The 65,371-nt window shown below is 45.9% G+C and overlaps 1 protein-coding gene across 1 annotated transcript; it reads left to right on the forward strand.

Moving 5' to 3' along the window:
* Nucleotides 1-30,052: 30,052 nt before the first annotated feature.
* On the forward strand, nucleotides 30,053-57,509 carry LOC144108110 (calcium-activated chloride channel regulator 4-like). The gene is made up of 14 exons (XM_077641391.1): nucleotides 30,053-30,208; nucleotides 34,122-34,419; nucleotides 36,103-36,209; nucleotides 38,783-38,956; nucleotides 41,232-41,359; nucleotides 42,139-42,250; nucleotides 42,420-42,647; nucleotides 43,623-43,925; nucleotides 45,449-45,667; nucleotides 46,378-46,651; nucleotides 47,145-47,318; nucleotides 54,799-55,086; nucleotides 56,123-56,929; nucleotides 57,451-57,509. The coding sequence occupies exons 1-14, from the start codon at nucleotides 30,053-30,055 to the stop codon at nucleotides 57,507-57,509; spliced, it is 3,327 nt and encodes a 1,108-aa protein (XP_077497517.1).
* Nucleotides 57,510-65,371: the final 7,862 nt, after the last annotated feature.

Below are 65,371 nucleotides of genomic sequence, written 5' to 3' on the forward strand. Positions count from 1 at the left end.
CACTACGCAACATTAATTTTGCAAGGCACATATACATTCTCATGTTTCACTCAACGCGTGTGCTTTTCCGAGTCACATTCACAGATTAATTTTTTAATTATACAGTTTTTACTACTCATTACTGACCAATAACATCACTTTTACGCCATACCTTCTGGCCGCATTTTTAAGTTATACGACAATCTATGTACGTATGGCAGCGCACCCGGTACTTTGGCATATCGCGGGTTGACCACATTCAGATCCCGCCGGTTCCCGCGATACGGTTTCAGCTTTTTTAACAATTTATCTCACGCTCATGCAATAACACGGTTGAGAAATCCCGCATCGTAAGCCTTGAAATCTGTTCCTAGAAGCCAGCCGCCATGCTGTGAAAGCATGACCACATCAATACTCAGCCCAGGATGGACAACGGGAATGCTATCTTTCACGAGCTTTAAATAGTTCGACCCGTAGACACTTAGCGGTTTAACAGTCATAGGAGAATATAGTCAGCAGGCATAACGCGTGCGGAGCATCAAGGTTAAGGTGCAGTCTTATCAGGTGTCCCCCAATGATCAATTTTGGGCCATCTACTGTTTTTGATATTTATAAATGATATAGCTGATCAGGTTTCTAGTCGCGTGAGACAGTATGCTGACGACTGTTGCACCTACCGTGACGGCGCTTGTGTCAACGACTCCATCAATTTCAATGTGACCTCAACTCTCTCTTAGCATAGTGCAATGCATGGAACATGACACTTAACTTTTCAAAATGCAATGTTGTTCAATTTACAAACAAAGGGCAACCATATCTACCCAATATTTATGTAACAGAAATATCTCTGTTGTTAAAAGCTACAAGTACTTAGGTGTAACCTTCGCTAGCAATCTTTCCTGGAACGACCACGTTAACCACATCGCTGCTAAAGTTAACCGTGTATTAAATTTTTTAACGTGCAATTTCAAGCAGGCGCCCTCTAAATTAAAAGAGACACTCTTTTTGACAAATGTTTGTCCCATATTAGAGTATGGCTGTGCGACTTGGGACCCTGAAACAAAAACTCTTGTCAGCGAACTTGAACAAAACCAGAAACGTGCGGCCCGATTTGTATCGCCAAACTGCGATTTTAACCAAAGCACCTCCCAGATATGCAGAAATTTGGGGTGGCCGCTCTTACAAGAGAAACGGAAGTATCTAAGGCTGAAGCTGTTCCACGGTAACTTTATAGGTACAACAGGTTTGATAAAATATGAGTACATGAAAAATTAATGCATCGTCCCGTTTAGATCATACTAAGAAAGTCGAAGAATATGTGTGCCGTATAAATATATTTAAAGACTCATTCTTTCCCAAAACAGGGCTTGATTGGAATAAATCGTCTGAGGAGGCTGCGTCAGCCCCGCCATCTTCGTTTGGTAATACCTTGTCGTGTCTTTTGTTAAAATAGAATTTCTGTCACTGCTATGCATTTTGCCTTACTGTGAAATTTCTAAACACAGTTTTTATCTCCGAGCAACGTAGTGCGTTCCCATTTGTAGTTGACTGTTTTTGGATAAGTGTGTACTATGTTTGAGTTTTAATACAGTGTGCTGGCTGTATGAAAATCTAATTTTACCTTTCCTTCTTTTTTATTTTTACCCTCTCTCAGTAATCGTTGTTGTTAGGTTCGGATGCGTTATATTGTATTTTTGTTTGTATTGTTAATTTTACTTGAGTTTTTTTTTCTTTTCTTCATAGTGTGTCATCTCTATGAGACTAATTTTCCCATTGTATTCCCCTAGAATAATGCCCTCGAAGGGTTGCCGTAGGTACCAGAATAATAAATAAATAAATAAATAAAGTACGGAAACCGCAGCTCTTTTTGTTGGAACATTTACTCCAAGGTAAACGTTTGCCCTGCAGTCGGGGCAGTCAGACTGATGATGATAATGATGAAACATAGCAATCCCTTGCTACTTAAACAACTTGAGAATATGTACAGGTCCTAAACCATCACAAGTTTTGTAAACTACCAGAAAATCATCGATGTAGCGAAAGCTCCTTTTCCTCAACCCGTGAAAGTTCTCAGCCATCACTCTGTCTACCCTGCTTAAGAAAATATCGCTTAGCACAGGGGAAACCTCCTTCGAACCAATAAATATACCAAATTTTTGAACATATACCACACTTCAATACTCCTCGAATATGCTCTTCAAATAAAAGGAGGTAAGTTTCAAAAAATACTATGTTGGGATTAGACAACTGTTGCTGAACGCAAGACAAACTAATTGCTAGAACATCCCCTGAATCCTCATTCTTAAAATACTCGGCCAAATTCTGCAAGTTCGGTACAATATAAGAATCTTCAAGGATCTTCAAGCTGCTGGAATGGAATAGAGCCCCGCTGCAGTGAGAGCGCAAGAAAGGTCAGCGCAAAGCAGCCGCCGTCGAAGAAGCCGCGACATGCTATGCGGGACCAAGAGAACAAACAGTTTGAGCGTGAGCTGTGCGGCAAGACTTTGGACCGAGTGGACCTTTTGTGGTTTCAGCATCACTTTCGCTCTCTGCAGCCTCGGAATGTCAGCCGCTGTAGCAGGAATTTTTCGGTGCCGGCAAAGAGATCCCAAGGCAACAGATAATTTCAACGATCACAAGACTATAGTTTAGCGCTATGCTAATCAATACAGAACCAAGACACAGCGATTTCTTTTCACTTATTGAAAACAAAATCCTATACTAAAAAAAATAGTCACGTCCTGAATTAGGCTACAGCAGAGTTAATACAATAGGCCACGGACGTTTCGGTGGGTGCCTGTTCGCTGTGTGATCAGGACCGCCAGATGTCGCTACACTCAGCTGATACCATTTAGCAGCCTAAGCTGGATCCACTATTGGCGGCTGGAGAAGAATGTTTAATTAAGCCGTAACTTAATTTGGCCAAAAATATCTTCCCGAGGTTTCTGGCATCCACTTCTGGCGCTGCAATAGCACTTTACAGGAACACTCTATTCTCAAACCTGGCTTTATAACTTTTTTAAGAACGCTTACGCGTGGTAATGCAAAAGCATTACTGTCCCTGTGTGCATTGTTTGCGTGTAAGCATTGTACATGCATTAAACTTGTTTCCTACGAGTTTGAGCGTTTGTTTTTCTAGTTTATGTGGGTTTAACATCCCAAAGCGACTCAGGCTACGAGGAGCGCCCTAGTGAAGGGCTCCAGAAATTTCGACCACCTGGGGTTCTATAACGTGCACTAACATCGCACAGTACACGGGCCTCTAGAATTTAGCCTTCGTCGGAATTCGACCGCAGCGGCCGGGATCAAACCTGCATCTTTCGGGCCAGCAGCCGAGTGCCATAACCACTCAGCCACCGTCGCGGCATTTGTTTTTTTTGTAGTTTATGTATTTTTGTATTAGTTGCGGACGAAAGCGCAAACGTTCGGACCCTCTGGCTTCATGGTGATGAGCTGTGCAGAGTTTGCATGTCGTGGATGCCCAAATGCGTGATGTCGATGCATGATACCACCCACACATACACACACGCACACACGCACACACGCACACACGCACACACACACACGCGCGCGCGCGCGCGCGCGCGCATTACGCCAGCCGGAACGCAAATGGTTGCGTGAATATTTTGTTACCATTGCCGGGAAAAGTGGTGCCAAATGGAGGTCGACCAATTGCGCGTATACGATATAAACACGAACGACATTTATAAGATTGTCTGAAGTGGCGGTACTCGCCTTGCTCTGTGCGTCATACGGCCGCTTGATGACGTCACCCAGTTTTTCTCGCATCCCTGGAATTTTCCGCACCATCTGCGAGTGCACACACACGCCACCAGCGGCTTTTCTCGTAATAGAACTAGTTTTGCTTTCGCATCACAAAAAAAGGAACGTGCACATACATGTAGATTTCGCTCTGTCCAGGTAGAAACGAGTGTAATATTGGTCATTTTTTCATTCATTTATATCCTAAATGAGCGATGAATGCGAGCCCATTTATTAAAAGAAGAATTAGCGTCAGCACTAAACGAAGAAAAGTCAAGGACAGGAAAAGCACTACACGTAAAACTGAACCTGGCCATAATTCTCAGTTCCCGGGTTCGAACCCGACCGCGGCGGCTGCGTTTTTATGGAAGAAAAACGCTAAGGCGCCCGTGTGCTGTGCGATGTCAGTGCACGTTAAAGATCCCCAGGTGGTCGAAATTATTCCGGAGCCCTCCACTACGGCACCTAATTCTTCCTTTCTTCTTTCACTCCCTCTCTTATCCCTTCCCTTACGGCGCGGTTCAGGTGTCCAACGATATATGAGACAGATACTGCGCCATTTCCTTTCCCCAAAAAACCAATTATTATTATTATTCACTGCCATTTCGAGCAGAGTTTGGGCAGCATGCCGCAAAACAATAAAAAGGAAAGTTAAAAGCTAACCGTTCCACCTGTATACCAAAGCCACCGCAAAAATTCAGAGCACAGACCCATTAAGCAAGCAAAACACGTGATATCAGACCACTTCCTATACATCTCTCTTTCTTTACGCAGCACCCTGTGGGCTGTTTGGAGCGATAAGATTTAAATGTAGGCGAAACGCAAACACGCCCGCACACTCAGATTTTGGCGCAGGCTTGGGAGACCCAGAGTCTCACATCAATCCGAAACCACTTCTCCGATCGACGGACGATATCACGCTCTGTATGTTTCGCGCGTAAAAACCCATCATTCCTCTCTTTCTTCCTGGTTACAGATTATGAGCAACTTAATAAATTCGAGAGTTCCCAAAGACAATACTTGTGCCTGGCGAAATTTAGCGGGAATGATAATAATAATTATTATTACAATAATAATTGCTTTTGGGGGAATTGAAATGGCGCAGTATCTGTCTCATATATCTTTGGACACCTGATCCGCGCCGTAAGGGAAGGGATAAGGGAGGGATTGAAAGAAGAAAGGAAGAAGGAGGTGCCGTAGTGGAGGGCTCCGAAATAATTTCGACCACCTGGGGATCCTTAACGTGCACTGACATCGCACAGCACACGGGCGCCTTAGCGTTTTTCCTCCATAAAAACGCAGCCGCCGCGGTCGGGTTCGAACCCGGGAACTCTGGATCAGTAGTAGAGCGCCCTAACCACTGAGCCACCGCGGCGGGTGCGGGAACGAGTGTAAGCCTATTTTCTACTATCTCGTAGAGAATAAAGGGAACATGTCCAGACATTTCCCAATGGCGACCGTGTTCGTCTGGCTGCTGATGAAAGCAGCCTCGTTGGAGATTGACGTGACGGACGGCGGATACAAGGACATGCTGATATCTATCCACAAGGACGTACCTTACAATGAGTCCATTGTCCAGAACATCAAGGTAGTGGAGCTGAACTCCTCACCATTCCCTTACGGCCCTTCTTTGACCGAGATAAGGATGGGAAGCTTGGGAGCCTTTTCCCCGACTTAAGTATTAGTCAACAAACCATGAAGCCTAAACTGAAGAGGTTGTTGCGGAGCAGATTAAGGGCTTATATGAAGCAGCCCTGCGGGGAGAAAGGTTCATTTCTTCACAAGAAGGTAGCTGCCCAGCTGGTTTGTGTGCCAACAGGCACATGAAGTGTGGGAAGTGAGTGGTCATGCTGTAGGGGGGACGCAGGAGTGTTGGGGAGGAACTCGATACGGCCGTACTCCCATGATTAGGCACAGGGGGGGAGGGGGCGATGTGAACAATACAGCCTTCTCATGGCAGTAATTGTTCCACAGCCTTCGTATGGCCCCAAAAATGCAATCAAATCTCTTTTCAGCATCCCCAAATGCCAACTTTTATTTATTACTTATTTGTAACGGTACTACAAATCGGCCCAAAGCATTTCTCTAGGGTGGGTGTCAGAGAAAAGGAAACCGTGAACAATGGTTAAGGGAGCAAAGGATGCAACGGAAGCTTGTAAAGACGCCAAGCGCGAAATTCCTACAAGCAAATATTAGTAAAGACAAGCGTCAAAATCAGCAAAACAAGTTCTTACAAAAGACGAAACCAAAAACAAAAAAATACACCGCAGAACGCAGCATATGGTCAGAATAGCTGACTAGGAGCTATGAAAAAGATATTGTCTTAACCCACTCACGAGCTGCTTGTCCCATGTCGACAATACGGCGAAAGGCAGTTTGTTCTTTTCGTTAGCACTGCGGGCAATGAAGACGACTGGAATACTCTTGTGCGGCAGGTGGTTTTATGTATTTTTATTTTATGCTCATCTCCTTGTAATACGATGGTACGCGGCTTTCAGAAAACGGAGCAGTTGGTAGCGATATGATTCTGACCAAACTGATTTAGCAGTGAACACCTAGCTCCGGTACGGCGGATAACAAGCATGTCCTAAATAAGCATGTTCTTCACGGTGGTGACGCTATTGTTAATCAGATACAGGCTTTCTACAAATCCCGCTGCATAATTTTCTATCCCACTCAAATTACTAGCGAGGGTTTCAAACTCATATTCCCAGACCACAAATGCATATTTCAAGATAGCGCACGCACTCTAAACATATGACACCTGATTGGCTCCTCGCGATGTCTTGTTCAGGTTTCTATTAATGATAATAAGCACACCGCTAGCTTTTATTGCTACCTAGTCTACATTGCTATTCCAGGTTAGGTCTGATGGAAATTAACTCTAATTTGTTTTGCTTCCTCAAGCGTTAATATTTCCTTACCATCCAAGATGTGGACGTTCCCTATGTATTAGCGTTTACTACAGAGCCGTACGTGATAACTAACGCTCTACAACACATATTGCCATATACCACTTATGACACTACGCGACTAAATGGTCCAGATCTCCTTGCAAGACAATGATCTCTACGAGATTGTAAACACCTCTATAGCTAACACAATCATCGGCATAGAAATAGGAACAACTTCCGTTTCATTGCAAGAACAATGTGTTTAAATATTCCTTTTTTCCACGTATTGTGGTAGATTGGAGTGAACTCGATGAATCTGTTTCATCCCTGAAATGATGTTGTGGAATTTGTTGCCGAGATTTTAGGGTGATGTGTTGCAGTAAACTGTATTTATGATCATGTTAAGACCGTCACAAATTTCTACGAATGTTTCTTGGCACTGTTGCGACTGCTGGTTTGTTTTTGTTTTTTTGCTTTTGTGTGATGATGTGAATTCCACTCTGCCACAACGCATCTTGTAAATGTGAGCACTGCGCTAACAAATAAGCATTACAAAAAAAGAAAAAAGCTGCGTGTGTCCTGTCTTCTTCTGTTGTCTTTGTTAGCGCAGTACCCATTTTACAAGATGATCATCAACCAACAAGCCCATATTGCCACTCTGCTGCCACAGCTCCTTTAAAAGAGTCAGCAGTATTGTAAATAATAATAATAATATAATCTCAGACCTGGTGCCTAAGCCTATGTCAATAATGTGCGCTAAAAAAACTTGGAGGACACTTAAGTTTAGTGGAAAGATGACTGACGCCAACCAGGGTAATTTCTGAAAAGCACAACGTTTCGGGACAGGCTCGGTCCCTTCTTCATGGTGTGACTACGGGCGAGGCACATCTTGGCTTTTTAAGCCAGCCCTCTTGTGGAAGACTGACCCTGAGTCGCTTTGGGACATTAAATCCTCTTAAACAAAACTAAATGATGTTAAAGAAAAGTATATCATATATAACCAGCCTTTATACCAGAGGTTTTTGAGAAGCTCGCCACTTGTTCTTAAATATAGGCTTTTTGTGGTTTCAGGATGGCTTTTAAGACAAAGCAATACCAGAAATGGCAGCAATCAGAGAACAGTTTAATGGCATTAACTGATAAGTTCGTTAAATAATTCAAGTAAATAACCTGTGAACTATTGCACTTCGGCGCGTGATTTCAATTAGAGGCTTGTAGCTGGCAATTTTCGACGGGCATAGCGAGTTTCACAATTTTAATAACGAAGTTGCGCTCACCGCAAAATATCAATATATTTGCTTTGGCTCAACAAATTATGGATAGAAAATATTTTCTCAGCACTCTCAGAAATTGCACGACACAGGAGAGCACTTTCCGTGATTTCGCTGGGCAGAAAGGCTGCGGTATCTGACGATAAAATAACAGCTGACGGTACTTTATTGCGAACCTTCGTAGCTTATGAGAGCATTATTCTGCCCTGCACTTGCAATGCTTCTCCAGTGAAAAAATATGTTCGCCAGTGTGAAAATATTTTTCTAGAGTTCAGGACACTCTAGGAAACAAAAGCCAAGTAAACATTTGGACAGCCGGCTGAGGCTTCCCTGCAACCCCTCCTCCATGCTGTGTTTAGAATTTCTAAGCGCCCCATTTTAATTGATCGCTGCCATGGATCCGCATGGACCCGTTCTAAACAAGGCAATTTATGATGCATATTGTGCTACTCAAAGTAGCGAATTTGGCCCGTATATGTTGGCGAAGACATCACGAAACATCAAATCACGCGAGAGGGCTGGCCCAGTGAAAACGAATGACGTGGAGAATACGTCATTCGTTTTGCTTGATTGTTTTGCTTATGAGCCTCCCTCAAATACTTGTAAATTAAGAAAATTATTCTATGAAAATCACGTAATCTTTCTAAGAGACCAGTACTCACCTGCATACACAGGTAATGTGTGTCTCGAAAAACGGCCACATCGTAGAGAGAAGGCCGGAATTTGGGTTGCTTGACACACAGCAAAAAAAAAGATAGTTTAGTAGAAACCTTTGCTAGCGGGCTGAGGCTTCCCCTTGGCCTTCATTTGGTTTGTATTTACAAAACCTCCCGAAATGAGGCTACAATCAGTGCAGTGAGAAATGATTGCGGCTACATTTACTCATTCAAAGAAAGCAAGCTGAATTAATACGGAAATACAAGTTACTATTCTAGCTATAGTGGTTATCACGAGAACATGTGTTGCAGTTAATTGACAGGCGATGATCTTAAAGAGTGTCAGAACGAATATCAGCATAAGAAGCGTGGACGGTAGTCGCAACCGCTAAGGAGCTTTAAAAAGTGGCTGAAATAATGTGCCCGAGAGGAACGCAAAGCAGAAAATTTTCATAACTGCTGGCAGAGCCATTTGTCCTGTACTGGAATTGGTATGGTATGGTATGGTATGGTATGGTATGGTATGGTATGGTATGGTATGGTATGGTATGGTACGGTATGGTATGGTATGGTATGGTATGGTATGGTATGGTATGGTATGGTATGGTAAGTACTGTAAGTTACTGCATGGCATATGTTTAGATACTGCATGGCACTGTAAGATACTGCTTGGCACATGGCACATATGCTTGTGCATATGTTTAGCGCATCAAGGGTGCACATGCCTTTTAGAGACGCCGTAGTGGACGGCTGCCAATTAACTTTCGCCACTTGGGGCTGTTTACTATCAGCTGCAATCTCGCAGCACGCGGCTGTTTTCAAAAACAGTCTCAGTAAGGTCGTTGTGGCTCACTGGTCGTTATGTTCGGCCGTTGAGCCCGAAGCCGCGGGTTCGAATCGGAGCCACGACGGCCACTCTCAGTTATAAGTGACAAGCAACGCCGCGTGCTTTCCACTCTAAGTGGATCTTACAGGATCGCAGGCAGCCGGTATCGATCCGGAGATCGGGAATACGAAGTTCATTTCTTTCTAATTCCACCTAGATTCTTCCTTTCATCTCTTCACTCAAAGTGCAGCCGCGGAATTCACAGACACTTGGATAGTCACTGTGTAATTCCTTTCTCCTCGGTATTTCCTTATATCATTGCAAATCAGGATCGAGTGAGAGAATATACTTTCAATGAAAAAAGTGGTAGGGTTTTAAAGTAGTGAAACCGAGTGAAGGTGCGAATGCATATGTTTGTCCTGGTCTTCGAACGATTTGAAAGAGAGTCCTTGCAGCTGCGCCGCCGCCAGAGCAGCTCAGACGCCAAGAACAACGTCTTCGGATTCTCGTAGTGGGCGAAGCCAGCACACGATGCAAAGGAGGCCGAGAGGCGCACGCAAAGTCCTGGTGGCACATGCATAGCGAGGCGACTATGCGCGAGCTGCCATCATTGCGTAATGCGCGCTCTGGCAGCACAGGTCCCGTGGCGCCATCTACCAGGAAGGCCAGTAACCAGCTCCGGTTACGCGGGTTGCCCTAAAGGACAAGATTCACACAATTTTCTTGGCCAGGTTTGGGCCCCGTTAACCTACACAATATTTGCCCGACTGATATTCGAACCAGTATGGGCGGAAACGCATCAACTTTACTTCCCGATGCATTAGGGCACGTAACCGCCGTCGCACACTCGTGCTGCGTGTTCTGTTGTTGTTGTTGTTGTTGTTGTTGTTGTTGTTGTTGTTGTTGTTGTTGTTGTTGTTGTTGTTGTTGTTGTTGTTGTTGTTGTTGTTGTTGTTGTTGTTGTTGTTGTTGTTGTTGTTGTTGTTGTTGTTGTTGTTGTTGTTGTTGTTGTTGTTGTTGTTGTTGTTGTTGTTGTTGTTGTTGTTGTTGTTGTTGTTGTTGTTGTTGTTGTTGTTTGAAGAACGATGGCACATACCCACGGTGGGGATTGGCCACGGTTTGGTGCCCTGGCCAATTATCTCTGGCACAGCCCGTTCGAAATCACCGTTGTCGTTCATCCTGCGTTCTGCGCCGCGAATATCTGCCGAATGCACATGGCTGACAGTTTCTATGGAAAGCGTGAGAGAGAAAGTAGCGAGAGATGGCGGGAGGATGCCCGGCTTGCTGTTCAGGCTGAGTAAAGCGGTTATTAGCGCAGGCCCCTCAAGCTGCAAAAGCAGCCAGGGAGACCGCACGTGCTGCCCAGCCTCAAGACCACTAGCAGGTGATGGAGGGTCAGCAGCGAAAAGGCCTCACCAATCACCGATTGCGAACGCCGCCATCAATATGCCATCCTATTAAACGAGACTCTTTTCCTGAAAAATAATATATACTTACATCTGGCCTCAGCGTCGAGATTACACTATCACCCAAGCTGCTCTTCAGCACAATCTCTGCAACCATTTCAATGCACTAGCATTAAAAGCCACGTCGGGAAGAAAATGTGACGTCAGTGATAAAATTAGCCATTGGCTGAAAGGAAGTGGCGTCACTATACCGGATAATTACCATCGATTGGAGGGAAATTATGTCACCACACCAGGAGTTACGTCACTTGCGATAAATGCATCAACAGATTCCAATGCAATCGTATTGCAAACGCATAAGGTAATTAGGTCTCTCTATGAACGTTTTCTCTTTTTTCTTCGTCCTCTAAACTAAACAATCTACGCAATAGTGCACTATGTCTCACTCTCCACAGAAGTACAAAACAGGGTGTATGAATATAATTTTGCACGTAAAGCACTGGCGATGGAAGCGCTCCATTAGCTGATGTAAGGGCGCGACAAACAAGGAACAATTATCGCTGCATCTTGAAAGACAAGAGGAACCGTACACGAGGTTTGTCTTGAATTCTCTACATACAAATTGTATGCCGTGACCGCATTACTTTAGGAAGCCTGCATAAAACTTCCGATGTCATTATGTTCTCAGTGCCTGATGCTTACTTTTCCACACATTTGACACGCCTAGAATCGAGCTGTGTGAATCTCAACATAGGTGATTCGATGTGCGACTTCAATCCAGCATTCAACTCCTGGTCCCCCGTTTTATGAGAGCTGTTGCCGGATGATTAAGAATAAATTTGCGGGATAAATATTTTTGCTCCTTTTAGGTACCTGGATATCACCTAAGTTGTAACCAGGTGCTTTAACCGCTTCTTTTTGCCGAAAAATTCATTAATTTCTGGTTTGTAACGAATTCAATGTATGTCAGATTCGCGAAAAATTTACTTGCTGAAGTGATGCCCTATGGTGTATCACATAACCTGAAGAAAGTGGCACAACGGCATGGCATGACGGCGGTCTTCTCGAACCTTGTAAGCTGTCTGGTTTATGTTCACAAATCGCGAAGGCCAGTGATAAGAGGAAGCCCGAGAGCTGCAGTGTGAAGCATGCCAACAAGTTCGTTGCTTGTTCGACTCGTGTCGTTTACAAGTTACCACTGTCATGTGGTAAGGTGTACAAGGGACACACTGGCAGATGTGTTAATTACCGCGCACACGAACATAGCAATTCCCTGAGAAATTTGTCTGATCAAAATAATCTCCCACCTCACTGCAGGAGTTGTAAAGGTTGTGTTCCGGCTGTTAACAACATGTCACTCATCGGAAACGGAAAAAACAGGGTGGAAAGGAAAATCCTGGAAGCCCATCATATTAGGTTGCAAGGCAGTGACACATGCGTCAGTGCACCGTCCTTATATCTCACAAACAAGGAATTTAATTTCCTAAGCAAAAGTGTGCGTGTGCAAGTTTGACAGGCAAAGTATGTGCGTTTTGTTGATTGCCAGAGATGAAGCGTGTATCCACTCCTTGGTGAATCGCCACTTGTGTATTTTTTTAAGTTTTTTTAGTGTGTCTGATACGCATGCGTCTTCTGGTGTCCTAAGTTGGCCGTTTATCGATTAAACTTCAGTTTTTAGTACAGCGTTGTCCTGTGTTCTTATCCTGGTGTCTCGTGCTTCCGCTGGTGAAGTTATGCCACATTAACCTCCTCCTCTTCATTCGTCCTTGCATCGATAGGACACTTCGTCTTCCTGATCTATGGCAACTATATCATACAATATTATATCAATAGCACCATCGTGCCAGCCGTTGCAGCACTATTCGAGAGGCCGAGGTGTCACAAGGCGAAGGTGCCCTGTGTGAGCTGCAAGTGCTTAGAATCTCGCTGGAAGCGCCGGAATAGAAAGTTTTTCCCCCGCCTCCGTGCTGAGCGCCAGCGGCGTCGAGTGTAGAGGGCGCGCGCAATCACGTGACCACCTGGTGCACATAGCTTGTGCCTCACGTCTCGCACAACCTCTTCCGTTATGACATGGGCGCGGAGTTGAAAAAGACGCCGCCAATCGTCTTCAAACTCCTCTTAAGAAAGCATCATGCAATGACACGATGACATGACATCCTTCGCGCATCTACAGCAGCAACACGCGCAGTTATGACAAAGCAGTTAGCGACACGGTGAAATGTCAGTGTGTGCGGCAACGTGGATCAGTCGTGTTGCGGCAGGACAACAGATGAAGCCGACGAGTACCGCCGTGCTCTGAACGCTGCTCGTATCGGGAAGGCTAGACAAAAATACCTGCGGCGGATCGGCAACAGGATGAATGCTTAGGGGATACTGACCGGCAATGCACTGTACAGAAGGCTCATAAGCGTAACAAAATATCTCTCGCAACATAAAACACTCGCTTTATCCTGTTAAAGGCAAAACACACTCGTCGCCAAGTGATGCGTAGTAGCAGCACTAAAAGCAAATGCAAATTTGCTGAACCACAACTTGGACAAGCCCCTTCTCGGTTACCGACGATTTGCTCGCAGTAAGGGAGTATTTTCTCATTGGTATCCACCTAGGCGCAGCAACACGGCTACAAAGCAAAGTTATGGCGCTTGCACACAAACTTAGTCGTTGAACAAACACTCGTCGTAGACCGGGGTTCGAACCCAGACCGCCGCCTAACTGGGGTAGTCGCCCTACTAAATAAGCTAACCGAGACGGCTAGCATATGGTAGACCAGGAGCGAATCGATCAACGACTTCAAGGGGTAATAATGCTCGTCCAATGTTTTCTTAAGGGAATACCCTAAGGTGCAGTATATTTATTCGTTTTACCACCATCCCGGTAGTCCACTTAAAGTTTTTGATGAGCTGAATGAAGCATTTCAAAATGTCCAAACGGACAACATGATCAAAGGCGGCCAGTTTAACCTTCATGAGGCCGATCAGACGCATAGAGACCTTTCTTCGAGCGCGTACAGATCTTCAACACATGCAGTCCTAGAAATGAACAGTTATTACGTGCGGACAGAACTGGTCTTGTAGCCCGCAGATGAAACTAATATTTTAGATATGTTATTCACGAGCGTACCCGGAGCTGCAATGTCTGCTGTAGTACTCTCAGGCATTACGGCATTGATGTTGTTTTTGCGAGATACGTCTGCGGTACGAAAGCAATTGCTATTCGCAATACACGGACATCTAAACTTATCGCTAACACATTACGATGCCTTTGCAACTTTAGTGAAAATCGAGAATGTGCATGCGTTGTGGAGCATATTCAAAAATAAACTGATACAGTCACGTAAACTATATCTGCCATCACGAATAATGACGTCGTTGGACAGCAGAGCTAAGCCGTGCCGAACTAATAAAGTGCATTATATTTCCAGAAAAGCCACTGTTTAATTACGCTGTATTCTCAGAACCACATTCTCTAAACATGAACAAAAACTTCAACAAATACCTAAATACATGAAAGGCTTCTCGAAGCTGCCAAAGGCTAATTCTTTGAGTACTTTTATTCAAGTATGCAGCGTCGTCGAAAAAAGCATTTACAGCTTATCATATTGATTGGCAAAGCTGGAATATTTATTCCTACGCTCAACAACTATAGAATTTTCATCCATAATGATTCTGTGAATCCAAAGCATTGTATGCAATTGTTCACGACGGTTTCGACTGGTCACCTGAGCAGTCATGATTATGACGCGAAGATAACGGATGTAGGATGCAAACACATGGAAGGCGTCTTCTGTAATCAGCGCAGAGCTTGTAGAGTAATGGAGCAACCCTATGCTTAAAAAGCCACCGTGCTGGACGGCTTACCATCTACATTACTTTCTTCATGCGCACTGTATACGTAAAAATAGTTTAAACTTGATATATATTATTTATATCTGATGTCCGGCAAAGATGTGCGCGCAGTAAATTAAAGTTCTTTTTTGGAATATTTGGTTTTTGCTGCCACTGCCCAGTGCGGTTGGTGCCGATAACCCTTGCCGGCGAGCTGGCTTTGGCCTTTTTAGCGGATGACTACCTACAGGTGTTAGTTCCACCTATTCTCTTCCTATATTTGGCGGCTATCTTTAGCGAATAAAATGAATTCGTAGTGAACTCTCCACTTGTCACAAATGTTTCATCCGTTGTCCAATATTTCTGCCATGTTTTTTGGACAGATCTAAGTGTGTACACACGGCTTGATTGTTCCTGCTTTTTTTAACATTCTCACCTTTAATTGAAGACGACAACGCTTCCACGCAGGGTCTGACCTTAATGCGCAAAACGATTACAGGATGGACCACTTCGTGGTCGTCAACACAACCACCAAAGAGGAGAACGTGGCCTCCGCAGAACTGGTTGAAGCCTTCCAGAGAGTGGCGTCAGGGGGGAGATCGTTCCAAGTGACTAAAGACATCCAGGAGAAGCAAGTTCCTCCCGGAGCCATCCAGGATCTGAAAGCGACAGAAGTGCGTCCAGAACTAAATGACGCGCTCTTTGTGAAACTCACTTGGACATGACCTGGAGCTCACTTTACATCCGGGAAGGGTAAGCATCAAGTAAAAACGTAAACTAAAATGGTGAGGCATTAAGCGTGTCAGTTCTGGAAGCACTCTCCGTTCATATTTTTGTCAGAACGAGCCGTAAGATGCTGCGGCATCGGAGTTGCGGCTAAACGGCAGCCATTGCAGTAGCTCTGCTAATTTCACAAGCAGCAATTCTATTTTCGACCAACAAACAAGAACTGAAACAAACACACAAGTTGTAGCCCTCTTTCCTGCATTTGTGAATAGAGAACAAAACGTTTTATATTGAGATGAAAATGACGCATATGTCATGTTTTAAAAGGAGAAAGGCGCAGCCCCGATAGGGGATCCACGAATTTAAAAGGTGACCGTGTTTTCCGTTATTAGTAATGAGGCTTGAATTTGTTTCGCGTAGATGCCAAAATCATTCTGCATGGCATTGCACAAAAACCTCTACAACGCTGCACTTGCAGTCAAGCTCATTTCTCAGTGTTATTAATAAACACGTTATTCTCTAGAAAGTCGTTACATGAAGATTCAGCCAGAAAAACACCTTAAGCAATACAACATACATCAAAACACTAGAAATCTGGGCATAATAAGTAGGCCGACGTAAGGTCACAAAAGCGAGGAAGCTATAGCTGACAAGCATGCCCCAGTGATTAGTTTCTGCCGTCACAGGAATTCTTTACCAGGTTGAATAGTGAAGCGCTATGCGAGGATCTCGATGTAGCAGGATGCTGTGATGTTGCCCGATATGTACACCAATAATAACCCGCAAGTTAAAACCGGAGCATGAGCATTCGTTTTCAGAGTCTTGCGAATGAGCGATGAACGTTCTTAATAAACGTGTTTTAAAGACGAGACGTAGGGCGTCTAGAAAAATCGTCTTTCAAAATAAATGACAAATACAATCTACGTAATGCACCCGCTTATACTGAACCTTACTCCTGAATTTGTGACCGCTTTCGCGAAGGAAACGGTAGGCAGCGAATACTCATTCTCTTATTTGCCACCCATGCACAGAATAGCCGATGCAGCTCATAGCCGAGAGAATTCTGTTAAGCTCTTTTAGCGTACGCTGAATCTCAAGCATCATGTTCTGCAAGTGGCTCGAACTAGAGGTCCTGAGAAGCTGCATGGAATCTGCACGGTAACGGCATCATCATCATTATCATCTTCATCATTATCATCAGCCTGACTACGCCCACTGCAGGGCAAAAGGCTCTCCCATGTGTCTCCATTTAACCTTGCATTTTGCCAGCTACGGCAACCGTATCTACGCAAGCTTCTTAATCTCATCCGCCCACCTAACATTACGCCGCCCCCTGCTACGCTTGCCTTCTCTCGGCATCCACTCCGTTACCCTTAAGGACCAGTGGTTATTTTGCCTTCGCATTACATGCCCTGCCCAAGCCCATTTCTTCTGCTTGATTTCGACTAGGAGGTCATTAACCCGCGCTTGTTCCCTCGCCCACTATGCCCACTTCCGGTCGCTTTTAACGTTACACCTGTCATTTTTCTTTACATAGTTCGCTGCGTTGTCCTTACCGTTGTCCTTAACCGTTTTCGTTAGTCTCCATGTTTCTGCCCCGTAGGTGATTACCGGCAAGATACAGCTGTTGTACACTATTCTCTTGAAGTATACTGGTAAACTGCCATTCATGATCTGAGAGAAGCTGCCATATGTGCTCCCCCCCATTCTTATCCTTCTAGTTATTTTCCTGTCATGATCTGGATCAGCGGTCACTACCTGCCCTAAGTGGACGTAATTCCGTACCACTTCCGGTACCTCGCTGAAAATTGAGAACTGCAGTTCTCTTGCTAGACTGTTGAACATTACTTTTGTTTTCAACGTGTTAATTTTTAGACCCACCGTTCTGTTCTGCCTGTCTAAATCATTGATCATGCTCATGACGCTCACTGTTCATGATTGAACGGTATCATACAGGAAGCGAATAGCGCATTATTTTGTAAAAGGAAGTAAGGAAGTGAATAAAGTAATCTACAACAGACAGGTACATATTTTCACAATAAAAGGGGGCTGGTACTAACAAAATATGCCTGGTCAAGCAAATGTAGAACACAATTTACAATGTTCTGAATTTTAAGAAAACGTTTATTGCGCGTAGAAATATCGGTGCAAAAAAATCGTTTCAGTCCATAATGCAGCAACTTGTCAGTACGTTAATAACCGACACACCCCCTAACTTGAAAAGCGCCAACTTGAAATTTGAGTGAGTCAATGATATAGTACAAAGTCATTCTGTGTATTCTTATTTCTCTGCTTTGACGTTCCTCTTATACAATCAGAATGAACGGCTTAGCCTCCGTTAACAAACAGACAGACAACTTTATTGTCGTAACCTCGGACACTGTATTTTCCAGCTTCATCCATAGAGGTCCGTACCAGCAGTGACGACGACATGCTAAAAAGGAACTTCGAGAAGCAAACTCCAATTACAACAGCCGATGTCGTCGACGGCAACCTCGACCCCCTCCCAGCTGGTGCCAAGCACGAGGTTACCATGCCTCTCCCCCGAGCTTTCGCCAACCCTCGTACCGACGGCGCTAGCAAATGGAGTGCCTTACTGGCTGCTCGCATCGCAAACAGCGACGGACTCAAATCCGCGACGTCCGACATTGAGCTAGTGTCTCACATGCCTCCAACGACGACCACAACTACCACAACGACCACAACGGCAGCCTCAACAGTGTCAACCACAAAAGCTACAGCCAGAGCAGCAGTGAAGGCTACAGAGGCGGTCACAACACAGAAGACCTCAACACTGACGACCTCCACAACAGCTTCGATAGAGTGAGAGACGACGACGGACGACGTCAACCGCGAAACCAGCAGACGCAACACCAATGAAAAAACAGAGACGATAACGAGAGAGGCGACTGCAGCACAGGCGACAACACAGGCAAGCTCTACAGCGACGACCTCATCAGGAGCGGGCACCATAGCAGCAACCACAACAGCAGCGGAACCTACTCGGCTGCTGGCCCGAAAGACGCGGGTTCGATCCTGGCCGCGGCGGTCGAATTTCGATGGAGGCGAAATTCTAGAGGCCCGTTTACTCTGCGATGTCAGTGCACGTTAAAGAACCCCAGGTGGTCGAAATTTCCGGAGCCCTTCACTACGGCGTCTCTCATAGCCTGAGTCGCTTTGGGACGTTAAAGCCCCCCAAACCAAACCAAACAGAAACTCGGACCAGTATTTATAGCTGAAAAACCAGGCAATTATCAAACATGCGCAGTAGGTGACCCATTCATATGTTGGCGTAAATATAACAGTTCCTTACTAGTAAGAGCAATAGATGGCTTCGCCACGCAGAACCCACCGAACTGGTCTATCATTTCAGCCTGTATTATCTCTCGAGTGATTTGGCAACAGTTTTGGCGATAACAGAGCCTTCTTGGTAAGCAGCCTGAAACACAAACTCTTCATCTGAATCGCAAACATTTTCATCTTTACAGTTGTTCTTACATTTCCTGCAGTGTACGTCCAGAAACCCTCCTCGTCATTCAGACACATTATTGCAATGTTCTCGAAAGCGGTCGATCAAACACCTACTGCTTTGTCCTACATAGCTTTTCCCACATTTCAAAGGGATGCTGTAGACAATCGAATGCGTACATTCTACGAACTTTGTTCGGTGCTTCTTTTTGCAGTTCTGATTCTTTGAATCACTGGGACAGTCTGCATAACTTTTGCAGCTTATCGGTGGCAGAGAAAAGAACTTTCACGTTCTTTGCAAACTGTTGCAAGTCAGCGCTCCTGTGTTCCATGTGTCTTCCTTGTGTCCTCGTTTTTATTTGCGCTGTACATTTCCATCATGAATCACCAACATGCCCAGACTGCCACCTTAGTGAGCTAGCATGATGTGTTTCTGTGCTGCCCTGCGCTGCTCTGCTAGGTTAATGTGGTTTTTCGCGTGTATGTTCTTTCATTCAAAAGAGAAAGGAGGACATGGCAACACTTGCCTAAGCACCTGCCTTGTGCCACTGCACCATTGCTGACCTGGCCACCGACAACACCTTGGCAAATAAGCCACCCGATGGGCAGGCGAGCAGTGGCGCAGTGGCACAAGGCAGGTGCTAATGCAGGTGTACCATCGGTGGGGACCAGCCGATCCCGGAGTCACACCGGTCCCTCACAGTCACTCCACTTGGCTAGCGCTACCTCGCGGCAACTGAATGCATTGGTGTTGCAAAGGCTCCCATTCCGAAGCGATCAAGGCAACTTTCAGCGAAAAAATAGAGATGGCACTGGTGAAATAAAATAGTACGGGAAGTTGGACCACGGAGATACAAGGCGTATTCGAAAAGTAAGTTCCGTCTGCTTATAATTAAATATTATCGGTTCAGAACAAAGTTCTAAGGATATAACGCCATCTATTGATTATTTCCGAATTCACTGAACTTATTGTTATGATGTGGTTATAATTTAGTAGTTGTTTTCCAGTCGCTGAAAAAAGACAACAATGTCCGCGAAAATTATTGCTCCCGCCAGTCGTGAAATGGTTGCTGTGATTGGATTTTTGCGTGGAAAAGGTTCATCAGCTCCCGAAATGCATCAAGAGTTGTTGTTACAGGTGACGAGACGTTGATATCCTGCTGCACCAACGTGAGCAATGCAGTGGTGCCATTCAACATCACCGAAACCGAAAAAAAAAACGAGCAATCTCGTTAGTCGAGTCGCAAAAAGATGGCTACCGTTTTTTGGGACGAAAATGGCGCTTTTTTGTTGTTGATTTAATGAACCGAGGGAACACATTTTCAGCTGCCGCGTACTGCGAAGCTCAAAGAAGAGACATGTCATCCAAATCGATGGAGCGAGAAATTGTCGTCTAGAATTTTCCTCATCCATTGCAACGCGCTTCCCCACGCCGCTGCTCGAAGCAAGGAGAATATTCAGGATTTTGGTTGGGAACTTTTTGATCACCCTCTCTATAGTCCCCACCTTGCACATAACGAGTGCTTCCTCTACTTGCACTTTAAACAGTGAGTGGCTTTATGAATAACGATTTACGACGGCGAGGAACTCAAGAGGAAGGAGTCGCTAAACTAATATCTGCCACTACTTCTGCGTAACATCTTCTAGTAATTGTTGACTTACGTGTCCATTAGGTTTTTGTCCTTTATTTCTGTTATTGAGTATTTTCGATGTTTTATTTTCATGCCGTTGTGGACAGACATTGTATAACTTGCATTAACTTTACTCTGCTAATGTTTCTGTTTCTTGCCATTTATGCTTCAGTGCTTCATTTGGTCGGTTTTGTATTTTTATTCCAATGATTCATTTGCTTTTATCTGTTTTTTTATTGTAGTTTCTTGAATTTTTTGGCTTGTTTATTTATTTCTTTTAATTACTTGCCTGTACCCCCCCCCCTTTATGTAATATCCCCAAATTGAGGGTCTTTAGGGGCATTTTGTATAAATAAATAAATAAATAAAGACTCCCGTTCTGGTGCAGTGCCCAGGCGGCGAACTTCTATGAAGAAGCTAGTGTAACCTTACGAAAAAGGCTTAGAAGTTAACGGCGTTTATGTAAAAAATGAAGTAGGAATGTAGAAAACTAAATTTGTAAATAAATACTTATACTTACAAAAATAGTTTTTTTTAATGACACAACGGCCCTTACTTTTCCAATATGTCTCTTAAAACATAAAGTTCAACTCAAGCGATACAATACTTATCTCAAGAGTCCAATAGGTAAAAATCAAACAGCGAAAGATATTCCACGTTTTCTGATTACTCTATTTTATAAGTGGTAGCAATTGACTGCTGAAATTATTTCCTTATTACGCTATCTCATGTTCTTAGCCAGACATCATAGCAAGTAGTGCAACCAGCATGTCCAGCTTGTTCCAAGGACAAAAACACTAAGGCACGTGCAGGAGAAGCATGAGGAGTCTGTAAATTTGAATACGTTTTGTTCATAACAATACAGCACCATCCTCTGTCTATGCCGCGTTGTCGGGATGTTAGATTTTAGATCCTAGTGTTTTATTCAAGGCATAAATTGAAACTGGGATGTCAGTCGAAGCGGAAGTAAAAAAAAAGACGTCGGCCGGTGTTTACAACAGCGAAGAGGCCTATGGCACAAGCAAGCACTGCTATCAGGCTCATATGCCTCCCAACAGTTCGACGCACTTTGTCCTCATTTTGCCGAGCAACACTTCAGTTTTTCTATTCGTCGGGTTTTTTTTCTTCAAGGCATTCCCTGCCAACACAGAAAATGTTGACACATTTATCTGGACGAACTCGGCGCCTCAGTTCAAGTGGCGCCTTATCGACATGCATCAAACAGGTCTAAAAGACATCAAGTACCAGTGATAAATTAAGGTTGCAAATGCCAATACCATCGCACTGGAAAAAGGTACGGAGTAGCAATTATATAGTCACAACAAAAACTTGGGTATTCCGCATGATTTTTTCATTTCTCGATTCCGCCTTCCATGCATCCCAAGTTATAGCATACCTCAACCCTAACATAGAAGACTACAAACTTTGCGTCGGGGCTGTGCGATGTTAGCGCACGTTAAAGAATCCCGGCTTCCTAAATTGAACCGGGGCATTCAACTACTGTGTCCCTCATAGCCCATGTTTGGCTCCGAGACTGTAAACCCCAGAATTCGCAATTTTACCTTGCAAACTGTAATTCATAAATACTCCTTAATCAAGTTCGGCCGACGCAAAGGCTCAGTGGTTATGGTGCTGAGCTGCTCACCGGAAGAGGTGGGCTCAATCCCGGCCATGGCGGTCGAATTTCAATGGAGGCGAAATGCAGAGACCCGTGTGCTGTGCTATGTCAGTGCATGTTAAAAAAAACCCTGTGGTCGAAGTTAATCCCAAGGCTTCCACCACGTGGCCCCTCATAGCCTGAGTCGTTTTGGGACGTTAATCCCCACAGAACTGAATCAAATCATTAGACAAGTTCATTAGGAAAAGAGTTTCTGCTTTTTATTGCTTGTTCGAACAGCATGCGCCGGCTTCCTAGAGCATGCCTCGGTAGCGCAGTATGTTACTGGTGATCAAAAAAGTACAATAGTATGTATGGTTATTTCCGCTGAACTAACTGCAGCAAACGCTTAAAACGTGGCACAATGGCAAAACGGCGTGATTTCTGTATCTTATAGTCCCACATATCACCGCTTCTAACTCCGCACGTCATAGCCCTTGGACTGGGCATCAGGATCTATTTTCGCCGCCCGCATGGCGCAGGATGTCGCCTGCACCGCCACGACTAAATCACCTGACACCGTCGTTGATGGATTGCACCAATTGTGATTTTCAAGTCGTTCCTTTATCGCTAATCCTATTGTGCAGAGATGAACTTCGCGCCATTTCATATCGGTGCTCGTGCTCTTCCTGATGACGTTAGACATGCCCGAGTTCCTTCCTCCGCAGAAGAGCTATGGTCACAGTTTCGGCCATAAATCGCTCACCAGTCCCTTAATACAACCAGATCGTCATATCGATCCTAACCTTCGATTGTTCCGTTGGTGTTCTTTCCGTGCTTTTACACATATCTAGGTTACCGGAGTTGCCTCTGTGAAGCTTTGCACGGTAGGTGTGTACTCTTTGAGAAGCACGGCCGATCAGTAGCTTGGCCACCGCAACCCCCACATAGTGGGCTTCCAGCCACCGCAAACCAGAATAGACCTCCCTACCCCACACCCGCCCACCTACAGCCTCAAGAAGTGCGCTGCACGAACCATCCATTAGGGTTTACTCTCCTTAAGCACCACCCACCCCTTAGCTCCACAAGCCCTTCAGCCATTTGAAGTCCAAGCAGCAGTGGGACAAAAAGCGACGGCGAAATTAAATTCCTGGACACAGGAGGGAAGCGAGCTGCCCTTCAGAAGCCCCACCATCCATCAATCTATTCATCTCTCCACCCTATCCACCTAGCCAGGCCGTTGCTGTATAGATCGATGGACAGAATATAGGGGGGCCCCTTTTGAAACGAGCTTTTCTTCTTTACTTTTATTTAACTGCGCTATATATTGGTCTTAAACTTCGCCATTTTCTTTACGTTTTCAGTCCTACACTTCTAACCCTATGTCACCTCTCTGCTTTTGAGCTACCAAATTTCCAATCGCTTTTTGCTGCCCTTCCCCATTGCTGCCCTGCATTTGAGCCCCCAACATTCGAATAAACACTTAGTAGTCCCGCCTATTTCCTATCTGCTCAGTTTTCCTGCGCGCGTCTTTTTGGCTAGTTTATTTTCTTAACGCAATGCACCAACTAGCCCAACAACGTGTGTTACAGTTTTGGTAACTTCCATGGCAGATTTATTCACATGACCATTGTTATCTCTCAACCCTAGGACCTCAGCGAGAGTGACTCTGCCTGCATCGACATGCGGACGATACAATGAGATTCGAAAATGAGATTTTCGATCACCTCTACCGATTTACCACACATTACACATGTGTCGTCACCTTCGTTAATTTTTTTTTTGTAGCTTCGCGTTCTAAGACACCCTGATCTAGCTTCAAAGAGTAGGACACTTCCTCTTGAGTTATCAGTGAGCGATTTCATTCTGGCCAGCCTTTCCAGTATCGATGCGCCTCCTACTGCCGCCCACCTTCATCCACGACAAATATTCTGTTGCGTGTGTGAAGCCTCGGTTTAGAGTACAATCATCTATGTAATCCGTAACAGAAAATGCAACTGCTCGCATCAGGTTTGGTGATCGTCTATTTCTTTTTCACATCTCCAAAATATTTGCTGGCATCCTGACGGCAACATCTTCACGGTGTGGCCTTTGAACTATCTCCAAAGTTGCATCACAATAATAAAAAGAACTTCCTCCAACATGAGCAGCCTCATATCGCTATAGGACGGACTCAGTGCCTGACCGTGGCGTTACAATCCATTCCGCGAGCAGAGGAGAGTGTCTCTTCTATCTTTTATGTTCCATCCTTGCATTCAGTGATCATCTCCGGGAATTCTGAAGCTTGCTTCATCGTTTGCTCTTGCCTCATATTTCGCATTTCTGCAAAGTATAGAAATGCTTTGTTGCAAGGCTGTAATTCCCGCCGTCAACTGCGGCTGAACAGTTACATTTCGGGCTAGCAGATGACTTATAACGACCATCTGCACACAAAGGCTGCCCCTTATATATTTTTTGTTTATCTTCGTGAGGCCAGTTTCTATTTTAACTGCCTCGATGGTTTATTATTTCTAAGGGCGCTGAGACCGTTTTAAAAGCGTTGATTTGGGCAAAAATCAGATGCCAACTCGTATGGCTCGCTCTCGCGACATCTGTGGCCGGCGTGCGGCCATAATAAATGCGCGACTAAATCGTGGCTACGGAGGATTGTGGAGCTGCGCGTAAGTCGAACGACTCTATGGCTTCGTTAAACGGTGGCCAGCAGTATTACATTTGGAAAGAAGGAAAACAAGTTAGCCACGGGCTGGCAATGTATACTGTCCTCAACGCCTCCTCATCCGAAAGCTCATTTTCAACCAAGCCACCGACTTTTAGAGTGCTCTGGAACACGAAATGAGTCGCAGTATTGAATCTTTGGATTTCTAATTAGGTCCGTGTGAAGGCATTGATGCACGAGAACAGGGTACAGGGCTTTTAGCGAAAGCATGTTTCCGCACAATAGATGATGAATGGTCCTATGAAGCTTAAAATGTAGGCTTGGCCACACATCGCCACGTGTAGTGTAGTAATACGCCACACTTCTTTTATGACGTAGAACAGCATAGAATAGAAGCTAGCAGCGTAGCCTTTTCCCCACTCCTTCAATCTCGAGGGTACTTTACTAGCCAGGGTCTAACTTAATATCTGACACGCCTATGCGAAAGTTTGGCTCGAAATATATATTTACCTGGACTTCACATTGCTGCCCAGCTTGAAAAAAAAATGTATTAATGTATCTTTGGCCAACCAGCAATCATTGTATTTTCACAAAAGTGGTTTCCGTACAGGTCAATAGACTGGGAAGAAGCTGCGGCTGAACAAGTATCAGTAACTCAAGCTGATACTGCTGAGCTGTCTACTCACGGCTTCAGCCCGTAAGTAGGCGGTTATTTGCGGGGGTTATCTGGGCTCCCAATGGTGCGGTTGGTTCCGCTTTCTTATCCCTTGTCTTTGCTGTTTCTCTCTTTGTGTGTGGACACGTTCCACTTCATAGCGTAGATTCCTCCCTGCGGTGAACAATAAACGCCGCTGCGTATTGCTCAGTGCGAGAGTGCGCACTTTACCGATCTACTTCCATCACGCCTATGCGGAACATTTATACTGCGGTATGGAAGCCTGTAGCCCGCGGAATCATTGCTAAAAAGGGGCTACTCCCCTGTGGTTGCCATTTTTTAATTCGTCTATTGAATTTGTTGAGAGTTATATCTTTCGAACAACGATCTTTGAACGGTGAGTAGAATATTACACTTTGCCTGTTCTTTCGGTCATGATTTTACTTTAATTTCAAGCATGACTTTTAAATTCGGCTTCAGTTTATATATTAATGGGAAAATACCCCAGTAGTACAAAATCCGGCGTCCGCCATTCGCCGCCTAAGGCACGAAATTCGGAGGATGTCATAACACCAATGTACAATCTCCCAACACACGTAAGCGAACAAGTTTGGTTGGTTTATGGGGGTTTAACGTCCCAAAGCGACTCAGGCTATGAGAGACGCCGTAGTGAAGGGCTCCGGAAATTTCGACCATCTGGGGTTTTTTAACGTGCACGGACATCGCACAGTACACGGGCCTCTAGAATTTCGCCTCCATCGAAATTCGACCGCCGCGGCCGGGATCGAACCCGCGTCTTTCGGGCCAGAAGCCGAGCGCCATAACCACTCAGCCACCGCGGCGGCTTTAAGCGAACAAGTGTGGAAATGAATGGCGAAGCGTACCGTACAGTGACCTGTTAAAGTTATAACTCGTTGTTACTGTGCAGCGTATGATAACCTAGCGCTTTATAAGTAACGCAGTGTAAGGTTTATGCAATTTGTACAAAATATGCATGGTCATGGCACGTAGTCATAATCACGACACAAGCATTCTGCAATGTATATGAATCAGCACATTAAAGTACCGTAATGTAAGGTGTATATAGTTTGCACAAAATATGTGTAGTCATGAATCGTGACTTCTGAAGCCTAGCAAGACTGAGCGTTTTACACGTAGTGCAATAATAGTCATGACGCATGACTCAGCCCTTGTTCAACATAGCCATGGTGACAGATGGGTGTGATATCTGTTACGCCGAAATAAACAGTATTTGAGATAACCCCGAACGAATGCATATTAAAGTTGCCGAACAATATTTTGCTGAAAATAACAGAGCCTTCTAAGTACTATTCACAGGTCAAATGCCGACTGCTTGGTAATAATTCCTTGGTGGGCAGGTTAAATTCGAGAAATGAATTAAAGGTCGCGCCAAAGAATGTCACAGAATCAGAACGAGGGTGCTCTGATTTTCGAAGTGCGCATGAGAAAAGGGAACAAGTTGCATGCGTTAGAAATAAATTAAAATCGGGCTTGTTTCCGCTGGCATTCTTTGATTACCAGTCGTCTAAATATTTCAGGTCATATTTTCATAGTCAGGTCACACTAATTATTACTTGAAGGAAGTACACAGTAGTGTCATCAGCGATAGAACGCAGTTTCAGATGTTAGGGACGCAGGCCAATCATTATTGCAAATTAATAACAAAAGATGACCTAAATTATAACCCTGAGCAACGCCACCAATAATTGCCATTGGTTTAGGTAAACCGCTTGATATTTCAGCAAACTGAGTGGAGCTGGTGATGAAAATACGCAATAGCGTTAGAGAGTAGGCCCACAATTTACCAGGAATTCTAGCTTTAAGAAGAATATGGAATGATTGTGTTTATCAGTTGCTTTTGGAAGATCACTAAATACAGCTACCACCAAAAAAAAAACGTTCATTGAATGCGTTGTTCGAAGGAAGCGTACTTTGAGAAATGTTCTTTGAAAAACTGTTGAATGCAGTCAGTGAATTACATCAAAGCAAGCTCTGTTGAAAACTCAACGCGAAAGCAGAATTCTTGAGTTGTTAAGAGTCTTAATTTCAGCACGCATCTCAAAAACGCTGAACGATGAATTTTCCATTGTTTTACAGGAAAAGGGAAGAATTTGTTTTGGGTCAGTAATTTACAAATGTACGTTACAAATGATCCTCCGCGCGCGCATTGGCTGCGTGTGGCCCGGGGAACGACGGGAGCGTCACGGAATCGCGACGAGTGATGTGTGTGGCGGATGCGGTACAGTGGAAACACTAGAACACCTGCTCCTTCACTGTGCCACGTTCGCCGATGCTCGTCGCGATATGCTTGCGACCTATAGGGCGCTAGGCATACTACCAGACTCCCTCAAGACGCTATTGTGGCCGCAGGGCAGTGCACGCACTCGTGAGCGAACTTTGGTGAGCCTCTGTGCATTCCTCGAACACACGGGCTTGACGTCCCGTCTGTTCTCCGTCAAGTAGTTACACGCAGTGACCGAACGCTCCGCGAGTTCTACCTTGAACGATTAATAACTGGACGCCCCACTCCAGTTGTAACCAACACAAAGCTGTGCGCGTGTGTGATTTAATTCCTCTAAAATGAACTAATCACGCTCACAGCCTGGACACATTTCTTATTGTGTAAATAGTTTGTACAGTACTCACGGATTGAAATAGGACATTCGGAGCGCGTGGCCGTCGCTTCATGGAGCGCCGCCCGTAGACGCTCATGGAACCAAGGTGGTGCATTGTGGTATGGCGTGAGAGGGAGAACATCTACAAAGCAGAATTGTTCCTTCCAGTAGCCAATCAGCCGGCCTGTGGTTTACCACATGCCTGCGTGGCACTGCAAGGCTAGCGCTCCGAATGTCCTATTTCAATCCGTGAGTACTGTACATATTACTTCTCCCCCTATCATCTCTTCCTGTCCCCTCACCTCTTTCAATTCATTTCTCCATTCTGCCTGCTATCCTTTATTTCCGCTGCCCCAGCTCAGGTGCTTCAGTATCGATGGCAGGTGCCGGGGCTAGCAAAAATCTTTTCCTTCCTTTTTACTATTATGTTTAATAAAACCACTACCCCCACCACGTTTATACGCGCTATCGTGTACCATAATTGCTTTGCCATTAGAAAGCTGCTGGGGACAGCACCACTTTTGAATATTTTTTATAAATTATCGCAAGAATAGATGGCAGTTCACGTGCAGCCAGTTACATTAAAATGTATTGAGGGAATCTAGGCCATAGCCGGTGTTCTTTAAACCTGCTATTACATAGAAAACTACACTCGGTGAACTTTGGCACAGGTCGAAAGGGACATAGGGCAACGAGCAGGGCCCAACTATACTGCTCCATGTTATAAGTTAAGCTGAAAAAAAAAACGAGTTGAAAGCACTCGCTTTCTCATTACAGCTAAAGTAGTTACGCGTACCATGCGTAATTAGGAGAGTATTAGATTTCAGCGCATGAAGTGTTGTGCACTCATTAATTAATTTGCAGCCCTTTCGCGCGTGCTTTCCGTTTCTAAATACTCCCACTAGCTTCTTTTACTTTGATCAGACAACGAAATAATCTTATAGAGCAGATTTTGAAGTGGTGTCTTGAGGCGATATTGAATGTTCAAGCTGTTAATTTCTACAAAAGGTTATCAATCTTCTAATACAAAGTTGTTGTTCTTTTTCAGCATTTCATGAATTTCTCAGCACAGAATACCACTTCACACTAGACGGTCATGATGCGCATACTTTACTGGTGTCATTTTTGTAGAGTAAAAATTATTCCAGGCACTGTTCGCGTAGTTGTCTTGTGATACTTTTGCCGTGTCAGATTAAGGTATTTCGCCAACAAAGCTTTTCCGGTCAAATGGGCACTTATTCACTACTGTTTAACGCGGTTAATTTGAGCAGGTTAGTAATAACAGCAATCGTGGATTATTAGCAATGATAGATTCAACGCTACCAGCATTCTAAGCTCAATAAGGTTTAGACAACCCGCCTAATATTGCTTCGTTGTCATGCAAAGAACAGAGTTGTACTCAGAAAAATGTTGTCAGCAGACGCATTGATAGTTTATGTTTATATCCCGCTTAATGAAGATATCTTTGTTTCTTAGACTTAATAATGTGTGTTAAATTGCAATCCAGTTCTCTCAGAAATGAATGTATGGTGAAGATGGCGAGCGGCAACGGAGGTATTGAAAGCGTTTCTCTAGGGAGAAGGAAATTTCCGCCATGCTCAGTCGCAGCTGACTAATATTTATCTATTCAGAATGTGATGTCAAAGCAAAGATCATATGAGACGTGATTCGATATGAGCGCTGCAGAACCACCATGGCGACATGCTGAAAGATGATGATATTGGCTTCATTATTTGGCAAGGCAAACAGTTTGTGTTCACACTATGAAAGCCACGTCTCCGAAAGATGATGGTTGGCTAAAGAATATTTTTTCTCCTATATGCAGGAAATCTTCTTTGAGGTAATGTGATTTTTTCTCTTTGATGCACAGACGTATTCATAAACGATTTTGATAAATTTACTACTCAAATTATTATTTCAATAAAGGAGATCTGTTCTTGGACTTGTAAAATAGGTGAGTAAGGTCCACCTATCTGAGTGATCCTTTCTCTTGCCCTCATTGGGACTTGTTGGGACATATTATTCAAATCTTTTTTCTATATTTTCGCCTGTATACAGAGTTAAAATGAACGGGTGGTTGCCCGTAGCAACCGTGCTCCTCTGCCTGTTGATGAGTGCCGCTTCCCTCGAGATCGACTCAACAGACGGAGGCTACAAGGACCTGTTGATCTCTATCCACAAGGACGTCCCTTACAATGAATCTATCGTCGAGAACATAAAAGTATGTAACATGACCTCAGCCCCATCTCCGACTTCCGCGCTGCTCACGCCATCAAAAATAAGTAACGTGGCTGGCCACGTGTGTTGCTCTGCGTGTGCATAAAATTCATTGTTTAAGCACTGCCTGTTACATAGCAGTGCAATACAAAATGTCTTTCAAGGATGTTATTGTATGAGCAGTGTACCTAACTGACTTGACAATAGAATGCAAGTTAACTCTGCAGCGAAAAATGCTGCCATCTCTACAGCTGCAGCTCGTAGATAGAGGAAACAAATCTGGTGTTTTTGTAAGCAAGGTCATGTGTGTTCGAAGCGTGGCGAGCTTAATGTCCTCGTTGAAATTATGTCACCGGCCGTATCTTGTTGGCGAGCCGAAAAGGATGTACGCAGACTGCAAAAAAGCCTGTGCCTCTTTAGTGTCGTCCTGTGCATATATAAAAGGCACGCAAAATGCCTATGGGTGATGTGCACTCTTTCGGACTCCGTTTGTGCCTATAGATTATGCGTATATACGTGATGTCATCGGTGTTGTATTACCATCTTATATGTGCGAGAACTCTTGTTATAGGTAATCTTTAGAAGACATGCAGCAGGGCTTTGCAATATGCATGCGAGGAAAACGTCGGGTTTCCGGCGTGCACAGCCACTCAAACACGGAAAATAAATTTATACAAGCTGTTGACATTATTTGGCAGATTTTGTTCTGTGGTAGCCAGGGACGAGGGATACGAAGATAGTACATGCTATACAGACTGTATTTATCTTTCTTTAGTCGCAAATTATCTTATATCGAAACCCGTGACATCCCTGTACGCTTCTTTTCTATCAGCAGAAAAGAAATCGGAAATATTTCATTCAGTTTTTATGTAACAATGGCTCTCATAGGTTGCTATCTCGACTATAATTTATAGTCTATTCATAGAATCCGTGGGCGCCACTCGATTTTGTCTCCACAGCGTAACATCAAATTCGAGTGTGGCCTTGAAAAGACAGCAGGACATACGCAGCTGATCGAGAGCAACCAACCTGGCCCTGGTGTAAACAATTCTAGGTGTTTTATGAATTGTTTTCAAGTCACTGCTTACAATACTAATCTCTGCCCGCATTTCACACGCACTCTAATAGATCTGGAAAATATTTTCATCTCGCGAGAGAGCCTTCGTGAGGAAAATAAAGATTTTGAAAGTATCTGGAATGTTTTTACATTGGCACTGTCTTTACTCAGATAGTGTTAAAATTTCTCGAAAATGTTGAATCCGTAAAACTATACGTGAGGAGAGATTGCTTTTATTGGGAAAATACGACAATTGCGATCCTGGACCACTTTTCTTTATACAGTTTGCGTTTAAAAGAGTACAGACACCTAAATTTTGGGTGCGCATTTTCTTGTTTGTAATGACGCGTAAGGCATTATCGCACATGGATTGCCACCCGCATTAGCGCACATGGATTGCATTTCCTTCTCGTGCTGGTTCGGTTTCGGTTTCAACAGCCGAATGAGCACTGTGACATCAACACGTACTTACAGGTCACGTGAGACATGAAACACGTCTATATAATAGCTGCTTCTACATTCGTTGTCATTCCGGCTCTTGAGGAAGGCTGGCTTTAGCATTGCAGTAAATTGAAACGATGAAGCAGCGATTATGTGGGCGTTTTTCCGTCCCTCACGTGATAATAATAATAATAATAATAATAATAATAATAATAATAATAATAATAATAATAGTAATAATAATAATAATTGGTTTTTCGGGAAAGGAAATGGCGCAGTATCTGTCCCATATATCTTTGGACACCTGAACCGCGCCTTAAGGGAAGGGATAAAAAAGGGAGTGAAAGAAGAAAGGAAGAATAGGTGCCGTAGTGGAGGGCTCCGGCATAATTTCGACCACCTGGGGATCTTTAACGTGCACTGACATCGCTCAGCACACGGGCGCCTTAGCGTTTTTCCTCCATAAAAACGCAGCCGCCGCGGTCGGGTTCGAACCCGGGAACTCCGGATCAGTAGTCGAGCGCCCTAACCACTGAGCCACCGCGGCGGGGCCTCACGTGATACCAAAGCACTCTTTGACGTCACAGCCATCTTTCGGCTGTTGAAACTGAAGCCGAGACAACACGACCCAAAAAATTTGATTATAAATTATTTAGCGGTAGTAGGCAAATATCACATGGTGATTCATACATAAGTAGTACTGTCTTCCGCATCATTGTATAGTAGAAAACATGCCACCAAAATTAGGTGTCTATACTCCTTTAAGTAAACTGAATATTTCTATGTTATCGAGACTTATTATTTTTTCTGCAATGGCTATTAAGATTTGGTGCAAGTGGCCTTACTAGAAATATTCTTAGAGAGTTAAGCAACCGCGGTGGCTTAGTGCTTTTAGTGCTCGGCTTCTGACACGAAAGACGCGGGTTCGGCCCCGGCCGCAGCGGTCGCCGTTCTGTGGATGCGTAATGCTAGAGACCCGTGCACTGTACGGTGTCGGTGCACGTTAAAGAACCCCAGGGACGATGATCAATAAGCTGTCCCTTTTTTATTGCGGCAGTGCGCCTGCTGGCCGTGTGGCGTCCGTCTGGTCATTGGTCACTCAGATATAACCGCGGCTTTCAAGCGTCCGCGGAAAACAACCCTGCCATTGAGTGGTTGGCAACCGGAATTCATTGTTGGCATCATATCGCAGCCAATGGCAGCCAGTGGGCAGGTTCGGTCGCCTGTTGTTGAAAAACCGCTGCGATGCACCACACCAGTGGCTGCATACCGCAGTCAAAGCCAGTCAATGGTGAGGACCGGTCACCAACCACCCAATGGCCTGGTCGCTTTACACAGACGCTTGAAATCCGCTGGTATATCTGAAAGACTAATGACAGGGGACCAGACGGACGCGGAATGGTCATTTTAAAATGAACAGGTGATATATTATGGCCCCAGGCGGTCGAAACTATCTGGATCCGTCCCCCACGGCGTCGCTCATAGCCTGAGCCGCGTTGGGACGTTGCATCTCATGACCCAAACCTAAGCCTTCACCATGGCGATGACGATTCATTTTGTACCCATCACTGATAACGAAGTTTAATTGCTATCAGGCAAAAATACAAAAAAACAGCTAAGTTATTAATAATATTATCTATAAACTATCCAGGACAACCGGCATTATGCGCCGCCACTGCTACTTCTTCCCTACGTCTGTTAACATACTCATATATAATTCTTTATTTTCTTCTTTATTAAGTTACGCGTTTCTTGTGTGGTCATCATCAACAGCTGGAAATATTAGTAAACTTTCCGTCTTACAAAAAAGAGCTTTACGCCTAGCCTGTAAGGTCCCTTATCGCTCTCACACTGCGGGTTTATTCAAGAAGGACCACGTAATTCAGGTTTCATCAATGTATGACAACAAGCCATATGTCGTTTGTATAAACTCTGTTTACTAAAAAATAATGATGCCATAACAAGCTTAGCACGGCTAAAGGAAAACTTCCCTATTTATAATGCTCGCCATCCCAAAGTGTGGTACGTCGCCAAATTCAGAACCAATAATGGACATCAAATGCTGAAATTTCTACTTCCCGATAGTTCTAAATCACGTATTAAAGTAAACTAACATTGACATATTTAGTATATCACCAAAATAACTGCGTGAAATGTTTGTATAATGGTGCCATACATTGACCTTTTTTTTCTCTAGTTTCCTGGTGTTTTCCTCTTCGAATGATGTTGCTGAACTCATGTATGTGTTTTGTTCAAGTGTTCTTCCTTAGCCGCCCTCTTCTATGCTGCCCGTGTGGTAGGGGGTCAGGGCTCCTCAAGTTGTTTCTCGCAGCTTTTACCTGCCCTCCTCGTAACCTTTTTTGTTGCGGAATAAATTTCATTTGATTTGATTTGATAAACGGTGTGCTGTGCCACACAGGCGCTGTTCCGGTCTTCTTCGGAGTTCCTGCACCGGGCCACCTACGGGCGCGTGTTCTTCAAACACGTGACCATCGCCTTCCCGAAAACGTGGCCCGAGAGGGGCAGCGCACGACGCGTATCTCGGAGTTTGTTCGAGAAGAGCGACGTCCGGGTGGAGCTCCCGGGATCTGTTGAAGAGGACAGACCTTTCACGAGGCAGCTGAGGCCCTGTGGGCAGCCGGGAGATTTCATTCAAATGCCTCCTCAGTTTTTGACCGAACTCAACGCATCAACGACCGCCAAGTATATTAACCCAGGTACGGACCGCTTTCGTTAGTAGCTCCTATAAGTTAACTAAGACTGTACGTTAAGTCGCACATCAGTTTTACCGTATTTATTCGTGCAACGAGCACACTGGAGTAATGAACGCGACCTATACGCTGGCTGTTGAAAAGGGGAATTTTTTCTATGTTTAAAAAAGCACCCCATTCTTGGGGCTGCTTTTGAAACAGTGCTGGAAAAAGCTATGGCAAGCCCTATTAGAGCTTTGACCCAAGCATTCCAACCTGACAACGGATTCGATACATCCCGACTAGTTTTTTCATATGCACTATTTATTTCTTTCAGTGCATGAATGGAAGGGTATTGGATTCGCTATTCAAATCTTTCTGATATTCGTGCACTCCAAACGACAACAGATTCACAGAGAGCACTAACGCGTAAAAAGTCAGGTGAAACTTAATAGCCAACGTTTCCTGGAGTATAAAAGCCATCACCCCTTCCACAGTGCTTGCTTCTGAACGCAGCCTTACATTTGTACCCAGGAATGCAAACAACTTTCTCACTCATATAGGAAGTCTCTGAGAATCACAAAAAAATAATAAACAGTGAGCGCTGGCAGGCGCCTTTTTTTTAACGAAAACAACAACGTCGTAAAATTAAACGCCATCTCGTCAATTTCAAGACAGGTGTGTTATATCCCATCCTATGCGACAAAAAGAAAAAGTGTTCGGCGAAGAATCAGAAGAGCAACAAGAACCACGCCTAGTCGCAAAAGGTTTTTCTCCTTTGCCTGCCTTAATACAAATAGCATCCTTTTCTTGGCGGTTGGGCTTCGCGCCTAGTGCTGTGAGCAGCGCTCGAGTGAGCTGTACTTGCAATTCGTTTTCACTGGTTTCGCTGCCTGTGTTAACTACGAAAATGGTTAACTTCCCTCTCGAAGGCGCGAAAGGTGCTGAAGAATCCCTCTTTATTTTGTTTTTTTAATATGAGTCTTGCCGAGTAATGTAGCATGCTTTGTTTCCCATTTTTCCCGCTTGAAATCTTTGATGAATGCACCACTGCATTATTCTATGATTTTTATGATAAAAACGTGCATTCACTATGGGAATCAGTACTGTACATTTCGAAGAAGAGAGATGTGAGCTCTGTTTAGAGTGGTTCAATTAGATAGAACGTTACCCTTCCTGAATACACATGCACCGACTAAACATCCACAGTCTTGCAATGAGTCGGGCTACAGACACGCGAATCTCTGCTTTAGTATGCCTCTGAGCAAAAATGAGGCGCCGCCTATAGTCCGCTGCCACGAACTAGCGTTTATTAAACACCTGTCCATCAATTTTGGCAGCGCAGAATTCTACAGAGAATCTTTAATTTAATGGCGTTCACCTTCCATCCCCTCCTCCTCCACCCCTTCCCCTCTAGGACGCACGAGAACGTGACTCGAAGCTCACAACGCACGAATAGCAGCTTTGCATTTACATCAAATAATACATTATGCAAAGTATGAGCTCCTGTCAGTGATATAGGCTACTCTGTCTTGTACCTGTTTACAAAAATGTGTGTGGAAAATCACCAGAGAGCACTTCCTGAACTCCCGCTCTGTTTGATAGTCTAGGAAGCGTTCGCAAAAGCCTGGCGAGTTCTACGGAAGGTAGAACAACTTTAGGAAGCGCACAAAGCTGTGTTCGCATTTGTGTATTGTTTCTTCTTCCCAGCGTACGTCTTCGTGCATGAGTGGGCGCACTACCGGTACGGCGTGTTCGACGAGTACGGCAGCCAGGACGACAAAGACTACCCTCTCATTGACTGCTCCAACGGCAAAGTGAGCAAAAAAAAATTGGCATCACTGTTAGGCGTCTCGTCAAAAGCCGCTCAGGTCCATTCTAAAACCAAGAAATAAACGCCATGATTTCCATTTGATTGTGCGTAGGTCGCCTGCTACAATCGCCACATAACGACAAATTGCGGACAAGCACACTTTTTCCACGGGAAGTGATCTATGAACGCAATTTTTTCTCATACCGTGTTATTGGGAAATTACAGTCAATATATCCGCAGGTTCTTCCTCGGAACTCCTCTAGCTTTTTTTTATTGTCAAAAACGCAGCCCATTGGTTTTTCTAAGGCAGTCTTAACTTGTGGGCGCGAGCGGAGGAAATATTTAAATGCTTTAAACGCCAGATATTTCTACGCATCGGTAGGTTGGAGCATTCTCGTAAATATGTTGATGCCAGTAGGCTACAATATTGCACAGTTCCCTCAAAATTATAAAGTCTTGTCCGAGGAAGCTGGACCTACACTTTCCTTATCAACATCATTTCCGCTCTATTTTTTTTTGCCGTAAGCACTGTGCGACAGAACTGGGGAAGTGAAACTAGAATATTTATGCACCCAACGAAAGATGAGTGAATTCTAAACTTGGAGGATATTGCAGCTACATGTGCTTATACATAAAATATGAACCGAGAAATTAAGATGGTAAAGAACGACGGAGTTTTGTGACAGCGAGCCAACATATTACCATTACTGTTGATATTAACCCATTGTAGGACAAAAATGTTGTGTGCAATTCACGTCCCTATATCAACGCCTATTATTTTCTTATGATATATAAAAAATTTGAGCTCACTACTATTAGCGGTTCTCAATAAAAAAAGTGGGACATATGCGTCCCACTTCCCTGTGAAAGCATCTCTCATTGACCTCTGAAAAACAGCCACTTCACGAAAAAAAAAGTATTCTTATCTTCTGATGCAAATTTGGAGCAGGCATAAACGCAACAAATGAGGGAGCATACAAAGGCCTACTTTATATGATAAAATAGCCAATAAAGGTTCATGCTAGAGCTCCTCGCTGTCGGCATTTGGACAACAGACATGGGCATGCTTGCAATAGGCTACTTTCCGTTTCGAAAACATAGGAAGCCAATTGCAAAAGAGGCACGTACAAACGTTGCATGTGGACGTGTTCTCATCTTTCTTTTTTTCACCCAGAAACACCTGATATAGAAACTTGTAAAAATAATATAATGCAGACGAAATATACAGGTAAAAAGTTTTTAATTACACGTTGAACAACTTTTTTTTAGGAATCAACAAGGGTAGGAAAAAGATCTACGTAAAGCGGATATTTAGGTAATCGTGAGTAAGAAATAAACGCTAGCTTGTTCTTTATTATTTACCATCTGGAGAGCGCGCCAATATTTTTCGTAATACGCATGCAGCTGGCGCGAGCGGAAAGGGTTCGTTCGAGATACGGGTTTGTGCTGCTATCGGATGAATAGCATTAGAACAAAAGTAGCAAAGCTGTTTTGGACATCTACGAGATGCCGCTAGAAGTAAAAAGCAATAAATTCAGGGGTTTTAGGCTCCCGACTTCTAGGCGCGCCGATATTTGACGCGCCTAGCGCCCTTTCTGCTCAAGCCGTTTCTGCTTCGGCGCGTGCGGCTTAGAACTTGTTGGGCTGCGCCAGAGCAAGAATAGCCGTTTCGAACACCTAAAAACTCATAATAAAGATATCTGTTACCGTGGGCTACAAACCTAACAAAAAATAAGGAGACACAGAATTGGTTAAAATGTTAACTATTCAATTTTTGGTAACGAGCCTGCCAGTCGGCCAGTCTTAACTCAAATTAATGGGCTACCGCTGAATATGCAATGCCGAAAAAAAACGCTTTTCTAACTCAACAAGCCTGTCTTTATGAGTTGCTGACGGTCTCAGGTGAAAACCCGTGTGCAACAGAGCTGTTTATATTTCTTGGCCATCACTGACTGCACAGGGCTGTCGTAGGTGTCAAATGGAGGCGAGTTTCAGGATTCGTTGACTTTGTGCTGAAATGGCATTTGTTAGTGTCCTACCCCTTGGCTACGCTAGATATTCTTGGCGAAACAAAAATACGAATAAAACAAGGCGAAATAAGCGAAAATTTGCACCCATGCCGCAGCTCTGCTGCGACCACGAAGATAGAGCGGTTCGCGCGAACTCATGACGCGTGCGTTCAGTAGACGTGTTATATATTTATTTATTTACGTTACTGCCTGTGTTTATTTATTTAGGAGTATTGCACAAGCTTCCACAGGTCTTGGCATGGATGGACCCACAATATACCTCCCATGCAAAATAACAGTCCACAAGTTTGTAGAGCCAGATATATTCGTCACATGTGAGCAAGCAGATAAGGCAAAAAGCATGAGTGCACAGCTACAAGTGCCACCAAGAACAGAAAAGCAAGACGGTGGTTATTTTGAAAAGAAAATGCCAAGACGAAATTAGCACATTCGTTGTAATTGCTAATGAGACACGCATTATCGGTGTTGTCAAGCAAGGTGGCCAGAAAAGAGAAGTACTTGAACTTGTTTCTTTCTACCTGTCTTTTTCTTTTCTTTGCGGTGCCAGGTTAGGCTGAATTCTTGCGCGAAGAATATGCGCTTCACGCCAACCATGCCAGACGGGAAGCCGTGCACAATTAAAGCACCTGAATGCCATTTAAAGAACTGCTCTGTACGGATCCGCACCAAAGAGAAGGATGCCATCAAGTCGTCTATCATGTTCATGCCTTACCAACACAATGTAAGCATTTATGTAAATAGCTCTCCGTTGTCGGTTACCATTTTAGCAGACCAATACAACGGGTCTTGAACGGGCGAAACGTTTATGCTCGATTAATTTCAGTGTTGTGACCAGTTAATTCTGACTTAAGTGCGTTTCAGTGAGAAATGGTTGTCCAGTCTATCAGGGCTGGAAAACATGTCAGCCCCCCCCCCCCCCCCCCTCCCTTGCGAGTTCGTTTCGTGCCGCCAGGGACGCGCTGCCTGCAATTGTGACGCTATGACGGTGGCCTGGGCGTCGCCATGCTGCCGTGTTCCACGAGTGTAACGAGATGGCCAGGAAAGCAAGCGCGAGTGATAGCGAATGATCGCGCGTTTCTACATCTGTGCGGATGCCAAATGCAGTGTTCCTTGTAGGTGATAACACAGGGCAAAGACTCGCAATCAAACATTACGCCTGCAACGCATGGTGCATGGTGGTAACGCGCTAACATTATGCGGACAAAACGATAACGGACAACAAACAACCAACTAAGCCTCATTCTCGCACTCTTTGCCTCGTGCGCGTTTGAAACGCGCTATCATCCGCTCTCACTTGCTTTCGAAGCGCGCGATCGCCCGATATCACTTGCAATTGCTTGCCTGGGTGCCATGCGATTCGCGCGAAACGCGTTGGTTTTCCGGCCGCTATTACATAATATTCTGCGCCACCCTGTCGGCGTGAAGCGCAACCACTGACAGGAAATGAGGTCGATAACCCACGAGCAGGCACCGCTTTATTTTGGCCGCGCATGCGCACGGTACGCGTAACTCAAACCCAGAGCCTAACGTTAGATGGCGCTGACTACTCCGCAGAGCACCGTCGGCGCGCTCTAGTCAAGGCTGCTCACCACTGTACTCACTCATTCTTCGAACTGTTAAATATGCCATCATGTTAAAATAAAAATCCAACTCTTAACCACTGCAACTGCACTTCATCATTCAGCTGTCGATTGATAGATGGAGCTAGCCACTCGTATTGTAAAATTTTGATTTTCATACGTGATATGGACGTATCATACGTTCTCACGGCTGCTTACTACCAGAAGGCGATTCACGTCAAAGAATTGGAGCAATCTATATAGACATCTCATGTACCGTGTGTACCACGGCTGCGCTTATCAGCGCCCGCTAAGTATTATGTGAGCCTAATAGCAATGCCACGAAGTCGTTTCTCTTAAGCACTCACATCGCACAGCACACGGGCGCCTTATGGAGGAAAAACGCTAAGGCGCCCGTGTGCTGTGCGATGTCAGTGCACGTTAAAGATCCCCAGGTGGTCGAAATTATTCCGGAGCCCTCCACTACGGCACGTATTCTTCCTTTCTTCGTTCACTTCCTCCTTTATCCCTTCCTTTACGGCGAGGTTCAGGTGTCCAAAGATATATGAGACAGATACTGCGCCATTTCCTTTCCCCAAAAACCAATTATTATTACTTAAGCACTCAGCCCACCGCTGCTACGCAGTTTTCGAATGAGGCCTGGGATAGCAAAAACGGCAGAGCGTAATCTCGTTTTCAAATTCTGAAAAGTCGCATTGCTATGGTAAACGGCAACCTAGATGCATCTATTTATATCCAGATGCCTCACTGGAACCGTTCGAAAGGTTATAGAACTCAAATACCAAGATCGAAGGTTAATATCGTTAGCCTACCCGCCGCGGTGGCTCACTGGTTAGAGCGCTTGGCTATTGATCCGGAGTGCTCAAGTTCGAACCCGACCACGGCGGCCGCGTTTCGTTCGAAGCGAAACGCAAAAGGCACTCGTGTGCTGTACGATGTCAGTGCACGTTAAAGATCCCCAAGTGGCCGAAATTATTGCGGAGCCATCCACTACAGCACCTCTTTCTTCCTTTCTTCTCTCAGTTCCTCCTTTATATTCAATGCACATGGTAACTGCGCTAGAGACACGGACAAAGATAGAAAGACACCACGAACGCAATACCTTTATACCTTTCCTTACGGCGCAGTTCAGGTGTCCGCCGAGATGCGCGACAGATACTGTGCCATTTCCTTCATGTATAAACACCATGTTTGTACCTGAGAAATCCCAATTTTACTATTACTGCTGGGCAACGCAAACACCTCCCTATATATACGTGTTGCCCGAGACCTATGGATATTATCGTAGAAAACCATGCGCTGTATTATTGCGAACAGAGATATATAGAAAGCGCAAGCCCGTTTACCGTGAAGTAAACCGGTACAAATTATAATTTTAACCTCGACATCGCTGCCTTTGTTTCTGTTCTTGTGCAGGTAAGTTACTTTTGCGAGACCGGCAGCGGGCGCCACCCTCACAACAGAGAAGCAAGGACCAAGCAAAATGCACTCTGCAGTCAAAAATCTACATGGGAGGTCATCAGTGACAACGAAGACTTCAAAAAGTGCGCTCCTGTTGTCTCATTTTGTCCAATAAGAAGTATCGCATTTAAAAACTTTATCTTAGAAATGTTTCATGAGGCAAAGAATGGCACTGAGGATGATTACTTCCGCAGTCACATATTAAGGCACTTTCGTAGGCTGATCCGAAGTTTCGAAAAGGAAATGTGGGTTTAGCCGGCATAAAACACTCTGACATCGACTATATATATGGGAGGCGGGGGGAGGGGGGACTAAGTGGCAGCCGCAGCCTTATCACTCCTGAGACAAATCACTACGTCTCATGGTCTGCTACAGTGGGATCGACTGTGAATACTGGAAACATTTGTCTGAGGCTGGACATCCACTTGTTACAATGTTCCACCTTTTAACTTGCCTCAATCCTTGTATGAGTACGCATTACAGAACCTTAGTCTGATCGAGCGAGCCCATTCCTCAGTTTTCTTTACCTGAATGGCTTGAACATAACCTCACCTAACCTAAGTCACCGTCCTCAGAAAGCGCGGTTAAAAGCGCGCGCAAACATGGGTGTGCGATAAACATACTGGAAGCACAGTGCGCGACCTTCGTCTTCATCTGTAGATATTCATCATCATCACGCATCTTCGTCATCGGAGGAGTGGCCACATACATGTCTCACTAACTTATGGAGAGAATCTGCCATTTATCTTCAGAATCCGAATTAATTGCATTATAAGATGCTGCACTTTTTTTATACAAGAGGAGGCCACTCAGCCCGAGACAGCAATGAGAATTACTGCATTGGGCCTCACCACGAATGCAGGGCCCCGCCTCCCGACATGTCCAAGAGCATCGCCGTGTCCTTCGACGAGATTCAGCATATCGACCTGCCCCCGCGTGTTGTAATGGTCCTTGACGTCTCCGGCAGCATGGATGTAAGCGTTGCTTGAAGATTCGCGCTACTTTAACACATTGTAATCGATTATCAGTACGCACCTCTAAATGAACCGATCACATTTATTCTTTCGTTTTCTTCGTAAGTTCTTTTTCGGCATTCTTTTAGTTTCACTCGGTGACTGGCCCTAACTTCTTTCCTTATTCCAGGACGACGGGCGGCTGGAATTCCTCCAGGAAGCTGCTTCCAGGTACATTGCAGAAATACCGGACGGCTCCCAGCGGCTCGCTATTGTTGTGTTTAGCGCAACCGCCCTTGTGCAGCATGACTTGATGACGGTCAATGCCACCACCAGACCGCAGTTTCTGCAGGCAATTAAAGACCTCGAGACGAACACATCTACCTGCATTGGTTGTGGCCTTCGGAAAGGTCTTGAGGTAATAAGCGAGCACATTACTGGTTGGCATCTACTAAAAAGTATTACAAATTTACTCCACCTCGGGGTATTCCCCTAAACATCTGACCAGCTCTTTGGGTGCTCTTTCGTTCCTTGGTTTCGGTGACTTCTGGCTTCATCGATATGTATGTCATAGCGAGCTCATTTTCCATCTCTTGCTTGCAGCACAATAGCTTAACGAGGTCCTCGGTTCTGGCAGTCTTGATGCCGTAGGTAGCATAAGAGGTTTCTCGCAAAGCTTCCGCCTTCATCGTTAAATCACGTTCAACGTGACGCTCTCGGTAATACAGGACTTCATTACTTCGTCCTTCGCTGTGGATGAGGGCAGTACTCGTGAACTCTTTCTCATTGTTAGGTTACACGCAACATAAATACCACCGAAAGTTTGAAATTACGCGGCCGGCACTTTAGTTCAATTGGTAGAGAACCGGGCGCTAAATTCGCAGGTCGTGGTTTCGGATCGCACGGGCGGCATGTGATTGTTTTGCTTCTATTTTCTAATCAATCTTTCAGGAATATCAAAAATACGTCATTAGCTTGCCATTGATCAACACCACAAATAAAAATAATAAAAAAGCGACGCATTCCCTCATGCTCCTGGGTTCCGGTGACTGTTGGCTTCCTCCATACATTATAGCCTCATATTTCCCTTCTTCTGTCTGCGTAATCTCCTTACAAAAGACGCTCCTTGCTTCCAAATGGCATCTAGAAACCAGAGAAGGGCAGGATAGACGTCTCCTATATTCCAAAGCCACCAAAAGTTCATCAGTAGAGGTCAACGCCTCACAAGTGGCATTGAAATAATCTTCATCTTGGGTAGACCCATAGACTCGTTATTGTGAGAACAATATTCCGCCTACAGACAGGCGTAGTGCATGGTTATTCCTTACGCAACCATTGAGGCGATGTAACCGACAGCTCCAGTGAGTACAGGCTGTGCTGTACCCGGTCGCAGGTTCTGAACACTACGGACGAGACTCCCGAAGGCAGCATCATTCTGTTGATGAGCGACGGCGAAGAGAATGAGAGTCCGTATATAGCCAACGTCACTGCGGAAGTTGTGGCAGCCAGGGTGGAAGTCAGCGTATTTGCGCTGGGAGACGAGGCCGACGGAAAACTCGAGGATCTTGCCTCTGAAACAAAAGGTAAAGCATTCGCCTTCGACGACCTCGAGGGAAATATGGCTCTTCAGATGGAGGCTGCCTTCGTAGCAGCTACCACTACTCAGACGGACGACTTTTCCGGAATATATACCGCGGTACGTAATGCCACCATGTGGTATGTCAAGCGTCTGTGTAGCCGCTGCAGGCGCTCAGTTACCCCCTGAACCCTTCTCTAAAAAAAAAACAAAGAGAACATTTTGATATCAACGAATACCATTCAACTGAAACAACTTGAATGCGCGAGAAAGGTAACTCAATGGTGCAATGCGACAGAGGCTACAGAGCTGAAATCAGTTAAAATGATAAAACACACCACATCCAATGGGAGTTCTGGGGAGTTGAACGTCGAGGAGAGATACTTGGGCTATAAGCGACGCAGTAGTGGAGAGCTCCATAATAATTTACACCCCCCCCCCCCCCTCCGGGTTTTTTACGGTACGCTTACATCGCACAGCATGCGGGCGCATTTCTTGCTTCGCCCCCTTCGAAACGAGGCCGCCGCAGCTGGAATTGAACCCGTGTCCTTTCTAGCCGAGCACCCAGTGACGGAGTCACCGCTGAGGGTTATAAGACAGTGCTTCACATCAACCAGAAAATGAACTTTTTATGCGAGGCGGAGGGAAAGTTCAAGTCCTACTTCAGGTATATATTTTCTAGAGCACAGCCTCATTTCAGCAGTCTTGTATTCACAGTAGGAAAATGCGCGGAATCATGACGCCATGTGCTTTCAGGACACTCAAGGAGTTATTAAAAACGACTCTGTCATCGTTTTCTTTTATATAAGATAATTTGAGCGGAAAACAGTCAGGTATATTTTTAGCAAATATCTTCGTATTATTTTGCAACCGAGCTCTTCAAAGTAAGTCACACACCGATTTCTAATCGCGCCTGAACCTCACACCTCAAATTAGTGTTTATTATCTTAAACGGTGCACTAAAGATATATTCCCAGTTTTTCTTAATTCTTTCACATAAACGAAATAGAACATTCAGCATTCAAAGCACTTCGAAGAGTATAAATTTTATAGTGACACCTTCCGTTCTTCATGTGTCCCGAAAGCGATCAGGAAACAGGATACCTTCCACGGAAATTTGAATTCTTAATCTCAGGACAGCTTTCTTTCTAGCCTGGACCAGTTGTTTCTTTGAACAGTTATAAGCTAGCACTGCATGTGCCACTTACGAGATCTTATTTTTCACGCTCTACAAATATTGCAATGTAGTGTATTACGCCGTCTGTTTTGAAAATGCCGCATTTGATTATTGGTCTCCGTATGTTGGTATTTAAGACCTTTTGGTGGATGCTTTTTCGTGACGTGTCTAAAAGCATCATATTTTGCCCTGATCCTACAACAGCCTAGACAGTTTTGCAATATGTTTTAAAAAAATAACTTGATTCATGAACGATCCTGTAAGGACGTAAAGTCTCGGTCGAGCATTTCAATCCTCGCCCACAAGCTGCACTTGCGTAAAGGTGTCATTGGTGCTATTCTAGTTGTCGGAAGCCTAATCGTCTGTTTACACGCAGGCTTTTTCGCGTTAAAGATTAAGCGTCGTTTTTTTGTGTGTTTCTCGTGGTTTTTTTCTCAATTTTGAGATGTTTTTGTTTCTGTCGCAGATCATGGAGAATGCAAAATCGTTTACTAAAGAACTACAAGAAGAGTTTATATTGGAAGACAGTTTGGGCAACAATACCCTCGTCTTCATTCAATGCATGAAACCAAACAGCCCATCCATTACCGCCTGGCTAATAGATCCCATGGGGCAAAAGTGCAAGCATTGCAGTGGAGAAGACAAGGATGAAATGAAGACCATCTCCATACCCAGTCCGGCAATGGTGAGAGTTTCTTTTAGGCTTTAGGCACCTAACGCCTTCCAAGCCACCGTTTGTTTGAAGCAGTGGCTCGTGTGTGGTCATACCACTATGAGAAGAATGTGGGAGTAACATCACGCAAGAAATGCAGTTGCGCGCAGTTACGCTAAGAACACTGCAAAATCAGACACTGCCTGCAAGTGTCCTGCTCACAATAGTCGTTTATTAAATTTGCTTAACTGCATTTACTTGTGTAATTCACTCTTCTTCGCCCATAGTTGTGTGACTGGCATTGTTCTTATAGCTTTCCCTGTGACCATTGAGCAAAAGCATAGTTTGCCTTCTCCTTTCTTTTAGGTCGCCACAACGATGGATGAATTGCGCGTTTTCATTCCTAGAATCACTTTGCTCTGATTGGAGTTCATAGTAGAGGAAGGGCACGCAGATGGTTCCTTGATAAGCACACAGCGAACAAAGGAGGGGAGGGGAAAACCTCAGGGTTCTTGATAACGTTTCAGCAAGAGGACTCGTCCTTATGTGGGAAAAGAGTTCATCATTGGCAGGATTTAAACAGGGTCTACACTTCGATGGCGAACATCCGGTAAGAGATAGGAGGGCGTGAAGTTGGAAGGGTGTTAGGATGGGGGAGAGTAAATCTTGTCCAGGCATAATGTGACTGCGCTGAATGGTCTGCTCTGTTTATTCAGTGATTAATTCGTTGATTTCTTTTAAAGGCGGGAACGTGGTTGGTTCATGTGGAGAGCTCAAGCTCTGAACAAATAGAGGTCAACATACAAGTGAAGTCCCAACCCAAGGATCCGGATGACGTGCCGATTCGGACATCTTGTCGAATGGCCAGTCTACAGGTGGCCAACGCGAATGAAGCAATCATATTGGCCGAGGTGAAAAAAGGAAAGCAAATTGTCCTGCATGCGGAAGTCACTGCTGAGGTCACCAGGCCGACGCAAGCGCCCAAGGTTAAAGTCCAACTCAATGACGGCGGTCAAGGTAGGAATTTATTAGTTCGGTGGGCTCATTCTTTCTTTAGAAGGACTTTGGTGTAGGCCAGTTGGTTCAGTTGTCAGTACCGCCCTGTGTTGTCGCCTGCCTTAGTCCCGTCCTGTTTTGCGGTTTTGCTCATCGTGATGTCATTCTTTCCTCTCCAGGGAACTGCAGTTGAACACAACATGGCCACAGCTGTGGATTGCCATTTGTTGACGAGGCGTCCTTTAAATACTGAATAATGGCGTTAACTTTTTCAAACTTATTTACTACAAATTCAGGTTGTTTACTATCTTTTTTTAGGACTCTGGGTTTCAAGCGCAGCGCAGCTCCTACAGCACGCGCCATGAGCGCCACAGAAGAGTGCGGTTTCGATAACCTAGTCAACCTGCGATCACTTTAAAAGCACCTATCGACGAGAGAAGAAAGTGGTTGTTTTGTGTTAATTCTGGCAAATTCATTTACCTACCATTTTTCCTCTCACTCGTCCACATTGTAGATCCGGACAACCAGGCGAACGATGGAACGTACAGTGGATACTTCACCTCCTACGTCGGAAAAGGGAGGTACTCGGTCACTGCCCACGTGTCCAGTAACAACAATACTCAGCTGGTAGACGCTAAGGCTGGGTCCGGCAGCTTGTTCGCCACCCCATTTGTCACTATGGGTGTAGGTAAGTACTCTAGCAGTATTAGTTTTGAAATTTTGGGTACCCCCCCGGTAGCTTTGTATAATTTAAAGCCGCCGCTTTGGCTCACACACGAAAGACACGGGTTCGACCCCGGCCGCAGTGGTCGCATTTCGACGGAGGCGAAATGCTAGATGCCCGTGTACTGTGCGATGTCAGTGCACGTCAAAGAACACCAGGTGGTCGAACTTACCCGGTGTCCTTCATAGCCTGCCTCCGCTTTGGGACGTTAACCCCCCCCCCTCCAACCTAAACCTAATAATCACGTGCATACGTGGCAAGGATCCTCCCTGAAGCATCATCATCACCATCATCAGCCTTACTACACCCACTGCAGGGCAAAGGCCTCTCCCACGTCTCTCCAATTAACCCTATCCTTTGCCAGCTGCATCCACCCTTTGCCTGCAAACTTCTTAATCTCATCCGCCCACCTAACCTTCTGCCGCCCCCTGCTCCGCTTAATTTCTCTTGGAATCCACTCGGTTACCCTTAAGGACCAGCGGTTATCTTGCCTCCGCATTACATGCCCTGCCCAAGCCCATTTCTTTCTCTTGATTTCGACTAGGATGTCGTTTACCCGCGTTTGTTCCCTCACCCACTCTGCCCGCTTCCGATCTCTTAACGTTACACCTATCATTTTCCTTTCCATGGCTCGCTGCGTTGTCCTTAACTTAAGCTGAACTCTTTTCGTTAGCTTCCACGTTTCTGCCCCGTAGGTGAGTACCGGTAAGATTATGCTGTTGTACACTTTCCTCTTGAGGGAAATTGGTAAACTGCCACTCATGAACTGCGAGAATTTGCCATATGCGCTCCACCCCATTCTTATCCTTCTAGTTATCTCCCTCTCATGATCCGGATCAGCTGTCACTACCTGCCCTAAGTAGACGTATTCCGTCACAATTTCTAGGCTCTCGCTGCCAATTGTGAACTGTTGTTCCCTTGCTAGGCTGTTGAACATTACCTTGGTTTTCTGCATGTTAATTTTTAGACCCATCGATCTGCTCTGCCTGTCTAACTCATTGATCATGATTTGCAGTTAACCTCCTGAGTGACTCAGCAAGGCAATGTCATCAGCAAATCGCAGATTATTTAGGTATTCTCCATTTATTCTTATTCCCAACTGTTCCCAATTCAGGCCTCGAAATACCTCCTGTAAACATGCGGTGAACAGCATTGGCGAGATCGTGTCTCCTTGCCTGACGCCCTTCCTTATTGGAATTTTATTGCTGACTTTATGGAGGACTATAGTAGCTGTGCAGTTGCTATATATATCTTCCAGTATTTTGACATAAGGCTCTTCTACCCCCTGATTACGCAATGCCTGTATGACTGCTGAGGTTTCCACTGAGTCGAATGCTTGCTCGTAATCAATGAAAGTTATATATAGAGGTTGGTTATATTCTGCGCATTTCTCTATCACCTGATTGATAGTGTGAATATGATCTATTGTGGAATATCCTTTACGAAAGCCTGCCTGATCATTTGGTTGATTAAAGTCTAACGTTGCCCTGACTCTATTAGCGATTACCTTAGTAAATACTTTGTAGGCAACGGATAGTAAGCTGATCGGCCTGTAATTTTTCAAGTCTTTGGCGTCTCCCTTCTTATGAATTAAGATAATGTTTGCATTCTTCCAAGCTTCTGGCACAGTCGAGGTCATAAGGCATTGCGTATACAGGGTGCCTAGTTTTTCTAGCACGATGTCCCCTTCATCCTTCAACAGATCTGCTGTTACCTGATCCTCCCCAGCTGCTTTTCCCCTTTTCATTGCTTCTAAGGCTTTCTTTACTTCATCTTTCGTTACTGGCGGGATGACGCATTGCTGTGCACTGCTGTCTTTCTCATTAACGCTCTGATTACATTGGCCACTGTACAGGTCTGTGTAGAACTCTTCGGCTACGTTAACTATCTTATCCATATTGCTAATGACATTGCCCTGCTTGTCTCATAATGCATACATCTGGTTTTTACCTATGCCTAGTTTCCTCTTCACTGTTTTTAGGCTACCTCCGTTCTTTATAGCATGCTCGATTCTCTCCATATCAAACTTCCTTATGTCGGCTACCTTGCGCTTATTTATTAACTTTGATAGCTCCGTTAGTTCTATTCTATCGGTAGGGTTAGATGTCCTCATGTATTGGCGCTTCTTCATCAGATCTTACGTCACCTGAGATAGCTTCCCGGTATCCTTTCGAACTGTCCTGCCGCCTACTTCTACTGCGCACTCCGTAATTATTGATGTCAGATTATTGTGCATTGAATGAACATCAAGATCATCTTCCTCAGTTAAAGCCGAATATCTGTTTTGCAGCGCTATCCTAAACTCCTGTCCTTTCCCTCTTACGGCTAACTCGTTAATGGTCTTCTTCTTCAGTAGCTTCTTCCGTTCCCTCTTCAAGTCCAAGCTAATTCTAGACCTTACCATTCTGTGGTCGCTACAACGCACCTTTCCGAGGACGGCCACATCCTGAATGATGCCAGGTTTAGTGCATAGTATGAAGTCGATTTCATTTTTAATCTCACCATTGGGGCTCTTCCAGGTCCACTTCCTGTTTTCTCGTTTGCGGAAGAAGGTATTCATGATCCGTAAATTATTTCTATCCGCGAATTCAACTAATAACTCTCCCCTGCTATTTCTAGAGCCTATCCCATAGTCACCTACCGCGTGGTCGTCAGCATGCTTCTTGCCCACCTTCGCATTGAAGTCGCCCATCAGTACAGTGTACTGCGATTTTACTTTATTCATTGCATCAGCACTTGCTATTCCTGTCGTTCCAACGGTGGACTAATATGCTGCATCCTCCATTATTTAGCAGTTAGAAATAAAGATGCAAACATGTTCTTTCTAATTAGAAAACTGAATTGTAAATTGCCGCCGCGGTGGCTGAGTGGTTACGGCGCTCAGCTGCTGGCCCGAAAAATGCGGGTTCGATACTAACTTGCGGCGGTCGAAACTCGATGGAGGCGAAATTCTAGAGGCCCGTGCTCTGTGCGATGTCAGTGCACGTTAAAGAACCCCAGGTGGTCGAAATTTCCGGAGCCCTTCACTACGGCGTCTCTCATAGCCTGAGTCGCTTTGGGACGTTAAACACCCATAAACCATAAACCAAACAAATTGCAAATTGTAGTGTTTCACGTCACAAAGCTGCAAATAGGTTAGATGAACGCTTTTGGGAAGGTTTCCCGATAAATTCAGACCACCTGGAGATCTTTACCATTTGCTGACGTCGCACGGCACATGGGTGATTCTTTCTTTCTGCCTTCATCGAAACGCGGCCACTGTGGCTGGTATTTTACACGGAACGAACGGCCCTGTAGCCGGGCGCCGTAATCACTGAGCCACCACGGCGGGGCTCTTCCTAGGTGTTAATGGCGACGTCGGCATCTTCTGTTCCAACAAATTCCGGCGTTCTCTAAACCCTTCTTTTAGAATTACATGCGCTACGCAGCCCTTATGGCAAAAACTGTTCTTTTTGTTCTCTGTATTTTTTTATTCTCTAGAGTATCTTTCGTACCACTGGAAAGATTTCGTAGTCTTTGTTACTAGGTTCTTATTTGTGTGCTATTGTACAGTCGGGAACAAAACTCTCTGGACCACGTGTTCCTCAAACGAAGCCCATAACTCTGCTATTAGCACGCGGCTGGAGACCATACTTTTGTAGGTGAAAGTCAAAATTTTCTTCTTTCATCTCCACAAGTGGGGTCTCTAGCCGCCGGCTATTTATGGAGCTATCGGCTTCGTTTAAGAACCACGTGGTCCAGAGACTTTTGTCCCTGATTGTACATCTTGATATCTCCGTTTAATACGAAGGCTCCGCATACCGACTTCGTGCATAGCGCGTACGCCCACCGAACAACCTGAGTATGGCACGAAAAAAATAAATAAATAAAAGGCAGGAGAAATGTACAGTTAGAGGCGTCATAATGGACAAGCAAAATATACCAATACCGTTATGTTGATTCAGCTCTTGAAAATGAAGCCTTTGTGGTAGTAAGCGGCTGTGACAGGTCTACTAGCGACAGCGTGTTTAGGCATATCGCAACGAATGGATAACTGGTGCAGAGAACGTCAAGCAACCCGTCCCGTCCACAGGCAAGGGGAGCGGGTCAGCCCGGCGCCACCGCGATACAATACCAGCGCGAGAATGTTTTACAAGAAATATAACGAAACCCTCGGCAGGCCAATAAAGCTGGAGAAGCTTTGCATAAAGAAGTAAACTGTAATGATGGCTGATTTTCGGAGCACTACTAACTGAGGCTTTTTTTCACCATGGAGTCCAAAAAATCAAGCAGGAATTGTTTCATAGGTAAAACATCAAATGAAACATTCGAGAGAGAGGTCCAACAGTTTATGCCCCCCCCCCCCCCCATCTATCGTACGAAAACATGCAGCTTGTCGTCAGTGGCGATCTCAATCGTATCATACTTCGGAATATATGGCTGATTCAGTTTGTACACAGTTTGGACTGCACCCACTCTATTGCTGCAGTCGAACCATGACAAGGAACTGGTATTCTTGATGGCTCACAGTGGGAAAGAAAGTAGCAGTAACATCTGATGTGTTCTCTTTATATTGTATTTCTTACACCATCACAGAATGCTACGGATAAATGAATAGTCCAACCCTTATGGGACAGGCTTTCCTCAAGGTCATAAAATATTTCCATCAGTCATGCAAACTCACCAGTTGCTTCGAGTTATTTATATGCAGCACATATGCACACAGTAAACGCACTCTAATTAATTAACACTATGTCAAAACATGAAATCCTACAGTTGCCAGCAGTGCTTTCATTCACCAGACGAGGTATAAACAAAGAGAGCAAAGATTTGCCGCGATATAAAAACTGCCATGTGAAGTTGATGTACCGAAGCCGGGCATGACAAATGCGGCAGAGTGTACTATCGGTTTCAAATGAAACGCGAACAGCGGAACGCGCGGCCAAAGATCCATTTTACGCCGTCTGCCTGTCGCCATCAGAGATAGGCCCGCTCATCCGGTTTGCGAGAGTTATGCTTCTGTTTTATTTGACGTTCATTTTCTCGTTTTGCCACTGGAGCGCCACATTCGTACTTTCCACTGACCTCAACTTGCGCAGCGCAGTTTTGCTGACAGCCACGGCTGTGGACCGCGTGGGTGAAGCGAGCGCTATTGGCTGCTTGGCCTGCAGCCCTTTGATTTTGATTTCATCTTCGGCGTGTTATCAGCTTCTGGCTGCGCTGATAACACACTGATAACCAGTCGCTGATAAGTTCGACCGGGTGAGCGAATTAAGAAAGGAACGAAGACCTTTTCTCGCGTCGTAATACTCAATGCGATGGTCATTGCATTAAAGGACCTCAAATATGGCAGGGTCAACATGCACATAACACAGGAAAGGCACACCTGAAGTTGTAGGCTCTCCAAATTCACTGACGCTGGTCCCAATGAACCGAAAACGTTGAGACCATTGGCTAACATCACTGAGCGCCGGTCCTCTGTAGTCCATGATGAATGGTCTAGGTGCGAACACAAGCTTTGCTTCTCTATAGGGAACTTGCGCTGAAGTTTGCGGTGCCGATTGCAGCTCTATAACGCACTGCCTAGCGAGAAGAGCAAGCAGTTTTGGGTAGTACTCTTAGTACCTCTCCGCGCCACCTCCAGGCGCTTATTGGCGTGAGCTTCCACGCTCTGTCGAAGGCGTACGTGCCGTGCGTCAGCTATCTGGGCCACGCCGAGAAAAGCTAGGCAATGAATGCTGTCAGCCAAATGCGGGTATCTAATCGCGCAAAATGTGTTCTCGCGTTTGCAGCGGCCCAAGCGGCTGACACAAGCAGTTTTGAGTCACCGAATGGAACAATTGCAGTGCCACCTTGGCAGCGCAGGTTCCCCATTTTCTTCTTAGACTGCTGGCTTCTGCGACGGTACAGGCCTTGACAGAACAGCCTCACGTAGACCACGTCTAATGGTTGACGTACTGGAACACAAAGTTTCCTTTACCTTAGGAGCCATAACGCTGGGCGTGTCTGCTGCAGTGGCCGCAGTAAGCAGGTCTTGATCCTTGCCGTTAACTCACTGTCCGCGCCCACGAAGCATTGTTCCGAGCCATCCTACATCTCAGAATATCTGGAAAATTCTGGTAACTGTAGACACTGGAAGACCTGTTTGCCATGAAGCGTTGCAGCACACCGCGATGGTTAACGAGAAAAGATTCGCTCGCTCTTTTCCGGCCGCACGGTCACGTGTGAATGTTCGATTCTAGTGTATTCGAGCTGGTGGCGATAAAGTTGAGCTCACTAGCAGAAACAAGCAATTCAGCAACCGTTTTGTCGGGCACCGACCGCGAAGCGATCGCTCTTTTTCGCTGTTCGCATCGCAACCAGACGCTGATAACACGAAGATGATGGAAGCGAAATCAAGGCGCTGCAGGCTAAGGAGATAAAAGCGCTGGCTTCACCCACGCGCGCCACAACCGGTGTCGCCGGTGAAACGTACGGCGAAACCACGCTGAGCAACTTGAGATGGCGGTAAGTGTGAATGTGGTGCCCCAGTGGCAAAGCGAGAAAATAAACGCCAAAGAAAACAGAAGCAAAACTATCGCAACCCGGATGAGCGCGCATGTCTCTAATGGCGACAGGCAGATGTAGTAAACAGGACCTTTTTCCATGCACTCCGCCGTTTGCATTTCATTTGACGCCGGTAGTACCTGCGGAATATGACGTCATCATTATGCATTCTTGGGTGCTCTCTTCACTGATTCTTTCACTTTTCCAAGCGTTTGCTAAGGAAGCTACTGAAAATATTGGCAGAGTTACAACATTGCAGTTCCATAATGTTTTATATATTTATTCAGTGTTAAGAAAAAGGATTGGTTTTGTCTTGTTGGTTTTAACGTCCTGAAGCAACTCAGGCTATCAGACAATGAGGGCCGTCGGAGTGGAGGGCTCCGGATAATTTCGACCGCCAGGGGTTCTTTAGCGTTCGCTGACACCGCTCAGTACACGGGTTTCTAACATTTCGCCTCAATCGAAATTCGACCTCTGCAGCCGGGATCGAATCCGCGTCCTTCGGGTCGGTAGCCGAGTTCCATAACCACTCAGCCACCGCGGCGGTTTAAAAATGTATCTGTCAGATGTCAATACTGAGTACAATATTTTTAAAGAAACCAATATTAACGGCTCTTTTATTTAATAACTCGTTCTTTAGCAACGTCCAAATCGATATAGATGCTCTGGGCTGGGTGAAATGGCACTCTAGAATATTTCAAGCTATTTTACTCTAACTACTTTTCGTGTATAGCTTTTGACATGTGTGAAAAACGTAACCATTGAAGGCAGCCAAAAAGTACTCGCAAGAGATTCGCACTTCTATTGTCTTCTAAAGCTAGTATATGTTCATGTATACAAAATTACGCATCAGTGTAAGTACTCTTGAAGTGGTTGTTCTCTTCGTTCGGACTATCAACCTGAATAAACTTCCGTGCAGGATCAGACCTTGAGGCCGACTATGAGTACCCATTGGACCACTTTAATGTCGTCTACGCCTCCACCGATGAAGTGGAAGAGACTCCGAAAGGCGGAAAAACAGTTGGCCCGTTCCAGAGGGTGGCATCAGGAGGATCATTCCAGGTGACAGAAAATATTCTCGAGGAGCAGGTGCCTCCTGGAAAAATTCGAGACCTCTCCGTGACCGAAATACACCCAAGACCGAACGGGACCCTCCTGATGAAGCTCAGGTGGACGTGGCCAGGAGCCCACTTGACATCCGGAAACGGTGAGGAACTACTGGAGCATTTGTCTTTTTCATATTACAGATATCAACTCGCCATAAAGTTACCCTAAATTTTGCATCGCAAAGAAAACAAGTTATTTTCATTCTTGACAAGCAAGCAAAGCATTTTGTGTATCTGGTTCTCGTACTCCACTCCTCCACGAATATTTCCAACCGTACCTGAAAATTAAAAAAGAAGTTAACCGCATACATTCACCCACATTTCAGTTTCTAAGACGAAGGCGTCTTAGTAGCGGAACGTTGTTTATAATTTCGTACTTTTATGGTAATTTATTCGTTTACAAATCCCATCAAGACTGAAACATTACAGGTTGGAGTGGGGTTTACATACATAACCGCGCACACAAAAGGCGGTTAAACAATGAACATTAGTGGTTTGTCACATTTTTACATTGAGATATTCAGTTCAGGCAGCAAGCACAGATAAAAAAGCCGACACTTTTAACTGCAGCAGTCGAAGCGGAAGGGGAAATTCTAATCGCATGAGGTACGTGGCAAACCGAATTGAAATTGAATTTTGTGTGAGGTTTGTGCACGTTAAAGATCCCCACGTGGTCGAAATTATTCCGGAGCCCTCTACTACGGCACCTCTCTCTTCCTTTCTTCTTACACTCTCTCCTTTATCCCTTCCCTTACGGCGCGGTTCAGGTGTCCAACGATATATGAGACAGATACTGCGTCATTTCTTTTCCCCAAAAACCAATTATTATTATTATTATTATTATTATTATTATTATTATTATTATTATTATTATTATTATTATTATTATTATTATTATTATTATTATAAGTTTGTGTTACATTCCGACAAAGCAACTTTTCACGCGTTATTTCGGCGAGATGAAAGTTTAAGCAGGAGGAAGTAGAGGTGATGGAAAGGAGAGAGCTAACGAAGAAAAATTATTCTCACCTCATAGTTTCGTATTTCGAGAGTGTCCCGATAATCATTGGCACACTGTCACATTTATTGCCTGCTACAGCTTCTTTAACGTGTTTGAATGAAACTTATATTTTACAGCTTCTTCAGTGGAAATTCGTGCTAGTAAAGTATATGAACACCTGATATCAAACTTCGAGAAGCAAGCTGAAGTCACAGCGGAAGACGTGGTCGAAGGCCACCTCGACCCGCTACCACCCGGCACCAAACACGCGGTCGTCGCGTCGGTTCCCGGCATTTTCGCCACACTTCGGCAAGATGGCGCCACTGACTGGAGCGGCTACGTCGCTGCTCGCGTCAACAATAGCGACGGACTGACGTCCGAGATATCGAATATTGTGCTAGTGTCTCATACGCCGCCCCATGTGACGACAACGGTACGCACGGAACCTATGACAACTATGCCAAGCACGACCGAAGGGCCCGGAAAAAAGACAACCGCGACACTACAGGGAACAAGCTTAGCATACCCGTCAGATGCAAGCGACACGCAGTCAACAGAAGCACAAAGTGATAACACAGCAACCTCAACCAAAACAGCTTCAACAACAGAAGCGACTGCAACACCTGAAAACACAACCGCAGAGAAAGTTGCTGAAGCTACAATTGTGCTTGCACCGGCAACAACCTTTGTCGACACACCGGACGTGACTGAAACAGAGCCTTCCAATCACCAAAGTGAGACAACAACGGCGGCCTCCGAAGCAGCACCAACTACAAACATACTGACCATATATGTGAATAGAAGCGGGTCCACAACTGCGGCAGATGAAGCAGTTCAGACTCCAAGGGATGGTGTCACAACTGAAAATGCTGCGACAACGACGGGTCTCTCCTCTCTTATATCGACTACAGTTGACGGCAGAATTCGAAGCCGGCCGATAGCCAGTGAGATCCAGCCCCTGCTGTGGCTATGGATCTTGATTAGTGGCGTTAGCGCAGTTATGGTGATTGCATTGGTGGGCGCAGTGCTAATGAGGATGAGTTCCTCAAACGCAACGATTTACAACTTCCTCGTATGCAGACCACAGCAAACGCCACGCAATTCCGTTCAGCATTGCGTGCAGACTAATGTGTAGAGTGGAACTAAAACCTCGTCCCGGAAAGACAATGTTGTCTTGCCTAACACAATGATTGTCGTATAAGAAAAAAATATATTATACCATGTTCTGTTGTTGCGATGAACGTTGGTATGAATGCTGCTTTTGTTACAGAAAGTTGCTAATTTATTCCTTCCTTATTTAATGAATTTGCCGATGGAACTCTTTACTCTCGTACACACTGAGAGCTTAGTTTTGCGGTAACATCTGTAAGATCTACAGAAAGTGCTACGAAGAGCTGGACTTAATTTATTCCTTTAGTTGTATGCCGGTATTGTTATCTTTTGCGATGTGTTACGTTTTCTTCAGTTTGTGCGGAAATTGCCACTACTGATGATCGTCGTCCTACACAGCTCGCCTGTGGCTAGGCGCGCATGTTTAATAAATGTCTACTGCCATTGAATAAACGATGTTGTAATTATTACGAGAAAACTTGTACATATATCAGCGGACTTGAACAGATGAGTGTCTACGATGCAAAACATTCGCAGTACAGCAAATTTTCTAGGAAGAGTTCGACCTCTTCACCTTTTCTTTCATTAAATTACTTTCTCTCTCGCTCTCTCTTTCGGAAGAGTAAAAGGCAATGCAGCCCAGAACCGAAACAAATAAAAATTGAAATTGACTTTTTGGGAAAGTAAATGGCTCAGTATCTGTCTCACATCTCGGCGGGCGCCACCGCCGCGGTGGCTCAGTGGTTATGGCGCTCGGCTGCAGACCCGAAACACGCGGGTTAGATCCCGGTCGCGGCGGTCGAATTTCGATGGAGGCGAAATTCTTGAGGCCCGTGTGCTGTGCGATGACAGCGCACGTAAAAGTACCCCAGGTGGTCGAAATTACCGAAGCCCTCCATTACGGCCTCCCTCATAGCCTGAGTCGCTTTGGGACGTTAAACCCCCGTAAACCAAACCAAACATCTCGGCGGGCACCTAAAGCGCGCCGTAAAGGAAGGGATAAAGGAGGGACTGAGAAAAGGAAGGATGAAAGAGGTACCGTAGTGGAGGGCTCCGTAATAATTTCGGCCACCTGGGGATCTTTACCGTGCACTGACATCGCACAGCACACGGGCAACTTAGCGCTTCGCCTACATCGAAACGCGGCCGCGGCGGTCGGGTTCGTGACCGGGTACTCAGGATTAGCAGCCGAGCGCCCTAACCACTGAGCAGTCGCGGCGGGCAAAAAAAAACTAATAAACTACACTAGTTTTCATTTTGTTCACAACGCATGGTATGGCGAGGACATTCCTGTCTTAGCCGCGCTCTTATTTTACCTCTAGTCCACTATGGCCGACAGCAGGGAAATTATATTAGTCCATGCTTACGTGTGGCAATGCGAAATCAATACTGCCCCTGGGCCAGCAGCGGTGGTGGCTTCCTGACCTTACGGGGCCCTTCGACGCGCGTCTTTTCTCTCAATCTTTCCTCTCCTATCCTTCAACTCTCCCACTGTCTGCACGAGGCAGCAATCGTGGCTCAGCTTGAGCCAGTGGGCAGGCCTGTGCACTTTCCTTTCCAATGTTCCTTCAGTCACAACAACATGTACAGGTTTGTTGTCAGTGGCTGTGCTCGGCTTGCTGCGTGTGTCATACGGCCACTTGATAACGTCACACATTTTGCCATCGCTGGGATTTTCGGCACAATATGCTAGCACCTACACACATAAACGCCACCGGCTTTTCTCGTAATAGACTAATAATGCTTTCGCATTAATAATACCAGGTGGGGAAACTAAGGTAGCGCTTTCTTACCTATGAAAGACCATAGAAAAGAAATTGGAGAGGACACTTAAGCTGCGCCTGAAGGGTATGACGCGACAGCGCAGTGAGTTCGACTATCAACTCTGAGGAGTCTGGCGCCTTTGAACACAATTTTATTTTTTTTTTCAATCGTTAACTTAATTGATCAGTTACGCACTCAAAATTTTCTTAAGATACTCAAGCGTTGGTTTTTCATTCTGGGCATTTTGACACCTTTGAATCCCCTTTTTCCATTTTTTTCATTTCTTTATATAATCAATTAATTACAATGATTTCATTAAGTCGTCATCGCCTATCACACACAAATCAATAATCAATCAATTATGACCACAAATTAAAGCGGCACGACAAGTTTTTTACGCCCCCCCCCCCCCGGTTATTTCTGACACGCGATGCCGACTACTACTACGCCGACGGCTTTCCGACCGAACGAGCTGTATACGCTGCTGGCGCGTAATATTGACAAAAGGGGCTATCGACCCACAGGCGTTGTAAACGCACATTACAAACGTAATATTTAATAATTGATTTTGGGGGGAAAGGAAATGGCGCAGTATCTGTCTCATATATCGTTGGACACCTGAAACGCGCCGTAAGGGAAGGGATAAAGGAGGGAGTGAAAGAAGAAAGGGGTGCCGTAGTGGAGGGCTCCGGATTAATTTCGGCCACCTGGGGATCTTTGCCGTGCACTGACATCGCACAGCACACGGGCGCCTTAGCGTTTTTCCTTCATAAAAACGCAGCCGCCGCGGTCGGGTTCATTACAAACGTGCAATCTCAGTTTCGTTGAAAAAATTACATATTTACACATGCCAAGGCTACCAGTCACAGCGAAATTTGCATATAAACATGGCTCTAATCATGGACAACGTCCGTTCTCGAGGGAACGCCTACAGGCCGCAATCGAAGCCACAGGCTCACACAAGCGTCGCCATAGGACATCTCAAGAAACTCGCGTATATCTCCGGAGTTTTGCTCGCTCGTTTCGCAAGTACCCGCTCAAAATTTGTCCAACATGCATGCATTACCTCTTGCTTCCTGCAAAGCTCATATTTATTATCCTCAAACGCACGAACAAAAAATATATACCGCGGGGCAAGATTACAAAATCCAAAAAGTTTGGTTTTGATGAAATGAAAGGTGCAGTAACGGTCTCACTTCCCGGTGGACACCTCAACCGCAGCGTGAGGAGAGGAAGACAGGTGAAAAGGTGGTGGTGGTAGTGGTTTTTATTGCAGTAATAGCAAAAGTTGATAATTGGCTTCTTGGGGAAAGGAAATGGCGCAGTATCTGTCTCATATATCGTTGGACACCTGAACCGCGCCGTAAGGTAAGGGATAAGGGAGGGAGTGAAAGAAGAAAGGAAGAAGGAGGTGCCGTAGTGGAGGGCTCCGGAATAATTTCGACCACCTGGGCATCTTTAACGTGCACTGACATCGCACAACACACGGGCGCCTTAGCGTTTTTCCTCCATAAAAACGCAGCCGCTGCGGTCGGGTTCGAACCCGGAAACTCCGGATCAGTAGTCGAACGCGCTAACCACTGAGCCACCGCGGCGGGTCAAAAAGGACGGAAAAGATTTTTGCTAGCCCCGGCACCTGCCATCGATACTGAAGCGCCTGAGCTGGGGCAGCGGAAATAAAGGATAGCAGGCAGAATAGAGAAATGAAATGAAAGAGGTGAGGGGACAGGAAGAGAGGATAGGGGGTGAAGTAATATATACAAACTATTTACACAATAATAAATGTGTCCAGGTTGTGCGCGTGATTAGTTCATGTTGGAGGAATTAAGACGCGCACAGCACTGTTTTGGCTACAACTGGAGTGGGGCGTCCAGTTATTAATCGTTCAAGGTAGAACTCGCGGAGCGTTCGGTCACTGCGTGTAACTACCTGACGGAGAACAGACGGGACGTCAAGCCCGCGTGTTCGAGGAATGTGCAGAGGCTCACCAAAGTTCACTCATGAGTGCGCGCACTGCCCTGCGGCCACAATAGCGTCTTGATGGAGTGTGATAGTATGCCCTGCGCCCTATAGGCCGCGAGCATGTCGCGACGAGGATCGGCGAACGAGGTACAGTGAATGAGCAGGTGTTCTAGTGTTTCCACTGCACCGCATCCGTCACAAACATCACTCGTCGCGATTCCGTGACGCAACCGTCGTTCCCCGGGCCACACGCAGCCAATGCGCGCGCGGAGGATCATTGCACGTTGTGACCTTGTAAGTGCGCGACAGCCGGTGACACTGTCGAAGCGCTCACCTCCCGCGATGCGCGGGTCGGGGTGCTGCTTTCGGAGATGGTCGTGGATGGCCGCACGCACGTCCTCCAGCACAAGGGGCAGATCGCTGGCAGGTAGTTGGTGCGGAGCGGTCGCGAGGTCGTCAGCTTTTTCGTTGCCGGCGATGCCGCAATGACCGGGCACCCGCTGTGCACGCACGGCACAACCTCTCTGCGCGAGGCGCTCGATGCGCGAGCGAATTTCCCGCACTAGTGGGGTACCGCGGCCATTACATCGCAGGCGGCTGAGGGCGACGCGGGATTCGCACAGCAGAGCACTCCTGGGCGGCGGAGGGCCGACCGTGAGCAGCAGGTCCAACCCGAGCCGGATCCCCATCAACTCCACCGTGGTGGAGGAGCCCAGGAAGGCTGCGTGTTGCTGGCTGTGCAGTCGCAGGGCGGGGATGGTGATCGCCGCAGCAAGGGAGCAGCTGTCGCGGGCCACTGAGCCGTCGGTGTACACGAGGAGATGATCCTGGAGCTCCTCGTGTATGACGGCTCTGGCCAGCTGCTGCACAGCACAGAGGGGTGTGCTCCGCTTTCCCGCAATGCCGACGATCTCTCGCTGTACCTCCGAGGCAGCAGGCCAGGGCGCGCCGGAGCCGTAGGGGGTGGGCCTTGTGTCAATTGCTCATACTCGAGCAGCGCCGCGCCCATTCGTGAGCGTGAGTGCGAGCGCATACGCTGGAGCAGCGAGCCGCCGCCCGGTGCGCGGTGAAGCCGGTCGATGTTATTCAATGCCCTGCGCGCTGCTTGGAGCTCAAGTGGCCACGCTCCTGCCTCGGCCAACGTTGCGGCGCACTGCGAGTTTTTGGGCAGGCCTAGGCACACGCGCAAGGACTTGCGGTGCTGAAGCTCGAGTTTCTTCCAGCACCTGGCTTTGCGCACCGTTACGAGCGGCAGCGCATAGAGCACCGCCCCCAAAGCTGCGGCATTGTATAGCCGCAGCGCGGCTTGCTGGGAGATGCCCTGGCCTCGAGCGGTGAGCTTTGTGCACGGCGGCGGTGATCCTCTTCATCTGCAGACAGGCAGACAAGGCGCCATTCGATGTCCAGGCCAAGGTACCGCACCGATTTACGCCAAGGAATCGGAGTCCCGTCCAGTGACAGTGGCGCAAGGTGCGCGCGCGAGCGCGAAGCGCAGGCCATGGCCACCGATTTGTCCGCGCTCAGCGACAGACCAAGGCCGCGCAAGCTGGCATCGATTTGCGGTCAGGGCTTCCTGAAGGCACCCCCGATCGCGGAACGCCTCGCCCGGTGGTCCCCTGCACCACAGAGCTATGTCGTCTGCATATATGGACCATGTACACATGGTGTCGGCCGCTCGTGGGGAGGGAGGCTGGCAACACCGACATGGCCACATTAAACAGAAATGGTGATAAGACAGAGCCCTGCAGCACGCCCAATGTCCACCGGGCGAGGCTTGGAGAGCTTACCCCCTACTCGTACGCGCATGGTGCGCCCGGTCAGGAAGCCATGAACGTATCGCAAAAGGCGGCCACTCACACCAGCCCCCTCAAGCACCGCGAGAATTGGTGCGCGGTGAACGTTGTCAAAAGCGTTTCGAGACATCAAGTAATAGCAGCAGCGCAACCTAGCCTGCCACACTGGCATGCTCCAGCGCTTTAACGCCCGATATAGAATCAGCCGTGCACCGCATCCCACGGAAACCCGTCTGCCGCTCGTCAAACAAAATCAGCCTCCGCAGCCCACCCGCCGCGGTGGCTCAGTGGTTAGGGCGCTCGACTACTGATCCGGAGTTCCCGGGTTCGAACCCGACCGCGGCGGCTGAGTTTTTGTGGAGGAAAAACGCTAAGCCGCCCCGTGTGCTGTGCGATGTCAGTGCACGTTAAAGATCCCCAGGTGGTCGAAATTATGCCGGAGCCCTCCACTACGGCACCTATTTCTCTTTCTTCTTTCACTCCCTCCCTCATCCCTTCCCTTACGGCGCGGTTCAGGTGTCCAACGATATATGAGACAGATACTGCGTCATTTCCTTTCCCCAGAAAACCAATTATTATTATTATTACTCCGCAGCCCGCTCGTTCAGACGCTGCAACGCCATATGCTCCATGAGCTTACCTGCCGCCGATGGTTAATGCCACTGGCCGGTATCCGCTCAGCTCCGTAGGTGGGCGCCCTGCCTTTCGGATGGGACAAACGACCGCGGTTCGCCAATCCTCCGGTAGCTCCCCGCGTTCCCACACCAGGTTGATCTGCTGCAGGAGGATCTGTCGTTGCTGCGAAACCTGGATGCGCAGCAACGACAGATCCTCCTGCAGCCGATCAACATGAAAGGTCTAAAAATTGGTTTTTTACGAAAGGAAATGGCGCAGCAATTGCCTCACGTACCTCGGTGGACACCCAAACCGCACCGTTAGGGAAGGGAGGAATGTGGGAGTAAAAGAAGAAAGAGCGAAACGGGTGCCGTAGTGGATGGGGCACCGGAATAATTTCGACCACCTGGGGATCTTTAACGTGCACTGACATGCACAGCACACCGCCGCCTTTGCATTTCGCCTCCATCGAAATGCGGCTGCCGCGGTGGTGGTGGTGGTGGTGGTGGTGGTGGTGGTGGTGGTGGTAAAAACTTTATTTTCTTCAAAATTTATTCAAAAGTGCTCTTTCGCAGATCGAGTGTGGTCTCCAGTGCGCTTTTTTTTCTTTACCTGCTTCACTGCTGGTCGCGTGATGTGGCCAGGAGCCCTTGGCGCTCGGCGACTTCCAAAGCTCGGCTCACGGCCCGGAACTGGGTCTTCGGGTCGGAGCTGAGCACCGCAACCTCCCACTCTTCGCGTTTCGAGAGTTGTAGGTCCATCGGCGGTGTGTCCCGTGGACATTCATGCAGTATATGAGCTGTCTGCCCTATCTTGACCACATTGCTTACACTGCGGTGAGAATACTCACGGATACATAATGGAGTTTTTATAACGTTTGGGGAAAGTGTATGTCTGGAGTTGTCTCCAGGCCACCTGCTCATGTTTGGTCAAAGACTTATCTGTGGTGGGTATTTTAGTGTATTATTACGATAGTGCAATAGTTATGTCGTGATACGTGACCACGCGCTCCCTGGCCGACCTCAGGTTTGGGCAGGCCAAAGCCCGGTTGACGAATCCTCGGGCAAAATCGTGGGCTGCTTCGTTCCCCGGGTGGACGAGTGCGCAGGCACCCAGATAATTTTGCATCTGGCGGCTAGGTGCTAGATTGGAGTCTCTCAAGAATAGACATGGTGGGCAGCATGGACTCTGCCTTTCACAAAATTTCGCACGGCTGTCTTGGAATCGCTGAGAATATATTCAGCTTCCGTTGAGGCAATGGCCAGGGCGATAGCCGGCTCCTCGGCCTCCTCCGCGTGCTTCACCTTAACAGTGGCCGCTGCAAGGGGGTCGCCCCAGTTACCGACTATTCATATCGCGAAAGCCGCTTCCTGGTCAGGATACTCCGCGACATCGACGTAGACTGTCTCCTGGAGCTGAGAATAGTTCTTGTGTAGTGCTTTCACATCATTTCATTTGTATCTCTCTAAAGACCCCTGTTCAGGGGCATCACATAGGCTGATATTACGATTTTTTAGGACGCCTTACTTTTTAGGCATGTGCTATGAGGATGACCAATAACCATTGGGTCTGGGCGAGAACATTTTTGAAATTTTTTTAACGTTGTTAGCGTTACGATGTTGTCGTGAAGACCGTCCCAGGCTACGGCAGCACGAGCGAAGATCTGCAAAGTCGGAACGGCGTGTTCCTAGACGACAGCTGGATCAGCAGCTGATGGCAAGTTCTGTGAAATATGTGTGCATGAAGGGGGGGGGGGGGGGATCATGGAGGCTGTTTTCGGGATTGCAAAAAGTAAGTTATGAAACAACAAAAGATTGACAGTGGCGAAGAAACTGACTGCATGAACATCATGATGACAGAAACATTTTTAGATGATAGTGAAAGGTCGCAAGAAACAAAAGCGCTGGGTTGCGTTCTTTCTCCACTTCGGTGTCTATGCGCCGTTACCCTTTTTCCGCCTCATAATAAAATATTGTTGTGGAAATTAGTGCAGTCTGCGAGGCAGGAAGTGCACTTAGTGTGTCCCCCAATGGCGACAAAATGCTGCCTTTCCCTTTGTGGTAGCGGGGAAGCACTGTGAAGTTTCCAGAGAGCAGAGCGCACTTATGAAAAAACAGCAAAGGCATGGTTTCAGTGGGTTGC

The sequence above is a fragment of the Amblyomma americanum genome, chromosome 10 (assembly GCF_052857255.1).
Source record: "Amblyomma americanum isolate KBUSLIRL-KWMA chromosome 10, ASM5285725v1, whole genome shotgun sequence".
Taxonomy (NCBI): Eukaryota; Metazoa; Arthropoda; class Arachnida; order Ixodida; family Ixodidae; genus Amblyomma; species Amblyomma americanum.

Excerpts from the sequence above, each read along its gene's own strand:
- LOC144108110 (XM_077641391.1), top strand. The coding sequence starts at position 30,053 with ATGAACGGGTGGTTGCCCGTAGCAACCGTGCTCCTCTGCCTGTTGATG. Across the intron at positions 34,420-36,102 it reads CGCCAAGTATATTAACCCAG|CGTACGTCTTCGTGCATGAG; the intron begins GTACGGACCGCT and ends TCTTCTTCCCAG. Across the intron at positions 47,319-54,798 it reads ATTTGTCACTATGGGTGTAG|GATCAGACCTTGAGGCCGAC; the intron begins GTAAGTACTCTA and ends ACTTCCGTGCAG.